This window comes from Fistularia commersonii, chromosome 34 (assembly GCF_037954325.1).
Source record: "Fistularia commersonii isolate RoL2024-O1a breed Wild chromosome 34, RoL_Fcom_v1.0, whole genome shotgun sequence".
NCBI classification, from domain to species: Eukaryota; Metazoa; Chordata; class Actinopteri; order Syngnathiformes; family Fistulariidae; genus Fistularia; species Fistularia commersonii.
The window spans coordinates 252,501-316,920 of record NC_141317.1 but is presented as its reverse complement, the minus strand read 5'-3'; the positions used below and the strand labels follow the sequence as shown (position 1 = coordinate 316,920).

Genomic DNA, 64,420 nt, shown 5'->3' with positions numbered 1-64,420 from the left:
CACCTCTTTCGATGCCAACAATAAGGCCCTCCTCCATAGTCCCCCAAAACACCCCCTGTACTCAAGTTTTTGCTTCCGCGGCTACAGAGGTTAAAGCCCCTCCCTGGTACCCATGTACTGCTTCTTAAGACCCCTAGGCTAACCAAGCCCTGAAGGCCTCTTTCATCTGACCACATGCCTCACTGTTTGTGACCACCAGCTGGTTACGGGCTTTGCTACCTCTACAGGCACCAATGTTCTAATAACTCAGTGAGTGACAGGTGTCCAGCCAATCATGTGATATGGCCCAATTATGCTACGCAGCCAATCACGGCATTGACAGTACTTGCGTACGCCCATACACGCTATATAACAATAATAATTAGCGGAGTTAAGTGACGCTAATGTTAACATGCTAACCCCTTATCATGGCAAAATGAGTTGGCAGTGAATGTGATACGTCCACTCATTAAACCAAGGTAAAAAAGAAATGCGGTTCTTTTAAGTTGGAATGGCTGTCGGAGTTTATGCAAATAGAAGAACAAGGGGTGAAACTGGATGAGATTTTTTTTCTTTTTTAAGTGAGAAAGTTCTGCTCTGGAAAACATGCTGCGAAGCTAAAGTAGTAAGCGAGTTTTCTGATGGAAAAATATTGACTAAATGGAGCCTGGATGATACATTAAGCAGGAAAGTCATATGAATGCTGTTGGAATTCTACAAAGACTCAAGATGAGAAAAGGGATTGGTATATTATTGCGGGAGAGCGCAAATGACCGGGAAAAAACAAACGACCTTTCACAAAAAAAAAAAAAAATCTGACCCTGAGCAAGTTAAAGTTCTCATTGACAATATTTTACTTGCCATCAAAATGAAAGCATCTATTCTGTCAATTAGCCAAATGAGTTATATGAAAAGTAAAGTAACAGAAATTGCTGTTGTAATTTATTCTTTTAATAAGCCATGAAACTTGCGATGATTTCAGGTGTGATACTGGTGTATGGACACAGCATCCGCATCTAATGTTGCTCACAGTGATCCTCAGTGTGCTCAGGGAAGTTGTCTGTATGCCCGGACATATGAAAAATTAGAGGGAACATTGACAGGCACTGATGGTCTTCCAGCCACAGCTCTGCCCAGCCACCTCCACAATGGAGGCTTTGAACATAGACAATTCAGTCTCTATGTCCCAACCTTCTCTAGAGCCACACAAAAAGGTCTTCCAGAGGTTAAAATCCCCCTTACAGAGTCCTCCCCCAGATGTTCTCAGCTCACTGCATGTTTGGGTGTGCCAGGTCGGTCCGGCAGCCTTCCTGGCCACCTGACCCAACTCACCACCAGATGGTGATCACTTGACAGTTCTGCCCCTCTCTTCAACCCAAGCATACAAACAGGCCAGAAGATCTGATGATTTGACCACAAAGTCAATCATCAACCTTTGGCTAAGATGCTCTCATGACAGGTATCACTTTCTGCTTGAATATGATGTTTTTCAAGGCTAATCCATGCTCAGCATAGAAATCTAGTAACAAATACCACCTTGGTTCAGATCAGGAAGGCTATTCCTCCCAGTCATGCCCCTCCAGGTATCTCCGCCATTGCCAACATGGGCATCGAAGTTCTCAAGGAGAACCATTGAGTTTCATGGTTGGACTCCATCCAGGGCCCCACAGCCCCTAAGCCCCTAAGAAACCCCTAAGAAACAGTTTGCTATAGCAGGGATTGACACACCTGGGTGGCCGCCTACATCCACTGTACCAGTCTGCATTGCACCCAAGCCCAGTTCTTTTTCCAGTGGGTGGTGGGTCCTCATGGATGTAGCTCAATGTGGGTGACCAATGATTAAGAAGAACGTATTAAATTGGATGTAAACATGCAACTTGGCTAATTTACATTAATCAGACCTGCTTAAAATGTGTTGCAAAATGTCTTACAGATAGTTTTTCTATCAGCTCAACGCAGTGAATTTCATTGGCTTCTCTCTCCTAGATTTCCTATAATGGCCAGCCACTGGTGAAGGTGGCCTGTGGTGCAGAGTTTAGCATGGTGGTGGACTGCAAAGGAAACCTCTACTCCTTCGGCTGTCCAGAGTATGGACAACTAGGTATGATTGCAATTTGTAATTTGCAATTTCTGTTAATGTATGCATGCACTATTTTTAGCCTGTGACAAATTGATGATGTCTATATTTTACACCGATGAAGAAGTAAACAAGCAGTATTTACGTGGCTGCTTGACTATGTGTAGCTCAGTAATGTACTCAATCAAGCTTATTCGCAGAAGGACTCAAATTAATCTGTTTGTTTTTCCATATAATACCTGAGCCCTTTGGACTTCTAGGTATGTTGTTCTTCCTAACAGGAAAACAAGTTGAAAACAGAAAGAAATAGATCCTAAATCTAAATATAAAAATTTATGAGTCAGTATCATTGTTCTGTGTTATGTTTAAGTAGTTGTATAATTTAGCTTTGCCCAATGTGACTGCAGGACACAACAGTGATGGGAAGTTCATCGCCCGTGCCCAGCGCATTGAATTTGACTGTGAACTGATCCCCCGGCGAGTTGCCATCTTCATTGAGAAGTCCAAGGATGGCCAGGTCATGCCTGTGCCCAATGTGGTGGTCAGAGATGTATCCTGTGGGGCTAACCACACGGTGAGACTCTTTGCAGTACATTTTGTAGGATTAACTGAATGGCTTTGTGGGAGTTTCACTGTTATTAATTATTTATTTTTCCTATTTGTTCAGTTGGTGTTGGATTCTCAGAAGCGGGTGTTTAGTTGGGGGTTTGGTGGCTACGGCCGTCTGGGACACACAGAGCAGAAAGATGAGATGGTTCCCAGACTCGTCAAACTTTTTGACTTCCCTGGACGTGGTGCCAGTCAGATCTACACTGGCTACCAGTGTTCCTTTGCAGTCAGTGAAATGGGTGAGCACATTACACACAACAATAATAATGATAATAATGATAAACAAATTTTAAGGTGCCTTATGGAGCATGGAGGAGGTCAGACAGGTATTGGGAGGCAAGGTTGTGGATGGCCTTGAATGTTAGCCGGAGGCTTTTGAATTGAATACAGTACTGAAATGAGAGCAAGTGGAGCTTTTGGACAGGAGTGATGTGGTGTTGGTTGGAGTGATGATACAGGCGGCTGAGTTATGCACTAGTTATTGAGGGATTTGTGAGGGAGGCCAAAGAGGAGAGAGTTGCAGTAGTCCAAAGGGGAGGTGATGAGGCTGTGGACAAGGATGGTGGCACTGTGGGTTGTGATAGAGGGACGGAGAGGATTAATGTTACGTCGATGGGAAGTAGGCAAACCAGGTAACGTTCTTGATATGGGACTGAAAGGATGGTTTACTGTGAAGGATGACATCTAGACTCTTAACCTGGGCGTTAGGGTGCGACGGAGGAGCTATTAATGGTGAAACATAGAAGCTGTTGGTCTTGGATAAGGTGGATTTGTGCCAATGAGGAGAACATCAGTTTTGTTACTGTTTAATGTGAAGAAGTTTAGGGTGAACCAGGTTTTTATATCGGAAATACAATCAGTGAGTTAGGTGGGTGGAAGACTAGATGGTTTTGTGATGAGGTACAGCTGAGTGTCGTATGCATAGCAGTGGAGTTGAATTTACAGGAGAAGTTGCAGAGGGGAAGGAGGTAGATGGTGAAGAGGAGGGGCTCTAGGACAGAGCCCTGCAAGCACACCTGTAGTGTAGTTGAATAAACTGAGTGCAACCAGAAATGTAAGACATGAACCAGGCTAGCAGAGTGTGGGTGATGTCGATGAACGATAACCTGTATAGGAGGGTAGTGTGACAGATGGTACCTGAAGGCCGCACTTGGGTCAAGGAGAATGAAAATGGCAAGGAGTCAAGAATCAGCTGCCATAAATAGATAATTGATGGTTGTAATGAGTGCTGTTTCAGTGCTGTGGAGTGGCTGGAAACAGGACTGGAGCTGTTGTACAAGTTACTATGGGATGAGTGGAGTTGGGAGGCAACTGTTTTTTCAGTTGAGTCAGTTGGAGATAGGACCATAGTTGCTGTAGTTCGAGGGGTCAACACCAGGTTTCTTTTAGATTGGCGTAATGGTAGCAGTTTTGAGGTTGTAGGTAGAGTTCCAGTTGTGACAGAGGAGTGAATGATGACAGAAATGTGGGGAACCGGAGAGGGGAGGCAGGTTTTAAGAAGTCCGGTTGACATTAGGATGGCTTGGATTTCTTGACGAGTTCTCCTTCCAGCTCCCCACTGTCAGAAAGTGCAGGAGTGTATGGGTATATTAAAGTCTGCTGAAGTGAGGGTTTGGGCCAAGGTGCTGGTGAGTATTGTTGTTTTTTTTTTGTCATGAAAAGGACATAATGGAGTTGCAGAAGGAGATTGAGTGAAATTTGGCTGGGGAGTCCTTGGGTAGTGTGATCTTGTTGACTAGGGAGAAGAAAGACTTGGTATTTTCTTTGTTTTTGGAGATGATCAAGGGGTTGGGAAATTGCCTTTGCGTTGGTGATGGAGTCCTTATAATGTAAGATATGGTTGCTGTACATTCCTTTATGAATAGTGAGGCCAGTTTTCTCATAAACTTGTCAAGTTGCTGACCTTGAGCTTTTGTGCAACACAAGTTGGGGCAGAGAAAGAGAAAAAAAGAACTGTATTTTAATGTAGAAAGAGAGTTGAAAATATTATGGAGGCCAGTGTTGTAGTAAGACAAGATCATTGGAGTTGGATAGATTGTGGATGCCAAGGAGGCTGGATTAGTGGATACTTGTCTGTTATAAAGAATAAATCTGTTGTAAGATCGAGAGTTGACACCAGAGCAGCAAATCAAGTCCAGAATGTGTCCCTTGGGGTGTGTGGGCATGGGTGTGTGCTGCCGGCATCCATAGTTCTCTTTTCAGGGCAAAAAGTATATGCTGAGGGGCAGGGCGACGTTGTCCATGTGGATACTGAAACCAGCTCGGATTATGTGTGGTGAAAGAGAGGATAGATCAGTGAGGAAGGCAGCAAGATCATTGAAAAAGTCAGTCTTAGATTTAAGGGGGTGGTAGACAGTGGCGATGATGGTTGGAATGGGACCATCCAGACAGTGGATTCAAAGGAGCTGGAGGTGATTACGGATCCCATCGAGACTTTTCACCTCTCTTCGGAGTTAATCGCAAGACCATCTCCCTGTCCAAAGCCACAGGGTTGACATAAGTAAACAAACCCAGGAGAGGAGGAGTAGAGAGAAGTCGTTTGGCTGTTGCCATGTCTTGGTTAGACAGAGAAAGTCCAACTTACGGTGGGTGAGGAGGTCCTGGATGAGATGTCCCTTGCCAGACGGGGAGCAGATGTTGAGCAGAGCAAAGGTCAGCCACTGACTACCGGAGCAAACCCATCATTGGACGGTAGTATCTGCAGATTTTAATTGTGCTCCAGAAGACAGCGGCAGTCGCCAGTTTGGTCACCAAACGATAAAATAAGTCCATAGAAGTCGAAAAAAGTTAGTTACCGGTGATAAAAGTTAGTTTTGAGTGACAGGTAAATGCTGGTGCAACTTGCTGGTGAATGCTGACTTCCGGATAGCCACAATATAAGAAAAGCTTTTCAACAGGAAGTAGTCTCATTTAAAGCTGGGCGATTTGTAGTGATAGCAGGGAGCATTGAAAGTAAAATCTGGAGGTATAAAGGCATGCTCTGGAGAGTTGCCTCCCATAATCCTAAATCAAGCCAGTTAATTGTAAACTAAAATGCAATGGGTGAAGGAGGGCCTGAATGATTGTATACAATATCTCTGTGTGCTCTGTGATCAACTAGCCTGCCTCTGACCAAGTAAAAGCTTGGATTTCAACCACAACCCACTTTAAAGTTGCAAACAAAAACAAAGACTCACACTCCTGAATTTATGAGTATATTGTGGAGCCTATCAATAGAATTTATTAAATCAAAAATTGTGATTTCATGGACACACAATATCCACAATTTTTCCTTAAAGTTTACTTAATAATCAAAAGTGTGGAGTAAAGTAAAGATTTTGTGCTTTATTCATGTATGTGTTCTGACATTGCAGGGGGTCTGTTCTTCTGGGGGGCAACAAACACCTCTCGAGAATCAACCATGTATCCCAAGGCTGTGCAGGATTTGTGTGGCTGGAAGATCCGCAGTCTGGCATGTGGGTAAGGATTGATTCAGTAGGGGGAAAGGTCACACGGTAGAAAAAAGGAAAGGATACAGCTGAAACAATCAAATCACTTATTCAACGTTAAAAAATAGCTCTTGTCTGGATGGGAAATTCCAAAAAAAACTCTTGACTCATTGAATAGTCTTGTTTTTAAATGGGAACATTTATTTAAATTAATTATCAATGCAAGAATTCCACACACCAGAAAATTGAATGACTTCCATTGAAACGATTGAAAATTATAAAGGAAGTAACTTTTAAATCCTTGGAGATTTTATTATATTTTTGTTTCAAATAAACAAGATTCTGAATTGCTCTTTATTTATAGCTTCGAAAAAGGAATTTTAAAAAATGGCCGATGGGTCAATGAAGTACCGTACTTTTCGAATTATACGCCGCTCTGGATTATAAGTCACACCAGCCAAAAATACATAATAAAGAATGAAAAAAAAACATATAAGTCGCACTAGGGTATAGGTTGCATTTTTTGGGGGAAATTTATTTGATAAAATCCAACACCAAGGATAGACATTTCATCTTGAAATGCAATTTAAAATAAAAATAGAATAGAGAACAGCAGGCTGAATAAGTATAGCCTATATGACGCATAAACAACGAACTTAGAATGTGCCTGGTAGGCTATGTTAACGTAACATATTATGGAAAGAGTCATTCAAATAACTAATAGCATACAGCACATGCTACAACCAAACAATCAGTGTCACTCTTAATCACTAAATCCAACGAAATCTTCTTCTTCGATGTCACTTCTGAACAACTCCGCCAACTCCGAAGGTAGGCAATGCGCCGCTTCCTCTTCTACTGGTACGTCGCTTACGTTAGAGTCATCATCACTTGCAGTTCCTGTTATTCCAGCCTCTCTGAATCCCGACAGGATGGTGTCGTTGCTCTGATAGAGCAAGATTTCTTCATTTCAGTAAGAGTAACCTCCGCTTTTCGGAAGTCCCTTACAAGTTTTTCATTAACTTCAAACTTTCTTTCTGCTGCTCGATTGCCGTTTTTGGCTGCATTTTTCACTACTTCCAGCTTGTAACTTGCAGAATATGATTGTCTTTTTGGTGCTGTTTTTGTTCAGCCCTTCTCAGTTGTTTTTATAAGTTACCGTGAATGTTGAAATGATCAATTTTCATAGGTACAGAAGTAGCAGGTATCATCTTTTTTTCCACAGCGCAGTTCTGCCATGACCCGCCCCCGCTGAATTTTGATTGGTTGACGTGTGTGTGTGTGTGTGTGTGTGTGTGTGTGTGTGTGTGTGTGTGCGCGTGCGTGCGTGCGTGCGTGCGTGCGTGCGTGCGTGCGTGCGTGCGTGCATGCGTGCGTGCGGGCGTGCGTGCGTCGATCGCTGACATTAAAGACACACACGTAGACAAAGACAGACACACATCAGAGCAAGAGAGCTCAACAGTTTCACACATAAGTCGCTCCATAGTGTAAGTCACAACCCCGGCCAAACTATGAAAAAAACTGCGACTTATAGTCCGAAAAATACGGTATCTGTCAGTTTGTCAAAATAAAAAAAAATATCTGGATACAATTAGGTGAATTTTACATTACACAATACCTAGGTCACAAGAGAACATAATAAAACCTGTCTGTTTTTTATTGTATCCAACAGGAAGAGCAGCATCATAATTGCTGCAGATGAGAGCACCATCAGCTGGGGTCCCTCACCAACATTCGGAGAACTGGTAAGACCAGAGGGTTCAGATCTTTTGCTGCAATGCCAATCCTTAAAAAATCCCTCCCAGGTCTAAGGTGTGAGACATCACTCCCTGGTGCCACATTTGTGTGTTCAGTCCTTTTAAGCAAAGCTGGCCTCTAGGATTCTGTTCCGCAAGCCATAATCATCACTTTAATTGCCTTACAGGTCTGGTCATACATGCAGTAAAGATGACCATGATACTGTGTATCTTTTGAAATGATTCTGGCTACATTTTCCCTAGTTAACTGCTGTGTAGTAATGGTAACTTATTATCTCTCCAGGGATATGGAGACAATAAACCCAAGTCTTCCACCACTGCCCAGGAGGTCAAGACCTTGGATGGTATTTATGTGGAGCAGGTAAAGGCAGAACATATAACAGCATTTAGGTATTTCAATAACTAAATATACAAGTTTTGTCAGGCATAAGTACAGAGACGTAGCATATACAAAACCCAAAGGTAAGGATATTGGCCAACCAAAGGGGCCAGATTCACAGTACTCGCCTGTCAGGCATACATTGATTATAGAGGTTTTTACTGAGTGATGAAACAACAGCATTTTTGATAATGACTTATTCTATCTTTTCCCTAGAGATGGAATGTGTTGTTGATGAATCTGATTTAATAAAAGCCACCAGTAGTTAAATTCTCACAGGGTTTCACAGTAGTTTTTGAGTAAAAAATGACTACCGTATTTTCCCCACTATATGGCACATTGGATTATAAGGCGCTGCTTCAATGAATGGCCTGTTTTAAAACTGTTTTCATTTATAGGGGGCACCACATTATAAGGCGCATAGAATAGAAACCACTGTAGTGGCTTGGGTTTTGTTACGCATCCTTTAGATAGAGGTGTGCTAAAGGGGATGTCCACAAAATAGTCAGTCAAACTTTATTAATAGAATACAAACCAACATTCTGACAACTCCATTCACTCCCAAAACAAGTTAGTGCATTCACAGTATGGTTACCGTACGCACCGGTAGCTCCTGGTATTTGCGCCACCTTGGTTGAAAACCATGTATTTCAAACTCTATTTGCCACAGATCAGAGCTTTTCATAAAACGAAAGCACTAAGAAGGACCGCCTCTAAATTCATTGATGTTCATGTCGCTAGCTTGCACTGTTGCGTTCATTCGAATTGTGACTGTAGAGAAACTTCTACTTGCTGCTCTCTGTCAACAACCCACTGTGCAAGTTTTTCCTCTAACTGTCCCCATCTCCCTTTGTTCTCTAGGACATTCTGTTAAGTCATCTTTACTTGGCGCAGGTCATCTTGTTGCTACCTCCACTTCCGTACCATTGATTTGTTAATGTTGAATTCTCTCGCTGCTTCTCTGTTCTCATGTTCTGCTGCATTACTGATCGCCTTGAGTTTGAACTTTGCTTCGTAAGCGTGTCTCTTGAAAGGTTCCCTTTTTTAGATCTTTATACACATACAAGTGTGTGGGACTGGAATTCCCCTTTACTGTTTTTACCGCTGCTACTTTGGCAATGCTCTGACTATGGTAGCCATAATTAACCAATATTGATCCATATCCAAGGCACATCGGATTATAAGACGCACAGCCGGTTTTTGAGAAAATTATTGTATTTTCCGTACTATAAGGCACACCTAAAAACCTTTAGACTTATTTTCATTAGATACATGGATCAGAATTTCTTTCATTAGATACATGGATCAGAATTTGCTAAAACTGACTACAAGAATTCAGCTGAATTTTTCACCAAGGCATGCAACTATTTGTTACAGGTTAACTCAAATGAGTACAACTGGATTTTTTTTGCTCCATTTTGACTCTCATCTCAGCAAGAGTGTCTAGTGTCGAGAAGGCATTGAAGATACATCATCAGTCGTTGGGGGAGGGCAGTGGATGTGACCTTATTATGTATCCAAACATTTTTTAGTCTATAAGCCAAGGATTTTTCACCAGTTTTATGGCACAGTATTGTGTTGTGTGAGATTGTCACATGCTGTGGGAAATTGCCCAATTTCACTAAATTGGGCCAAAAATTATTGTACGTAACTACAAATTATTTTGCATTGTTAAGTGTCTGTTTCTCCAATGTTGTGACAGGCAAAGCCTTGAATATTCTTGGTGCTAGGTATGTTAAGTGACAGATTTTAATTTGGGAGGCGGCGTGGCATAGGGGGGAGAGCAATAGTCTTTTGCACCGAACATTCCTCGTTCGATTCCCGGTTCTCCAATTTCAACTGTTGAGCAAGACACCAAACCCCTAACTCAGGGGTGGGCAATTATTTTAGCTGGCAGTCCACATTTCTTATTTAATTTTTATGCGCGGGCCAACAAGGTATCATGATAATTTAACAAAATGAAAATTGCCATTTAAATATTTACATTTTTGGCATTTTATTTCAACTTTTAAGATCATTAAAGAATCATATAGACGCAGCAAAATTATTTTGTACGTATTCATCCATACAAAATCAAAGAAAAGGAAAAGATAAATTGAAATAAATTCAATACTGATTGGAAATTCTTATTACGATATTCAAAGATAAATATGGATAAAAAAGCAAAATGGGCCAGATGTGGCCTGTGGGCCATAAAATGCCATGGTCTGCCCTAACTGCTTCCCTGGCGCTGATGGACGGTCGACTACTGCTCATGGTCCATCCATGATTGGTTGATTGCAGAGAACGAATTTTTCCACGTGGGATAATAAAGGATAAATTATTATTTTGTTTGTTGTTTTGCAGCAATGGCAAATTTTTTGGATAAAAAAAAGTTTAGCAGCACAATAGTTGAAAAAAGCTGTTTTAGATAACAGTAGGATGAAGGAAGCAAAGTCCCCAATAGGATCATTGCTTTTCTTGACAGTGAAGCCTTTTTCGTTTTGCAGGTGGTGATGGGCTACTCTCATTCCCTGATCATTGCCAGACAGGACACTCAGCAGGAACTGGAGAAACTGAAAAAGCTGCCTGAGTACAACCCACGAACAATCTGACCAGTTCTTCAGTATCCACCTCTCAACCTTTTCCACATGAGCAGAAACCACCAGTGCTCAGCAGGAACATGCCTCTAAGCCAGGGGGTGTACCAGGGGGCTGTTTGAGTTTTGGGGGTGGGGGGGTTCAAATGTTGGCAGGATATCTACACACCTACACAACTACCAGCAGACTGATTTCTATCAATTTGGTCCACACATGAGAGGACACTGGGCAAACAGATAGTTCAGCTCTCTCAATGACTCAAGATCTCACTTCTTCCACTTCAAGTGAATCTGGAAACACTTCATCTTGACCAGTCACACTTCCCAAAATGCCTTTCCCCTCTTTGTAATTCATGTGTTCATTTGATATCTCTGTCACAGTATTTTCATATAATTCCATCGTTTGTCACAGTTACGGGTGCTATAACAGGACCCTCAGTCTTTTTTCTACTGAGGGGTTTTTGAGACCAACACTCCATACCTGTGCCTTTTCTACATTTTTGTTCATGATATGGAAGTCTTGTTTTGTTGTCGAATGAAAATCAGACAACCAGGTTGATCGTGAGCAACTGGCACAGTATGCAATCGTGATATGGAACTTGAAGCTCTAAGTTTGCTGTTACATTCCTTTTGTTTTCTTTTTCTCCTGTGCCTCAGTTCTTCCCATCCCATACATCATCTCATCTTTCTTTTTGAGTAGTGTTAACTAATTCCAACACTCAAAGAGGATGTCACAAGCAGGTTATCATTTTTACAATTATTAATGCACTGCCTAGCAAATGTTTAATGTACCACAGTGTACTGGGAAGAAAGAATGGCCTAATTTTAAAAATTGCAAGTGTTTTCCTCCTATCTGCACTGCATATTTTAGGGTGAACATTACTTTTTTCATTGCAATGGTTAATAAAGATTTGTGTAAATTCACCTTCATTTGGCTGTTTTAAGACTTCAGTATTACTTAGCTGGTTCCCTTTGTTAGTGTTGCCCTGTAGTATTGTTTTATTTTTTTTCAAGTTGCCCTTGCGAATGTTTTAAAACAAGACTCCGAAGCAATCATCTTAATGTAAATCACCATCAATTACAGGTACGTCCAAAAAATTTAAATATCATGAAAAAGTTCAATACTTTTGTCACTTATTTCAGAAAGTGAAATCCATTATATAGTTTCATTATACTGAAATATTTCAAGCACATATTTAGTGAAATTGTTAATTATGGCTTTCTTACAGACAATAAAAAATAAGATTCAGTTTTTCAGAAAATTCTACACAAGAAAAAAATAGGATATTTTAAAGAGAAATTTAAGGCTTCTTAACCCTCTCAGGCTCAAATTAAGTTGTGGTGTAATTAGCTAAGTAGCATTTAGCTGTCGCAAATCTGCAACATCTGCCTGGAGAGGGTTAAAGTCAGCTTTATTGTGCCACATATTACCACATATTGTGCCTTTGAGAAATGCTATTTCAGTCCTCTGTATGTGTTTCGCACATACAGAGGATTGAAATAGCATTTCTCATAAGTCCCATGATGCAAAAGTATGAAAATTACAAACATCAGTCAAGTCATGAGGAGGTAGCAAGGTAATTGTGAAGTCCAGAAAAAGTTGAGGTGGAAGTGTTTTTTACAAAGTTACAGCAGTACAAAAAAGGTGCAGTGATCCAACATTGTTTTCATGTGACCCTGAGTTGGCCTTTAAGTGGTTGGACCTTGTTACCCCTAAGAACAATCTCCCAGACTCTAAGTGAGGGAGGGGCTTAGAGCCCTGAATGTACAGTATGTGTGCGTTTGTGTGGGGTGGGATGAAGGGGTAGAGGGGGCAGAGCAGGGATGGAGTTGAGCTTCCTGACGGCCTGGTGAAAAGAAGCCATCCTTCAGGTTGAGGGTCCTGGTCTGGAGACTGCATGTCTCTCACTGATGACAGCAGACTAAAGAAGCTGTGAAACGGGTGAGAGTGCTTGCTTTCAATAAGAAGGGCCTTGCAGGTGAGGTGGGTGCTGTAGATGACCTGGAGGGAGGGTAGAGGGGCACCAACCATCTTCTTAGCTGTTTTCACTATGCATTGGAGGCTTTTGTGGTAGGACACAGTACAGGTGCCTGTGATAAGATTGCCAAGGATGCTCTCTATGGTGCCCCAGTAGAAGATGTTCATAATGGGGAATGGAGCTCTTACTCTTCTCAGCTTGTGGAGAAAGCAGAGGTGCTTTTGTGCTTTCTCAGCCAGTGAGACAGTGTTCATGGAGAGGTCATCTGACACATGCACACCCAGGAACTTGGTAATGCTCACCCTCTACACCAGAGCACCGTTGATAGTCAGAGGGCTGTGCAAGGTGCACTTTCTCCTGGAATATATGTTCAAATCTTATCGTAGCAACTGGAATCAATTTTCTTCCCATGAAGATGTTTCACCTCTTATCTGTGAGGCTTCTTCAGTTTTTACTGAAGGGTGGTGGCAGTGTGGTACTCTCAAGCAGAACATAGTCCCGTAACTCCTTGACAAGTTCAACTTCGTTGGTGAGCGTCTCTCAATGTCGAAGCTCATGGCTGTGTGTAGGTGTCTGAAAAGTTTGTTGGGAATTGCAGTGTGGCATGAGGGGAATCATGCCACACTGCTCAGGTGTAATGGAAGCACAGGTTGCTTTAATAGCAGCCTTCCGCTTGTTAATACTCCATAGTTTTCCCATGGGGGGTTAGACTAGGCGAGTTTGCTAGCCAATTAAGCACAGGAACATAGTCACTGAACCAGCTTTTGATACCTTTAGCAGCATAGGCAGTTGACAAGTCCTGCTGGAAAATGAAATCAGTATCTCCAGAAAAACTAGTCAGCAGAAGGAGTGCTCCAAAGGAGAGCTCTAAAGTTCCACGGTTGATAGCTGTGTTGACTGTATACTTCAGAAAACATCAAGATCACACCAGCACATGGCATGGCAGCCCAAATCATCACTGACTGTAAAAACATCACACTGGACTCCAAGTATCATGGATTCTGTGCCTCCTCACTCTATTTACAGACTCAGGAAACTTGATTTCCAAATGATTTGCAAAATGTACTTTAATCCTTAATCAGAAGACTTTGGACCTCTGAGAAATTGTCCAGTTCTTTTTCTCTACAGCCCAGGTAGGGCACTTCTAACATTTCTTCAGGAGTGGCTCAACACAAGGGACTCAACATTTTTAGCCCATGTCTAGGATTCATCTGTGCGTTGTGCCTCTTGATGCATTGACTCCAGCCTTAGTCCTCCACTTGTGAAGCTCCCCCGGATCTTTAGCTTTTCAATCCTCTCAAGGCTGAGGTTATACATTTTATTAGTGCACCTTTTCCTACCCCTTTCTCCTTCCACTTAGCTTTCCATTATTCTTGGATACAGCACTCTGTGACAACCAGCTTCTTCAGCAGTGACCTTTTGTGGTTCTCTCCTTGCGGAGGGTGTCGATTGTGGTTTTCTGGACATCTGTCAAGTCAGCAGCCTTTATCATGATTGTGTAGCCTACTGACGCATACTGAGACCATTTAAACGCTCACAAAAGCTTTGCAGGTGTTTTGAATTAATTAGCTGTTTAATGTGATACCATAACTTTCTAATTTTGAACATTTTCAGACGTTATTTACATAGCTGAATTTTTTTTTAATTATCTGTAAGCCATGATTTTCAAATTCCAAGAAAAAAAGGCTTGGAATATTTCACTGTGTAATGAATCTATAAAATATAGGGATCTCAATTTCTGAAACGATTGCTACAAAATTACCCAACTATTTATGATGTTCTAATTTTTTTGAGACGTACTTCTACATGTACTCAACAAGAAGCAATATATGAAGTAGGCCAGGGTCCTTAGGTTTAAGTCAATGAATGAAGTATTGAAAAATATTTTTGTAAAGTGAAAAACCTTATAATCTTGAAGTTCCAAGTATTTCTGTAACTACATGGATTTAAATCAAACTTAATTTCTAAAGTTAATCTTGCTTAAAGTGTGGTGATTTTAAGACATTTTAATTTGGTATTGTGTTAACCTAATTCCCTGATACAGTGTGAGCAAGAAATGGTTAAGACAAAAAAACACCAATGAGTGTAAACATTTATTTCAATGTACAAAATTAGACTGCAAAGTTAATCTTCATCCTCCTCCTCCTCTTCATCCTGGTTGATCTGGAAGTAACGGAGCTCATAGCTCTCCTTTGTATTGGCCACAACACGCAACCAGTCACGAAGGTTGTTCTTTTTCAGATACTTCTTGGTCAGATACTTCAGGTACCTGCGACACATGCACATCATTTAATGCCCCTGACAATAGTGAACAGGAAGTGCAAAATACTAACAGTTGTCTCATGACAAGTTTACATGCAAAGTCTAGTTCACAATCTTTGAATACTATTTACAGAAACCTCACATTTTGGTAACACTGGCAAGGAAAACTGCTTTTAACTGGGAAGAAGTTAAGGAGCTAGCCAAATGCTAACTTTAAGCTTTCACAAAAAGAGGGTGTCCACCCGGGATTGAGACTGAGAGAAGGTTCCACAGAAGGGAGCTTGGTAAATAATTGCTATGGCTCCCTTTATGCTCTTAGAGACTAAAGAGCCCTACATACAAGTAACCCTAATTCCTCGGAGTGTAAAGAACTGACATGCTAATAGGGCCTCAGAGTTCTTGGAGCCATTACGGTGCCTGGCCATTTAGGGTTTATGGGCAAGGAGAAGGGCATTAAATTCCAGCTTGAATTGTAAGAGCCAGTGTAAAAAAGCCAATACTGGAGAAATTATAGAACATACGTAGCAACATTCTGAATGACCTGAGTCTTTAAGAACAGCCCATTGTGTCATCTGCATAGAAATGAAGTCTCCACAAAAGTGCTCTCTGACAATACAAACAAGAGGATGCGTAGGTACATGGTCCAAGCACAGAACTTTGCAGAGCTCCATAGCTTAGTTTAATGCATGCAGAAGAGCCTTAGTATACATGACCAAATTGAGACCTCTGTGATAAGATTGGGCTTAATCCAGTCTAGTGCACTTCCTCTAATGCCATCAAAAATTCTAGGTCTTTAATAAGATTTGATGACCATGTGAATTGAAGGCTGGAATGAGATCTAAGAGGCTAAGTACAGAGATAAGTCCATTATCTGATGCAAATAAAAGGTAATTTGTAACTTGCCCAATGCTGTATTAGTGCTATGGTGCATTTTAAGCATGACTGGAAAATTTTAAGTATGACTGCAACTCAGTAATGTAACTTTCTTCAACAATCAGCTATTCTAAATTTTCCAATCACTCTGAAGATGAGAAACACAAGGATACAACAAAGACCGTATGTAGTTAAGCATTATTAGCAATAGTGAAATAATACTGCATTAAAAATGTAATAATTTCAGTTTTTTAATGTTATGTGTGTAAGAAACCTATAACAAGGCATCTGTAAATTTCCTTACACAAAAGATTACATTACTATGAGATACAGTTGATAAAGAATTGCAGCTGTAACCAAATGACAATCTATGAATGAAAATTAAAACCTGTTAATAGCTGGGGCTCAGAACAGTATGGACCAAATTAAAACAATGATAGAATATCTAGTGCTGGGAGCCAATAAAGCAAGTTGAAATTTTCTGTATTCAAAAAAATTGTATTTAAAAAAAAACAGTTTCTACCAATCAGTGTTTTAAGAGATAACCCTCTGGCAAATTAGCAAGATATGCAGTTTGTTCCACCCTAAGTTAGTTCTCACCTTTTAGAGAAGGGCACCTCAGAGGCCACTGTGATCTTACTCTTGCTCCTCTCAATGGAAACCACACCACCACCTAGGTTTCCAGCTTTCCCATTAACCTTGATGCGCTCCTGAAGGAATTGCTCCTGTAATCAAATACATTATTGTTTGACACTACATGCCAATTATCTTTTACAAAGGTAAAAAAGGGACAAAGGGAAAATGCAACCACTTGGGGGGTGGTTGCCATGGAAGCAGCAGGGGTTAGGCCTTCAGCAGCCTTCCGAATGAGAGTCGGGGTTTTGCAACCTATCTGTAAGCGTATTTGATTCCACAATTTATGATAAATCACAACAGCAATTCACATGATTCATTATGATATTTGCAAAAAGTGATACGATTCTTGCAAACATTCAAACATATTTGGGAATGTTAGTCTACTGAATCATGTAACAAGGGGCTTTAAAAGTACGGTCATTTTTAATGGGCAAGATGTCAATTTACTCTGAGGTCAATGAATAGACAGTGAGATGTGGAGCTATGTGCTGAATTTGTGATCACCAATATTCATTCTTTTTTTTTTTCCAAGGGGAATATAACATATATTTAACTTGGTGGATCACAAGAAATCTCAGACATCAAACTGTATATTTTTTGGTTTTTGGATTTTTCCATAAGTTTTAAGGATTATAAAATTCAATTAAAATATTATTTTTGTTTTGACGCCCAGGGAATACATTTTCTGTAAAGCATTTCCTAATAAAGGAGTTGCTGCATTTTCTATCCAGAATTGAGATTTCCTGGAGTGAAGGTGAGAGTAACTGGGGTTGTATGGTTTGGTGAGTCATTATATTTTTGGTCAGGAATACAAATTGTCGAGGTAGTGTGTTACGTAACTTTATGAACTCTAATATGGGAGGGTTAAAGCTGTGTTTAGTACAGAATTGTTCATAGTAATTGACTTGGTGGATGACAATGGCGCACTTTTAGACTGACCATATACCTTTCACAAATGTTCACATTCATGTCTGTCTAATATCGACTCATCCATCTTCTACCGCTTATCCTGTACTCAGGGTTGTGGGGGATGCTGGAGCCTATCCCAGCTGTCATCGGATGAGAGGCATGCAACAACCAAAGTCTGATGTGAGATCAGCTGTTTGGGGTGGACTTTACATTACACAATGAATCTTATTGCGTTTGACGGATAAGCAATGATAAACAATTTTCTAACCGGCTAAATGTACTCGGCTTTATTTTCTGTTGAGATACTGACTTAAAGAAGGGGGAAAACATGTCAAGTCTATGATGCTAGGCATCATATAGTCTATTAAGGCTAGTCAAACACACAGATATTGTCAAACGTACGAAGTTGGCTGCGTCCATTATGCCATCTTCAACAGGGTGGGTGCAGTCCAGAGTGAACTTCAGGACCTGCTTCTTCTTCTTACCACCTTTGCAGCTGTTCTGCTTTTTCTGCTGCGACAGACATGGGCATGACCTCCACATATTGAGAACATCTAACACAGCAAGTCCATGTTAACAACAGAACACAGCCTGGAATCGAGTCTCCAGACTGTGATTTCCCCTGCGTAGGAGGAGAGAAGGACAACATAATGTTGTGATTTCGTAATTAGCCCGTAACTTATGTCTGTTCACGGTCGGGCCTCTGAATCCTACTTAAATTACTAAATCCGGGATATGTTACGGTTTATCAAACCATCCGAATCTCATTATCATACCGCTCGCTGTATTACCGAGACAAACACCACGTATAGCTAATTGACCAACAGCTTAAGTGCAGGTTTAGATGATATTCTCCATAAGAACTGCAAACAATTATTGGGTAACATAGTCCCATATTTCTATTTCCATTATTACACCGATTAACGCATGTCTTATGCAGACTACATTGGAGGCTGGCCGGGTTCAAAACGTGGTAAGGTATAGCATGCTAACGGTATCAAGTAGAACTCGTAGGCCATGAAATTTAGATGCATATGTTATCAAAGAAACACTTAAACTATGAACCCCAACCCACAATATTAAGCACGACCGTATAGAGCTTACTGTCCAATCATACAACTCGTTTTTGTGGTTTTCACTCAAGATAATATACAGTTTGGAAAGAGTTATTGACACGCGATTGCACTTACAATAGGTGCCATGGCGGAGAAGCCAGCAGAGGAGGAAGAAGCTGTGCGCATGCGTAACATATCGAACGCGGAATCATAGATTCAATCCGCGGTTCGAACATGTGACAGGGAATTGAAAGGTGCAATAGTACAATACATCACTTGTCTCAACACTGTCTTGGACACCTTTCCTATAATTTCCCGCTGATACGCTGTGTAGGATTGTTGAGAAAAGGCTTCTCTCTAACTTTGATTATTATCGGCTTTCGACGCACACCGATTGATATGCAACATCAGCGGAGTGTATCTTCAAACAGGTTCCGTAAAATGTAAAACGTCACTGTCGTAAAACTGCCAAACATTACTTCTATGAATCATATGACACTGTTATCACAAACCACATCCTACTAGGGGTGGGCGATACTGAGAATTTAGGTATCGATCCAATACCAAGTAAATACAGGGTAGTATCGGCCGATACCGATACGATACAGTTACTTTTTGCTTGGAAACGTCATGATCATTGAATAATTGACCGCCCTCCCCTTGAGTTAGTTTATTATAATTATGATAAGCACAGCACAAAGATTTTAGGCAATGAAAATGTTTTATTTTTTATGAAAAAACTACAGTGCAAACTTTAACAGTATAAAAAATTAAAACAATTCTACTGTTTCAGGCAACTGTCTCAGAACAAAAGTCAAGTCAAACCAAAAATAGCAGCAATGTGACGAAAATACAAATATAACAATGTCAACATGACAACTAAAATACTTCCCATTGCACAATATTTGAAAATAAAGTCAGTAGTGCAAATAGTGTAATCGAAACAATGTAAAAACCTTTAACAGTAGAAAAAAAATGAAATACTTCTACTACTACAACTGTTTCATAACAAAAGTCAAGAGTCAAACCAAAAAAAGCAGCAATGTAACGAAAATACCAATACTGTTTAACAATTTCAACAAGAGAACCAAAATACCTTCCATTGCACAATATTTAGAAAATAAAGTCAGTGGTGCAAATTAAGAGTAAACATATTTGGCTCTCATTCCCAGCCTTTGGCTCTCTGCTCCAAGGAAGAATCCCTTTTGGCTCTGTTGCCATAGTGACAACGGATTTACAGGTTTTTGTTCAGGTACAATAACATGTTTACATTTTTCCCTTTTATTGCACTTCTTCTCTTAGTCACTAACTGTCCTGCTTTTGAGAAAATTCTTTCTGCAAGTTCTGATGTTGCCATTCGTCCCAGCTGTTTCTTTGCCTGAGTGAGTGACTCAGGCCCACTTTCAGCCCCTCTGCAGTCTTGCTCAGACAGGGAAATGTTGGCAAAGACTCAGAGAGTCGCAGTTGGCGCTGGGCTAGAGAGAAAAGGGGGTGCGCTATTTGCGCAGAGAAGCAACGCTTTGAGGAAATTGGTGGAGGAGCGAAGTATCGATCCCAGGACATTAGTATCGATCCGATCCAAGTACTTGTTTGGTATTGATAATATCGATAATTGGATCGATCCACCCACCCATACATCCTACGCCTTTTCCCAATTGTTTCCTTGTTTCTTAAACTGATTTCAATACCCTCCATTGCTCTTGACCATTGACCTGAGATACTCAAAATTGGCCATCTGTGTCTCTACTCCTTGTAACCTTACCTTTTGACTAGGGTCCCTTTCATTCACACACATTTTCCAGTCCTCCCCTTTCCAGAGCATTCCTTCACTTCTTGAGGTTTTCCTCCACCTGCTCCCTGCTCTCGCGACGGATGACAACTTCATTTGCAAACAACAGCGTCCATTATGATTCCTGTCAAACCTCATCTGTGCATCACTGTAGTGCACAAGTATATTACTGCATCATCCCAGAGACTGTTCCGGAATGTGATTGGCCAAAAATGATTTTATGTGGGTATTTTTAGTTGTGTGTGTGTGTAACAGATTTTTCAATAATGTCTTTGTTATGTTTCAATTATATTGTCAAATGTTGAGTTAGAATTAAATGAGGTAGATAGCACCCAATAAAGTACTGTAACGTGTTGTGGGGAGACTGGCCAGAGGAACCTTACCACTTTTGGTGCTATAACAGTCAGAGCTTTGTGAGCCTCCTATAGCCTCTCGCTATTAAGCCTAATTAGTTGTGTAGGTGTCTCATGTTAGTATTGTGGCGAGTCACAAATGTCAGGGTTTATGTTGATGCTTGTTGTCTGTGTGATTCTGGGGTTGCTGGGAATTTTGTGAGTGTGGTTTGGGGTGTAATGAATTTTTTTTTTTTTACCTGGACTTTTGTTGGAGCAGTTAGGTATTGCAGCTTGTGTGGCGTGGCTGTGGTCAACATCAGCTATTGCTCATTAAATAGACGCTTTACCGTCACACAGGTGCTCCTCTGACTAAAACGCTACCGTATTACTGTAATGGATTAACCCGTTCTGTATTTCCGAATCCCGAAGTTCTCCTACTTGTTGAGTAGGAGCACCCTATTAAAGAGCATTATCCTGACCAAAAATCCTCAACTATAATTGCCTATTGCAAACCTGAGCTTCTCCACAGTATCCCTGATTCAGTCATTGACCTGTGTTTGGTGTATTTAACATGAACGGCTGTCAGAGTAATTCACCTGCCTTGTAGTTACAGAAGTGCAAATACCCACAGCTAGTTGCATTATGCCAATTTGAATTGTAGATGTATTGATTTCTGCACTGCTTAAATGCAGTTTTCATGGTGTGACTGAGAAGGACATAATGGATGAGAGAAACATGTACAATCAATAAATACCCTTTCCAAGATAACTAACCTTTGTTACAGCAGACAATAATGTACTTTCTTAAGATCAATCTCTCTAAAGTGATAAACGGTATAAGGCAGAAGGAAAAAGGCAACTGTGAGCTTCCACTTCCTTCAAATACAAAGGCTATCTCCGACAAAAAAGAAAGTACAGATCACTTGTTTAGCTCTTTAGAGTTTAGTTAGCTCTTTATTATTTTGTTTCTGTTATTTCAACTTGTTGAATCAAATACTTACATAAATAAATTACAATACATGCACCTATGATTTAAACCTAGATAAACAAGAAACAAAAAAAAAGTAATTCAGAAAAAAAATGCAAAAACAAATTAATCTTGACCAAAAAGCTGTTGGCTGATTCATTTTTTTTTTCATAGGGCCAAATAAAGAGGCCAACAAACCTTCACTGAGGCGATTTTCCCAATAAACCTTCTGAATGTTTTTGAACTGTGGGAAGAAAACCAGAGGAAACCCACATGGACCAAACATGCAAACATGCTTTGGGGGAATCAAAACAGGGTCCATCACGGTGTGAGGCAGTTTCATCCTCTAGCAAGTCCATTATCTTCATCCAGAGGAACCTTTTTTACATTGATGATTGCTTTAATTCATCAGCTGAAGCCATACATCTGGTGGAAGAGCAGAGAGCATTGTGCAAAACAAGCATTTTTCGACTGCACAAGTTTGTATCAAACAAGACAGTCATTGCTGTGATGTCACCTGAATAACATGACCAAACCAAGGACCAAGAGAGAATTGGGAATTTAGGGGTGAATTGAGTCAGTTGAATTCCAATTCAGGGTTGTATGCTTTGTAAAAACCACTGAAAAGGAGGGGGGTTATCTCAAATGTATCCTCTATCTTTTATCCAATAGGCTTTGTGCCCCCTTGTCATCCATCAATACATTATCTACCACTTATTCTGCAGTTGGGGTCCCGGGCATACCGGAACCTAGCCCAGCTATCATTGGGCAAGAGGCAGGATACACCCTGCCAGTCAATTGCAGGGCCACATATTAAGACAACTTTCAACAACTTTCACTCATCTGGGCAATTTTTCCAATTAACCTTCTGCCTATTTTCAGACTGTGGGAGCTAATCACTGCTCCATCATGCCGCCTGCTCCCACGTCATGATAGCTTCTAAACATGTCCTTCAAGTGCAACATAAAGACAAGATGGGTTGGATTGATGATCACCCATCTATGGAAGTCTCGGCTTAAAGAGTTGGCACATTTAGCAGCCATAAAATTCCAATAAGCTACACTTATGGTGAGGCCCCACAATATAAACCTGAATGGATTTGGTGTATTTATTTTAGTATCATCTATCTATCTATCTATCTATCTATCTATCTATCTATCTATCTATCTATCTATCTATCTATCTATCTATCTATCTATCTATCTATCTATCTATCTATCTATCTATCTATCTATCTATCTATCTATCTATCTATCCATCCATCCATCCATCCATCCATCCATCCATCCATCCATCCATCCATCCATCCATCCATCCATCCATCCATCCATCCATCCATCCATCCATCCATCCATCCATCTATCTATCTATCTATCTATCTATCTATCTATCTATCTATCCATCCATCCATCCATCCATCCATCCATCCATCCATCCATCCATCCATCCATCAGGAGACCACATAAAAAAACATGATGCTCAATCCATAGTCCAATGGAAAAAAAACGGAAAGGAAATCTTTGTCTCTCAACGAAGGCGGATGCTTCTCTTCTCTCTCCCTCCCTGCCTTTATCTCATCTGCTTTCTACTTTTTGTCCTGTCCAGTCTATGTAATCGACCAAATTTTCTCGATGAGAAGACGGGGTAAAATTGAGCCCTCATACCCCGATGGAACGATTATAGTCGGATACATGATAGACTCCTGGGGGCAGTGGAGGAGCGTGTGCCTGTCGATCCTTTTGTGGAGGGTGCTAAAGATATCTGCACAATTGGATTCATGATCACAGTGATGCTATTGTTTTGAGCTGGCGGTCTCCTGATTTATTGCAAATGGTGGAGAAGCTTGCAAGACTTGAGAAGCTGCCAGTCATATTTGAAGGAATGGGGATGGCTGGCAACACTTTGACAGTTCTGGCTTATCATTTGAGTCTTAGACAGGACGAACGTTTGTTAAGGATGGATGCCAACTTGGAATCTCGGTTGTCTTCAGTTGTCATTGTCTTCGTCAGAGAGGGGGCTGCATGGAAATTGTAGTCCGCTGGCTCACACCTTCTTGGCTCCCACCCCTCACCTTCCCCTCGCTGGAGGGGAAGGAGAGGGCATTGTGAGCACCCTTGTTTGACACACACACACACACACACACACACACACACACACACACACACACACACACACACACACACACACACACACACACACACACACACACACACACACACACACACACCTCATGTGCTGTTGCCATGTTTTATGGTGCTATGTGCTGAGGTGTTTTTTTTCTAATCCCAAACTGTGCCCCCCTACAGGAGCATCGTTTGGAAGTGGCTCTTTTCCCTGTCCTTTCCCCTTGTTCTCCCTTCTTCCCTCTAAGATGGTGGTGGAAGACAGCCACCTGTTGGAGTAGCTCAACTGCTACTGTAACACAGAAATTTATCTTTGGGGATCAATAAACTATTCATTCAAGAACATTTCATTTCACCCATATACCTAATAGTCCAAGCCATCACTGTTTTTTTTTGTGTGTGAACGAACCGGGATGATAAAACTAACATGAAATGAATTCATATATTTACAAAACACTAAATTCCTTCATACGTTGTTTGAAACATGTATCAATATAATGACATTAAAAATGCAGATGACTGAAGTGCAGTCCATCCAAAATGCAAATTTAAATTCAATATACTGTCTTAAGTGCTTAATATGTTCACTGCATGCAAAAGCTTAAAGCGCAGACCAATACACCCCAATACAAACATGAAAGTCATCAATTAATCAATTTGTTTATATATATTGTGGTGTGTTGTGGGGAGACTAACAGGAGTCTTCTCTGTATCCTTTGCTTCAGAAATTTGTTAGCTTCCACTAATTTAATACTTGAATGTACAAGTGTTTACGTAAGTGTTCAGTGCAGGTACACATGCGATGAGTTCATCACGAGTGTAACTTCTGCTGCACATTTGTATGACAGTAGGGCAGAATGTGGACACCCCATGAACAAGACAGTTGTTAATCAAGGCTTGAGGTTTTAGCATAATTTCTGAAATATGCATTTATTAAAGAGCATAATACTTGAAACAGTGATTCCTCCACTAAGTTTGTCCAATGCAACCCTGGCTTGTCACAATAAATATGCACTACCTCTGCTGGCCATCTTAACAGTAATGCTGACATATCTAAATTCTGAAAAACTATGTTGAAATCTCCCTGATGAATACTTCCTGGCAATAAGTGAAAAAGGCTAAATCAGCAGATCAGTTATCATGGGGAAAGCCAGGCTGGCCCCAACTTTAATTGATAACTATCCCAAACCCTGAAATGTCAGCTACTATGGTTTCAGTGCGCATAGATGACATTGTCTAAAAGGAGCTAAATAAGGATAATACTTTATTGATCCCCAGTGGGGAAATTCTTTTGTCACATCAGCGCAGCAATGACAATATGAATAAATAGGAGTACAAATATAAGTGAAAATAAATAAAAGACACAATTAAAAGACACAGAACATCACTAACAACCTGTCAACAATTGAATTTGTCTTTGAACAGTTGTCAATGTCTTTTCAAATTAGTTAATTATCCAGCACACTACAGAGGACTCTTCTTCTCCTTTTGGCTTTTCCCTTCAGGGGTCGCCACAGCAAATCAACGTTCTCCATCTAACCCTATTCTCTGTAAACTCCTCTCTCACACCAACTACCTTCATATCCTCTCTCACTACATCCATATATCTTCTCTTTGGTCTTCCTCGAGACCTCCTGCCTGGCAGCCCCAATCCAGCATCCGTCAACAAATATAATCACTATCCCCCCTCTGTACATGACCAAACCATCTCAGTCTGGCTTCTCTGACCTTCTCTCCAAAACATCTAACATGTGTTGTTCCTCTGATAGACTCACCTGATCCTATCCATCCTCATCACTCCCAAAGAGAACCTTAGCATCTTCATCTCTGCGACCTCTACCTCTGCCAGTCTTTTTGTCATTTGAAATGTTTCTAGGCCATATAGTATCGGTGGTCTCTCCACTGTCTTGTACACCTTTCCTTTCGTTCTGGCTGATAATCTTCTATTGTATAATACCCCAGACACACTTTTCCTCCACTCATTCCAACCTGCTTGGACCTATTTCTTCACCTCTTTTCCACACTCTCCGTTGCTCTGGACTGTTGACCCAAAGTACTTGAAATCCTCCAACTTCTTGATCACCACTCCCTGTAGCTGTCATGGGCGGGGGGTGGACTCGGGCAGGGAACCACACCACCAAGGCTGAAATCAGGTCAGAACTCTTTATTTAGGTAGGGCAAGACGAGGGGGACATGGTGGGCCAAGCTACAGGGTAGGGGTCACACACAGGCGGGGTCACACACAGGCAAGGTCTCTGGCAAATCCCCGGACCCGAGACAGAGTCTCACAAGGCTGGGTCTCAACAGGCTGGGTCTCACAAGGCTGGGTCCCAGGCGGAGTTACAGGAAGGGTCCCAGGCAGAGTTACAGGAAGGGTCCCAGGCAGAGTTACAGGAAGGGTCCCAGGCAGAGTTACAGGAAGGGTACCAGGCAGAGTTACAGGAAGGGTCTCACAGGCAAGGTCCCAGGCAGGGTCACAGACAAGGTCACAAGCAGGGTCTCACCAGGGCAGGGTCTCCGGCAGGGTTACAGGAAGGGTCCCAGGCGGGGTTACAGGAAGGGTCCCAGGCGGGGTTACAGGAAGGGTCCCAGGCAGAGTCCCAGGCAAAGTTACAGGAAGGGTCCCATAATCCTCCAGCCCTAAGCAAGGTCTCAGGAAGGGTCTCCGGCAGAGTTACAGGAAGGGTCCCAGGCGGGGTTACAGGAAGCGTCCCAGGCAGGGTTACAGGAAGGGTCCCAGGCAGGGTTACAGGAAGGGTCCCACAATCCTCCAGCCCTAGGCAAGGTCTCAGGAAGGGTCTCTGGAAGGTCTCACAGGCAGGGTCACAGACAGGGTCACAGGCAGGGTCACAGGCAGGGTCTCACCAGGGCAGGGTCTCAGGAAGGATCTCAGGAAGGATCTCACAGGCGGGGTCACAGGCAGGGTCACAGGCAGGATCTCACCAGGGCAGGATATCCGGCAGGGTTACAGGAAGGGTTCCACAATCCTCCAGCCCGAGGAAGGGTCTCACAATCCTCCAGCCCTGGGACCTCTTCTCGAATCCCTCTCGAGCCTTCTCAATCCCTCGCAAATTCCCGGGCCCCGGGCGGGGCGTGCCGCTGCTCTTTATGGAGCTCGGCTGCCGAGAGGAGATCCTAACAGTAGCCTCACTGGTCCACCCGAGTTCCTATCATTCACACACATATACTCTGTCTTGCTGCAACTAACTTTCATGTCTTTCCTTTCAAGCACCTACCTCCACCTCTCTAGATTTTCCTCTACCTGTTTTCTGCTCTCACTGCAGATCACAATGTCACCTGCAAACATCATGGTCCATGGAGATTCCTGTCTAACCTCATCTGTCAGCCTGTCCATCACCACAAGAAGTGGCTCAGAGCTGATCCCTGATGGAGTCCCACCTCCACCTTGAACTTCTGTTACCCCTACAGCACACCGCACCACTGTCTCACTGCTAGCATACATGGCCTACACCAGTCAAACATATTTTTTTGCCACTCCAGATTTCCTCATAAAATACCACTGTTCCTCTCATGGCACCCTGTCATATGCTTTTTCTCGGTCTACAAAATCACAGTACTGCTACCTCTGGCCTTCTCTGTACTTCTCTATTAGCATTCTCGAGCCAAATACTGTATCTCTAGTTCTCTTTCTAAGCATGAAGCCATATTGCTGTTCACAAATGCTGACTTCTGCTCTCAGTCTTATTTCCACTACTCTTTCCAATGAAGTTATAACTTCATTTTATGGCACATCAACTTTATGGCTCTATAGTTGCCGCAATTCTGCACGTCTCCCTTATTCTTAAAAATGGGGACTACCACACTGTCTCCATTCTCACTTAAACTCCCTGAGATCCTGTTGACTTATCTAGTCAGAAACTCTACCGCTGCCTCTCCTAGACACTTGCACACCTCCACAGGTATATCATCAGGACCAACTGCCTTTGCATTCTTCATGATCCTTCCTTGTTTCACTTTTACACTTTTTTGCTACTTTGCTACTTTGCTACTTTGCGGGCTTCTCTTCAGTCCCCTCAGTATCCTACTTCTTCTTTGCTCACCACTTTCTCTGTATATGCTCCTGCACTTTGTCGATCCACCACCAAGTCTCCTTATCGACTTTCTTCCACATGACACACCAAGTACTGTTCTATATGTCTCCCTGACCACATTAGCTGCAGTTGTCCAGTCATCTGGAAGCTCTCCCTGGCCACCCAGAGTCTTCCTCAACTCCTCTGGGAAAACCATACAACACTCCTCCCTTTTCAGCTTCCACCATATAGTCCTTTGCTCTGCCTTTGTCCTCTTCATCTTTCAAGTCACCCGATTCCTCCTATGAACCACTATCCTATGCTGTCTGGCTACACTCTCACCTTCCACTACTTTGCAATCACTGATCTCCAGATTAGATCATCATTACAAGATGTAGTCTCCCTTTGTGTTGCTACCTCTCCTCTTCTAAGTTACCCTATGTCCTTACCTTTTCTGGAAAAAAGTAAAAGTAATTTCTGGACTTCCGGTGACGCAATGTACTGAGACACACACACGGATTTAAGCTCTCCTGGAAATTAGAAGTATTCGGCTGTTTATGAAAAAATACTTGACAGTTTAATGGTGGAAGAGTGAGTCTGAAACATTGCAGATTAGGATGAGCACGGTCAGAGACACACGGAACACAGGAAAACAGCAAAAACAGCAAGAAGAAGCAAAAGGAAAAAATTGTCCGTCATCTTCCCCAAGCCAGGTGAGCGGAAAAGCAGGATGAACAGAACATGGAGAACATTCTTCGCGAGTTGAAAGAGTTGAGGACAGAAAATAAGCAAGCATTTGCAGACACTAAGGAACAATTAACTGGACTGGAGGTGTTGGTTCTCCGCCCTAGCTTCTCCCTCCTCTGGTTCAAATCCGTGACCGAGGAAGCAGAGACCAGGGTGGGCCAGGCGGAGGACAGGCCAGTGCCATGAGAGGATTCTGCGGCACCTGTTGAAGCGGGAGGCGGCCCTGACAAACATATGCGACGATCTACAGAACCGGATGCGCTACAACAATTTGAGAATTTATCAAGTCCCCGAGGAAAGTGAGAAAGGTGACATGATTGGTTTTGTGAAGAGCTTAATCGAGATGGTGCTACAACTCCCGCCCGAGCTAAACATAAAAATCGAGAGGGCACACAGATCACTGGGACTAAAGCCTGCGAGATCAGTGCCTCCACGCTCCATTATCGTGAGGTTTCTGGATTATACAGTCAAGGAAGCAGTGCTGCGACAAGCATGGGCCCAAAAACAAGTGAGGTTCCAAAAAGGAGTGATTTACTTTGACCAGCATTACTCTCCAGAAATACAGAGAAAGAGAGCGCTGGTCCGAGGAGTGATCAAGCAGCTGAAGGAGAAGGAGATCCAGGCAATGTGCTGCTATCCAGCGCAGCTGAGAATCAACTTTGAGTCGGGAGTGAAAACATTTCCTATGCTGGTGGATGCTGTGCCAACGTTGAAGAAGCTGGGCATCGAGTTGCAGGTTAGCGAGAGAGACTGGAATGGGAACTCTCAAAAGACACATGGCAAAGACAGGATGGTGGGAAGAGAGAAAGAAGGGACACATCACTGTCCGCCGCGGACCTGCGGCTGTTTTGCTGGACTAAAATGATGAGGAGTACTGTGCTCAGGTAATGTTAAAATATTTAGATACCATTATTACTGCCAATTTCAAAGTTCTATGTATATTACTGTTCATAGTTTAAATAGCCGAATATGCGTTATTGATATAATATAATAACAATATTATTGATAATAATATAAGCTATTGAGAAGAGAGGGGAGTTAACTCTGCTATTATTTTCAATTAATATTTTTTTTCAAGGAGACCCGATTTGGGATCACTGCCTCACCAAGGATTTTGTTTTTTCTTTGGTCTTGTGGTTTGGACAGCACTTAGTGCACCTCGCCCGGAGGGAATCTTGAGTCACAACCCTCTGCCTGCATTACAACAGGAGCTGGACAGATCTCTGTACTCAGCTGGACTATTGGAAGTCACATATGCTTATTTTATTTTTTCTGTTCTTCGTTTTGAGAGTTCTTATTTCTTTTACATGTTGGTTAGGTCCACACAAGTGATTTTTGTTACCACTACGGGAAGGACAGTTACTTTATGCAAAGGTGAATCTGGGGAGAGTAAAATGAAAATAAGAAATGCCAATTTATGTCAGAGGTAGGGATCGTTAGTTATAATGTCAAAGGATTAAATAATCCTATAAAAAGAAAGAAAATACTAACTCAGTTGAAGAAATTTAATTGCTCAATAGCATTACTACAGGAAACTCACTTAAATGAGGTAGAACATAAGAAATTGAGAAGAGACTGGGTTACACAGCTTTCCTATGCTTTTTGTTCAAACAGCAGAAAGAGAGGAGTAGCAATTGTAATTGGTCATTCATTTAGTTTTGCAATTCAGAGAGAAGTGAAGGATAAAGCGGGCAGATATATACTTATTATAGGAACAGTAGGTGGAGTAGAGCTAACCATCATGAATATTTATGCCCCTAATGAAGATGACCCCATTTTCTTTAAAGAAGTGGCAACTGTAATGGCAAGAGGAGCCAGAGGTACTATAATTTTAGGAGGTGATTTCAATTGTGTTTTAAATGTGAAATTGGATAAAACTCCTTCTGATTATGGGTCCATTAGCAGGAAATCCAAGGCAGCAAAACATATGTTGGAAGAATTAGGACTTGTGGATGTTTGGAGGGCTAAGAACCCAACCACGAAAGATTTCACCTTTCTGTCCATGGATCATAATCAAGAATTGATTTGATTTGCATTTCAAAACAAAGCTTATATAAAGTCAGAGAATGTGTTATTGAACCTGGTTCCCTATTTGATCATGGTCCTATATATATGAAATTAAATTTAGGCTTTGGTTGGCACTTCAAATACTGGAGACTATATTTGGATCTGTCAACAGTGATATATTTAAAGGTAAACATAAAAAAACAATTGATGAATACTTCAAAATGAATGATAATGGATCAGTATCCCCCTCGACTCTTTGGGAAGGGGCAAAGGTGGTGCTGAGAGGAAAATGTATTGAAATCGCGGTTAGATTAAACAGAGAATGGAAAAGGAAAAACAGCTGGAAAGTGACATAAAAAGACTAGTACCTGAACACAAAATGACAAGAGACAAAAATGTCTTTAAACAAATACAAGAAAGTAAAACCTCCTTGGATGAACTTCTCACTCGAAAAGCAGATGGAGCGCTTCGATACACAAGCCAAAGGTACTATGAAAAGGTGAATCGGGCAAGCCGGCTACTTGCCTTTCAACTGAGGAAACAACAATCAAGCCGTATTGTCCCTAAGAAGGTGACCCCTCCTCTTTGACCGAGGTCTCCCACCCAGAGGAGATAGCTGAGGCATTCCAAACTTACTATAAAAATCTTTATGATACATCAGGAGAAACACAAAAGGAAATTAGAGGATATATTCAAAAATCTTAATTAAATAAAACTCTCTGCATCTGTGGCGGACGAATTAATAGCTCCTATCCAAGAAAACGAGATACAAGACGTTAGTAAGTCATTAAAAAAACAACAAATCCCCTGGCACAGATGGTCTCTACCAGGTGAATTTTATAAGGCCTTTGGAGAGGCGCTTGTGCCAAAACTTCTTCAATTATGCCTTACAGGAAAATTACCCACCTCAGAGCTGGTCTGAGGCAGTAATAACAGTTATACACAAGGAGGGGAAAGATCCATTAGATTGTGGTGCCTATAGACCGATCAGTTTGTTGGGGAATGACGTGAAGATTATTAGTGCCATATTAGCAAATAGAATGCAGAAGTACTTAGGTAAATTGATTAACCCAGACCAGAACGGTTTCATACTGGGTCGACAAGGAGCAAATAATATTAGAAGAGCTTTAAATGTACAATCATTGGCAAGACATTCAGTTCACCCGTCGATGCTTCTCAGTCTAGATGCTGAGAAGGCATTCGACAGGGTGGACTGGACATATTTGAAATTCACTATGGAACAAATGGGATTTAATTTGACATTTATAAAGTGGATTGAAGCACTGAATAAAGACCCAATATCAAGGGTCAGGGTGAATGGGTACTGCTCCCAATTTTTTTATCTTGAAAAAGGAGTCAGGCAGGGGAACCCAATCTCGCCTATTTTGTTTGCATTATGTATCGAACCGCTTGCTGAATTGATAAGGACAAACGATCAGATCGAGGGAATAGTAGATGAAGGAGGGGAGATGCACAAGATCCCGATATTCGCGGATGACATTCTTTTGTTTATAAGAAATCCTCAGTCATCTATACCGGCCCTTATGCAATGCCTGAGGGACTATGGGGAGGTGTCAAGGTACAAGGTGACTGAGGGGAAATCAGATGCTATGATGAGAACAGGATGCTGGCCGACATGCTTGGACAGACGGGTGAAATTCAAGTGGTCAATAGGGGGCTTTAGATACCTGGGAATCATTCTCACACACGACACAAGTCTGTTATATTAGGCAAATTATGGTAAACTAATATCTCAGATTAAAAAAGGCCATGGAAAGATGGGAGGTGCTTCCTCTTTCCTTAGTAGGAGGATGGAAAGTATCAGGATGAATGTCCTGCCTAGAATGTTATTTCTGTTCAATGCTCTGCCTATCACTGTTCCTGCATCTACCTTTACATTACTGGATAAGCTGATTTCCAAATATATTTGGCAGAACAAGAGGCCTAGAGTGAGATTGAAAATACTCTGTGCACCCAGAGATAAGGGCGGATTACCCTTGCCACATTTCCGAAGTTACTACTTAGCAGCACAACTTGCAAAATTGCTCTCATGGATAAAACTAGATATGGACACAAGATGGGTGCATATAGAGCAAGGTTCAGTAAAAAATGTGTCGCTTTCAACTATTCCCTTTCTAAATTCAAAAGCAAGACGTAAACTTAAGATACAAAATGAATATGTCAACCATACACTAAAGGTTTGGGAAAAGACAAGACGATTCTTGAATCTACCTCTATCTCTATCAAGGGCAGCGAAAATCACAGCAGCAGGTGACTTTCTGCCAGCAAAGATGGACTATGGTTTCATTAGATGGGCCGGGAAAGGCTTAATCACAATAAATCAGTTATTTGAAGGGAGTTATTTGAAGGGCTTTTTCACAACTTCAGGCAAAATATGGCATTGACTAAGGATTTATTTAGATGTTTTCAAATTTGACATTATTTGATGACACACAAAGAATAGAGCCGATATTAAAGAAGCTTCATCTAATTTTGAACAATATTGGATTGAGATAGTTGAGAACAAAACGAACATGAAAAATATAATATCAGATATGTATGGCAGGATATGTATGGACACTTCAGTGGATACACTGGATGTGAAAGCTAAGTGGGAACTGAAATCTAATGCCATGATTGCTGATGGAGAACGGGAGAGTTCTTAGATGCCCGGGCAAAAATGTTTAAGCAGCCCAACCTGGAGGGAGTTCAGCTGGAAGTTAAGAATAAGATATTTTAAAACTCCCTTGATAATAGCATCTTATCGTAACTGTTCCCCCCTGTGTTGGAGGGGCTGTGGCATAACGGGGGACTCTTCCCACATTTTCTGGGACTGCCCTAAACTGAGGAAATTCTGGGAAGAGGTAAAAAAAAAAACAAATAAGTGAGATTTTAAAATCAAACAGACCAATTGATCCACAGCAATTTATTATGGGTACAGCATCAACAAATGATTTAAGGAGACCAAACAGAAGGTTTATGGAAGTAGTGAGAGTAGATATGAAGGTAGTTGGTGTGAGAAAGGAGGATACAGAGAATAGAGTTAGATGGAGAAAGTTGACTCGCTGTGGCGACCCCTGAAGGGAAAAGCCAAAAGAAGAAGAAGAAGATCAACAAGTGATTTATGGAAAAACCAGGTGTTTTTGCTCAGAGTTAGTCTATTAATTGCACATAAAATGACCACAGTAAACTGGCTCAAACCCCACCCACCTACCCTGGACCAGTGGCGTCAAAAGCTTAAGGATGTACACTGCATGGAACACATAACAGCAAACCTACGACTTCAGACAGACCTATATCTTGATAAATGGGCACCCATCAAAAAATATTTGGAGAGCTGAGGATATTATCTTTATTTGACTGAGCTAGATGTTGGTTGTTTTTTTTTTTTTTTTACTCTTTGTTGTAGTTTAGTTTTTTTTTTTTTTCTTTCACTTGCAATTGAGGAAATAAGTGAATTGCTAAATGGATGGTAGAAATAATAATACTTATAAAGAATATTGTATATAGTGTATCTTGTCATGAGGTTTTGTAAGAATGTGTGTCAAGGAACTTGTTCTAATAAATGTTCAAAAAAAAAAAAAAAAAAAAAAGAGTATTCAATTTCTATCCTTTTTGCAAAGTGACACCACCTGTCACTCTGTGTTCCTATCTTGGATACCAGACTTCCACTGAAGTCTGTACCAATTACTCTCTCACCTTTGGGGATATTCTGCTTCACCTCATCTAACCCTCTCCAGAAATTCTACTTCTTGCATATTACTTCTTGCATAGTAGGGCATATTCACTAACTGCAATGAGCATCACACCTTCTAGTTCCAGTTTGTTCCTGCTATCGTTTGACCTAGTCTCCTGGACACACGGTATATTCAACTTCCTTCTTTGCATCATGTCAACCAACTCTATCTTTTCCTGTAATCTTCCTAGCCTTCAAAGTCCCTACTCTCACTCTCAGGCCTTTACCCTTCCTCATCTTTCAGCTTCCAAACATGCCTTCCTCCTGTCCTTTTTTGACCTACAGTAGCCCAGTTTCCATTGGTTTCAATATTTTCCACTGGTACCCTGTGTTATTGGTACTAATGGCGGTCATTAACCCGGGCCGCAACCGATTCGTTATGAGATTTGTAGGTTTTATTTGCATATTTGGTTTTGGCACAAATTCTACACCGGATGCCCTTCCTGATGCTACCAAAGTTTGGGACTGATTCAGAGACACTGGCTTGTGCTCCCGAGGCTGGGACACCCACAACTCAAGCACTTAAAAAGAATCTGTTAACACACATTTAAGTAGGTTGGGGGGAAAAAAGTAACTGGGATGTCAAAAACTATTAGTGAAATGCTTGAAAGCATCTCTTACAGAGCCATATGAACACAGCATTACTGACCTTTTAAGGCTAAATTTTAGTGGCTAGAAAAATCCTGTTTTAATTTCAATTTACCCAGTAAAGAGTGTTAAAAACCATCATATAGCAAATATAATCAGTTAAGTAATTGCATGACAATGTTTTGGTCACTTGTTGCTGATTTTACAGAAGTGTCTTGTTCATTAGTTATCACTTTTTCTTTGCAAACTGATTTTTTGGAATAGCATTGCTTTTGTAGAGAATTTAATGCTAATCTTTTTACATGGAACTTGGAAGGTGATTTCCAACAAATGTTGTCATGGAATTTTCCCAATGAAATGACACTGAAACATTTGTGCTTTCCAACTTAAGCGAGGTAGAGACTGACAGTTGATTTCACTTTAATTCTAAACGTACAGAAGGGTGTCCAAGTGCACAGAAGCCAGTCTGCTTCACACTGAAGAGTCCAGTACAAAAGGTGGAGATGAACATGCACAGTCCTATAACCATGAAGATCAGTCACTGATAACAAGTCCATCAATACCTTGTTGTAGGTGTGATCTATCCTTTTACGGACATGCGAGTTGGGATTTTTGCAGTTTTAAAACATTTTTACTTTTAAAAGGAATAGGAGTGCCCTCTAACTTTATTTTCATAATCCAACACAAGGGTGGAAAAGTGCTTTCAACTGCTCTAGATGAGGACACTTGTATCATGGGATTTCTTAATTTGAAATTTTATAAATGACAGCCATTCCATGTACCTATTAATGTCAACACCGCATTAAATTATTGAGGAAAAATCAGCAGGAATGAGACCTGACACACATACTCTCCTATAAACAACAAATTTTGCTTTATTAGAAAGAAATTGTGACTCATATCTGCAGTATCATCTAATAATGATAAGGGTGTTTGTGCTGAAAGCACTGAAGTTACTGTTCAACAACTACAGATGAAGGGAATTCTGTGTCTGGACAGAACTTATGATTTAGAAGCTAGATTCAATTCTATCAAATTAATTCCAACAACTGTGGATTTGTAAATTAAAATGTTACACTAATTACTGATCCACTTACTGCTGTCTGGATATTTTCATTTTGTGTTTGAATGTATTATATAAATTAAAAATTGTTTTGTCACTGTTCATCTGCAGTTTCAAGCTTTGAAGACCCCCCACAATTAGAGGCTTAAAAAGTTAGAATGACTGTCATAAAACAAGAACATTTATAAGCGCAAACATACTATGGGGGAAAAAAAGGGGGCTGATGGTATCTCACTACAGCAATACACAAGGGCAGTGGGCTTTCTATCTCCCAAATATGATACCAAATATTAATGACCTGTTGCTGTGAATTATGTCAAAAATGGTAAATATACAGGTACAGAAATCGGGTCAATCTAGGACTGCTAAATTATTTGGTGGATGTAGATTAAAAGCTGTCATGTTTTATAATTCTTTGTAGACAGATCAACAATGAAAAAGTTAGCAAAGCAGAAATAACTGAGTTGACTGACTGAGTTGTTGCTACTGGGGGACTCATGAGGCAGTAAAGCTCATCTGTAACTGTAATCTAGTGGTTGGTAGAAAATTATCAGCCCCATTACCTGCGGTCAAAGTGTCTGAGTTACAGGGCTCAGCCCTTCCCCACTCCACAGATGTGCCCGTGGAAGACAATGCACAGACACCAGGTCTGGCCTGCCAAAGCGTCCACAGTCAGTTCATCAAGCACCCAGCTTTGGAGCCTAATTGACTTGGATGCCGGAGATGAAGGGCAGCCCAGTGGGAACCTTTTTCTTGTATTCCACGTAGTCCTCAGCAAAGAAATGGATCAGAGAGAGTTCCTCCTCCTCAATACGTTCTCGGAAGAATCTCCAGCTGACAATTGTGTACCCCAGTATACACACTGGATTACATAGCATGACCTGCAATATAGACACAGCTAATCAGCCAATACGCCAAAAAACAGCTGTCAGCTCCCACATGGTTGAAGGGCATTTTTGCAATTTGAGATAAAAAGTAGATATGATTGAATAAGGAAATGCCTATGAGACACAATGCTACCCTGAGGGTTACTCCATGTTGAGGAATATATTCATGTTAAGTGATATGATGACTATATTGGAGACAAAAATAGTAACTTTAAACAATAATTTAGTAACAAACAAACTACTTTTCTGACAGTAAACTCAAACATAAGATGCAATCTAGATTAAATAAATGGGAAAATCAGACTGTGTGCCCGACTCTGGAAAGGGGACAAGAAGAATTCTGCGTTCCCAATGAGATTGGTTCCTTTGATTTCAAATATACAGTATATCACTGCTTATTGTCAAGAAGAAACGCAAGGGCAAGTTGTTGCCCCCCCACCCCGATATAGAAATGGAAACACTTGAATTAAAATTAAATACTTATTGAAAAAGAAGTATAACAATACTATGCAAGAAGTCCAAATCCTATAGGTTTAACTTTCCCCTCAGGCAAAGTAAGCTGTGTTGCAAGACATACCTGTGTTCCGATGCTCCAGTAAAACCAGCCTACATAGGAGGGATGTCGAAAGTAGGAGTAGACCCCGCCAGTGACCAGCACATGGCTCTGGGCCTTTTCATTCTGGACAATGTGGTTGAAGTTTGAGCCAGCCGTCAGCATGGCAGCTTTGCGCAGGGCCTCACCACATAGTACCATCAGCAGCCCCACCAAACTCAGACAGCTGAGCTGCTTCAGCTCTAAGAAAGAAATCAGACTGATGAAACACTACTTATTTCTTTATCTTCAAGCAATCAAAATGTACTGAGCATTGTGTCAGTTCAAAGAGTACCTGGGTTGAATGTTGATTAATGAAAAACAGATGATAGCACACCTACCTGGCAATGTCAGCTTCTCCACAGTGAACTCCACCCATGAAGATACAGCAGCCAAAGTGTATTCCAAACTGTGGTTGAGCAGAAAGGAGTCCAGGGACAAGCTGTGAGGATTAATGACGGCCGTAACCAGGTACTCGGAGTAATGGAAGAACGAAAGGGAGCACATGTACCTGGTGAGAGTCAATGCTGCCTTTCAGAATCAATTATAAAATACAATTCCAAACTGCAAGATCTCTGTGGGAGGAATTAATACATGAAATAATGACCCATCTCCGTCTGTTTGGGGCACTGAAATGTCCCTTTGTTGGGACATCCTTTAGACAAAATTGTATAAATGCAAAAATTTATTATGACAAGCATAAATTGAATTTTAGGTTAGATTACATCAAATTTTAAGACTGTCCACATGCCCCCCCCCCCCCAAAAAAAAGATTCCAACCTGACAGGCTCAACTGAATTTAAGAATGTCATGATGTTCATTCAAAACGAAATGACAACCCTCAGTTTAAAAAGAACAGTAACCAGAAGTTCGAAACAACTCAAGAGAGGGTTGACCAGGAGGGTTTACCTGGGAGGATTTTTTCATGTTAGTGGCAATATTGTTGGTTTCAATGGTCACACACCTATGTCTGAGACTGATAGGTTGGCCATGATGGTAAATCAGTCAATACCCTAAAGTTGAAATTTTAAAGTTTTTAATAAATTTACTCATGACTGTGTTAAGGTTATGACTTGGACTGTTTTCCTTCAACAGTATTTAAATAAATAAAAAGTAAGCGAAAACAGGGGGGCCAGTATGTAAGCAAATCAACTTTAAATATAGATAAGGCGAGGCACTTCTGACATTAATATTTCAATTGCAATTATTTTATCTTTGGTGCCTGAGACCCCCGAAAATCTAATTTAAAATGGCAAATGGTGTTCACTTACCAGCCAAAATGTGTCCAGCTGGTTTCAGAGCAGCTTATCATTAGGCCACAGCCAAAAGTAACACCCAGGAAACAGGCTCTCACAGCAACCTGAAACATGTGAGAAGTCAGATTGATCCTTCTAAAATCTCTTAATAGATTTGGCCATTGTAGACAGTCAGCTGGGTAGGGTGAAACCAGGACATAGGACCGTCTGCCTGTCTATCACTCATGTGGGCCACTGGATTAGAACCAGGAACTTTCAGCTATTCATATCTCCCATTTGTCCACGGTCAATATACATTAAAAGGGTTAGAAGTGAGAAAAAAATCCTGTGACTAAAACTTTTTCCTTAGGGGTTCAGGGTACCATATATTAACCAGGTATTAAAATTTCAAGGAGTTTCCACTACCTATGGGAAAGTAAATACAGAAGAGCACAGCTTCATATCTCAATTTTAATGCTTTAATGCTATTTTAAGCAATTTTAACGCAATAACGCAATTTTAACAGTGAGGCTACAGGGAGTGGAGATCAAGAAGCTGGAGGATTTCAGGTACTTAGGGTCAACGGAGATTGTGGAAAATAGATGAATAGATGGGTCCAAGCAGGTTGGAATGGGTGGAGAAAAGTGTCAGGGGTACTATATGATAGAAGACTATTGGCCAGAATAAAAGGAAAGGTGTACAAGACAGTGGTGAGACCAGCGATGATGTATGGACTAGAAACTGTTAAAATGACCAAAAGACAGCAGGCAGAACTAGAGGTTGCAGAGAGAAAGATGTTGAGGTTCTCTTTGGGAGTGACCAGGACGGATAGGATCAGGAATGAGTCTATCAGAGGAACAGCACATGATAGATGTTTTGGAGAGAAGGTCAGAGAAGCCAGACTGAGACGGTTTGGTCATGTACAGAGGAGGGATAGAGAATATATTGGTAGACGGATGCTGGAATTGGAGCTGCCAGGCAAGAGGTCTCGAGGAAGATCAAAGAGAAGATTTATGGACGTAGTGAGAGAGGATATGAAGGTAGTTGGTGTGAGAGAGGAGGATACAGAGAATAGGGTTAGATGGAGAAAGTTGACTAGCTGTGGCGACCCCTGATGGGAAAAGCCGAATTAAGAAGAATAGGACGACAGTGCATACAAATTACAGCAAATACTGAACTTAAAGTGCATCCATCAAAAAATAAAAATTAAGACGGTTTTAAGATAACTAAGTAATTGAATAACTGAAGCTACATTCACTTTAAATATACATGTATGACTTATTGCATACAAATGTAATCAAATACTTAAGTATGTAACTTAAAGTGAATGCTTCATATATAATCCAATATGAATCAATAGAGCCACTAACAATTTTTGATTTTTCCATTCTTTTTGGAACATAAACAAAGCCCTGTAACTTCTCCAAAATACTCCTTTTCAAAGCATTAAGTGCAGAGGAGGCAGTGGGTGGTATAGCAGATTGTGTTGGGGTGTCCAGTGTAGGCTTTGGGTAGTCCAGTGATGAAAGTGAAGGCTTTTGGTTGTACAAGGGAAGGTTTGAGAGTGGAGGCCTTGGGTTGGGCAGTCATATTCCTGGCTTGTTACAATAGTTTATGTGCTCACACTTAAGTAAGAACTGTTTTTGAGCCTGCCATTTTTCTCTTCTGTACTGCCTTCCTCTTCAGGTGCAACTGATAGGTTTGCTAAAATGACAGGCAAGCATTCCTCAATGGCTGGCCTATCATCATTGAGGACGATAGAGAGAAATAACTTTCCCCCCACTACTGCCTTAGTGGCCACTTTAGACATGGTGTGCAGAAAACAAGCACCTGGCTCCCTTTTTTTGGCATCATGACCCAAAACGCGTACCAATACCCCATTTAACTCCATGCATGCCAAACTCCATTCATTCTTTACCGCTTGTTCAATTATCAATGGGATTTTTACTGGTTTACGAAGCACTGCTTCCATTTACTCCTCCCTCCTTTAGTAAGTTGCTAAATCTACTGTGTCATTGACCTTATTAAAACTATACTCAAAAACTTCTTAAGCCCAACCTACAACTCTGCCTCTGCCTCTATTGGCTAGACGTCCTTGGAGCTTGAGCAAAGTGCTATACCATTGATAAAAGGAACAATCCCTTCGCCTTGCAAGAGACTAATTAAATAATAGAGTGCCTCCCCCCATGGCTCATAATTATTTTCATGAGGAAAAAAAAAAAATCTCACCTTGCCGGAAATTTCATTCCGACTTTCAGTTTTTAGTCTGAGACCATGAAAATCTTTTGGTGTAAGCCCAGCATTATGTATATTTAAAATGCACTTCACTAAAAAACATAAGCATTCTGTTCGGTTACATTAAAACAACAACTTTCTGGATAGATAAATCCCATCTTCGATATTTTGCCCTGTTTTTTTCTATCAAGTCTCGTAACCATATTTTTTCCCACTCTCCTCAGCAATGAAACAAATCTTTCAAAGAGGTCTAGATTAGAACAATTTTGGTGTGAGCACTAATACTTATTAGCCAATATTGACATTGGGACAGGCCTCAGTTAATTTGGAGCTCAAACATTCCTTCAAGACTATGAAGCTAATGGCTTTCTAGACAGCACATAATAATTCTGACTGCATTTTGATTAATTAGAGGAAGAAGTTTGAAATATAAAGATGATAAACCTGCATTAAGTGATTATCAGTTGATGAGCCCTGACTAGCATTTGACTTTGCTATTGAATGTGCAAACAAATTATCTCTGAATGCCATGTGTATAGAGAAAAGGTAATCAAACTGAATTTAAAAAATCTGCTACACGGTATCAAAATATTACCTGGCTCGATAAATGAAAAAGAAAAAAAAAGGGTTGAGTGAGGATATCTCATAATTCATTTATATTAATTTTTCCCTTCTGGCTTGGTGTGGATCACACTTCTTTCAGCTTTTCCCTTCAGGGGTCACCACAGCGAATCAACTTCCTCCATCTAACCCTATTCTCCGTATCCTCCACTCTCACACCAACTACCTTCATATCCTCCTCTGTACATGACCGAACATCTCAGTCTGGCTTCTCTGACGTTCTCTCCAAAACATCTAACATGTGCTATTCCTCTGACTGACTCATTCCTGATCTTCTTCATCCTGGTCACTCCCAAAGAGAACCTCAACATCTCACACCTTACACCTCTAAGGTGACTAAACAATACATTACAATGGAACCTGCAATCTTTATATTTTGTATCCTTTTGTGACCAATTTAACTTAAACACATTTGCTTCAGAGTAGGTCAGATACAAAGAGCTTGGCAACTGTTATGGCTCAACAAATTAGAAGATAGGGAGAGGTCTCGATTACTTACTATACACACAATGACTTAACAGAGGATTAACTAAGAAAGAAACAGGAGGGGGACCACTGGTCACTTGTCGTCTTGTTTGCCGTCAATGATGCTGCCAGATAGCTGGCATGGGGTTTGGGTGGGCATCTTGAAAAACTTCTTGAGCGACCTCATTGACCAACTGAATATTGAAAAAAGGTACGTTTTAGCTAGCCATTATCTACAGCACTTACTGGAAAATACAGCTAATCTTTCCAGTATCCAATCTTTCAATTCAAGTAACTTCGTTTCAGCACGCCACGTTTCTTGTAAGACTGGAATCAGTTCGGAATGTCAGCCCCACACTTTCTCAAAGAAATAGTTTGTCATGGATTTACAGAAAAGACTGTAGGTCCCTGGCAGACGACAGGTTTACCTGGCTTTGTTGTCTATTCTGGGTACATTAATCCCAACTGTCTTAGTCCAGTCTTGCCTGTCAACATTAACTCTTAGCAGCTTAAGCTATAGTTAGCTAAAGGGTTTCGTTGACGACCATTTGCTTTGCTACGTAAGTTTAAATTACTTGACACAGTAAAGCCGCGTTGTATTATGAAAAACATCAACCACTCTTATTCTGAAAAGAGTGTAACGTACAGGGCATAATAATAAAATCAGAATGAAAACTCGAGATTGGCTAGCTTACCTTGTATAGAGGTCCTCTGTATATAACTAACAGGAGGCCATTGATAACTGCAATGTGGAAACAAATAGCTATTTTCCCGGGTGTTGCCGTCAGATAATCAAAGACCCAGTCAAGATGCCCAAACCAGGTTCTGATAAACGGTATTACGAGTACGCTTAGCCCCAGAATGAAGCTTTTTATACTTACTCTTCCATCTAGCACTAACTTATTACCTGCCATGATGGACTGTGTGCTGGAGAAACTATCGCGATAACTGAGTAGCAACCTCTCGCTGTCCGCCCGCGTAGCTCTGCAGCTACAGCTGTAATTAAACCCACCTAGGAAAGCCAGCCCTCCCTCGTTCTCTCTGCCTGTATGTTTGTGTGCGTGTGTGTGTACAATTTGAAGTATCTGAAAATTCAGGTCATTCAGCCATCGTCTGCCGCTTGTCCCGCATATGGATAACATGTGTGTGTGTGTGTGTGTGTGTGGGGGGGGGGTCAATAAGTCAATAAAATGCATGATATGAGATGAGATGAGAGATGAGAACAACTTTATTAATCCCGAAGGAAATTGTTGTGCCAGAGTTTCAAGTAAAAACATAACAGTAATAGACAATAGTGGAAAGGAGGAAGAATAAGAAATATAATGAAATATAAATTATCTAACTGTTGTATGATATGTATATTTATGTATATGTACACACACAATCCATTTGGAAACACTACAACCAAGGCAAGATAGATTTGGATTAGAATACACTACATTCTGACTCATCAGACCAAGCAATGTTTTTTCAATCTTCTATGAACTGAACTTCCGTTTCCTGTTTTTTGCTTACAGGAGTGGCACGCTGTGTGGTACTCTGCCTACGTTGCCAATCACCCTCAAGATTTGACATGCTCTTTAAGATGGTCTTCTGCACAAGATAAGACAAGATAAACGTTATTGATCACCACAGGATAAATTCCTTTGTCACAGCAGCATAACAGTTATAATGTCAAAGATAAAAAAGGAAAATAAGCATGAAAATAAGTATAAATAGAGACACAGAAGACAGAAGATAGAAAGGCATCCATGAATAAATAGACAGCAAGAAGAACAGCAACAACATCAGGGATAATAATGGACAACATAAAGGAACAGTAAGGGTGGAAAATACACAACTAGAACTAAATGACAATATGAGTAGAGTGACGATAGTGATGTCAAGAATAGAATATATAAACAAAAATAGGCAGGACGCAAGTGGGCTGGAACCAACAGGGATAAGAAAGAAAGCAGAGTTAGGGCATGACATGTGAATGGGTGAGGTAGTGAATGGGGTAAGGTAGTGAGGTTGTGGAAGCAGCACAGATGCACCTCAGGCCAGTCAGAGTCAGGGCTGTGAACCATCCAGACTGCTATTGTACAGTCTGATTGCTGTAGGCACAAACAAGTGTCTGAAGCATTCAGTTCTGCACTGGGTGGGATGAACAGTTGGCTCAAGGAGCTGCCCATCAGCCACAGTTTGTCATGCGGGGGGTGGGAAGGATTGTTCAGGATAGCTCCCAGTTTGCCCTTCAGTCTCTGCCACCGTTTGAAGATGGTCCAGGTTCAGTCCCAACACGGAGCGGGCTTTCCTCACTATCTTGTTGAGCCTATTGACCTCACCAGTCCTGGCACCGCCCCACCTGCACACTATAGCGAAGAAGAACGTGCTGGCAACCATAGACTGCTAAAAGGTCCTGTAGAGTCCTTCCTGTAGAGTGCATCAGTGTTGTGTGACCTATTCAGTTTATTGTTAATGTGGCCCCCATGGTACTTGTAGGAGTCCACTATCTCCACCTCTTCACCCTGGATGGTGATTGGTATCTGTCTGCTCTGATTCTTCTGGAAGTCTACAACCACCTCCTTGGTCTTGGAGATGTTGAGGGGAGGTGGCTCTGACTGCTCCATTCAACAAAACTCACAATCAGACCTCTGTACTCCTCCTCGTTGTCATCATTGATGCATCCAACGAGGGGAGAGTCATTGAAGAACTTCTGAAAGTGGCAGGAACGGAACTTGTACTGGAAGTCATAGGTGAAGAGGAATGGAGACAGGATGGTACCTTGGGGTGGTCCTGTGCTGCATGCTACAGCCTCGGAAACACAGCCATCTGCCCTGAAATACTGCGGCTGTCCCATGTAGTAGTAGTCCAGGATCCAGGCAGTGATGTCAGGGTGAAGTTGCATACTCAACAGCTTGTCCTTGAGGATGGTAGGTTGGACACTGTTGAAGGCACTGAAGAAGTCAAAGAAGGTGACTCCTGATCCTCCAGCTTCTTGATCTCCACTCCCTGTAGCCTCACCGTTCCCCCCGAGTTCCTCTCATTCACACACATATACTCTGTCTTGCTGCAACTAACTTTCATTCCTCTCCTTTCCAGAGCATACCTCCACCTCTCTAGATTTTCCTCTACCTGTTGTCTGCTCTCACTACAGATCACAGTGTCATCCTCAAATATCATGGTCCATGGAGATTCCTGTCTAACCTCATCTGTCAGCCTGTCCATCACCACTGCGAACAAGAGGGCGCTCAGCGCTGATCCCCGATGGAGTCCCACTTCCACCTTGAACTTCTCTGTTACCCCTACAGTACACCGCACCACTGTCTCACAGCTAGCATACATGTCCTGCATCGGTTTAACATACTTCTCTGCTACTCCAGACTTACTCATACAATACCAGAGCTTCTCTTGGCACTCTGTCATATGCTGTTTTTGTCATAAGCTCTCCCTGACCACCCAGACCCTTTCTCAACTCCTCCCTGAAAACCAAACAACACTCCTCCCTTTTCAGCTTCCACTACTTTGTCCTCTGCTCTATCTTTGTCCTCGTCATCTTTCTAGTCACCTGATTCCTCTTACAAACCACTATCCTATGCTGTCTGGCTACACTCTCACCTACAACTACTTTGCAGTCACTGATCTCTTTCAAGTTACCTCATCTACACAAGATGTAGTCTACCTGTGTGCTCCGACCTCTGCTCTTATAAGTTACCCTATGTTCCTGTTTTTTCTGGAAAAAAGTGTTCACAGCAGCCATTTCCATCCTTCTCGCGTCCCTCTGCGTTCCTATCCTGTACACAAAATCTGCCCATCACTTCTTCATCCCCTCTACTGCCTTCACCAACATGCCCATTGAAGTCTGCACCAATGACCACTCTCTCATCTTTGGGTATATTCTGCATCATTTCATCCAGCTCATTTCTAGAACTTCTTCTCCTCAAACTCACACATCCCACCGTGGGACATAGCTACTAACAACATTGAGCATCACATCTTCAATTTCCAATTTCAGACTCATAAGTTTATCTGACATTCTTTTCACCTCCACAACATTCCTAACAAATTCTTCCTTCAAGATAACTCCTACTCAATTTCTCTTCTTGTACCATGATAGTACATCTTAAAGCCTGCTTCTAAGCTTCTAGCCTTACTACCTTTCCACCTGATCTCCGGGACACAGATCTGTTGTGTAGGACTAGGTGTTGATATCCCTTGATGAAAGCATACCTAAGGCACCGATGAGACTCTGTGGGGTTTCAAGTGAGCGATGGCCTCTTTCGGGTTGTCAAGTGAGCGCCCTCCTTCATGGATGTTTCGCTGATTGGCCCACGACATCTCCAGAGGGTTCAGCAGTGAATCCCAGTGTTCCAGGTTCACTCCCTAGATGCCATCAGCTCTCTTGGAAGGCCCACGTTGGATCTCTTCTCTTCAACCACAGCCACTGGCTCCCATTTTCAGCAGCCCTAGAGAAGTCCTTGACTTCCTGTCTGTGGGCGCGTCCTTTTACTCCCATCTCCCTGAGTAGCCTAGATGTTGACGTGGCTATGAAACCTCTGCAGCCTACTTCCACTGGATGAACCTTTGCTTTCCAGCCTTGTCGCTGAGCATTTGCGACAAGTTCAGCATATCTCTGCTTCTTCTGTTCATAGGCCTCCTCCACTGCACCCTCCCAGGGCACCATGAGCTCTACGATATAGACGAGGCTGAGTGACGATGGCCACTGAACGAGGTCTTGTTGCAGGTTGGTGGATGCAATCTCAGCTGGGAAGCAAAGTTTCTTGTCCAGGTCCGCTAGCAGCTTGGATTGTCCCTTCAACATCCCATTCACTGCATGATTATAAGATTTGGCTTTATTTAAAAAAAACCTCTTGTACAGGAACACAGATCACATGCAATGAAACCACATCTCAGGTTTAGTGATTGTTTAAAATGTTAATCAAATTAGATATAACAATAATACTAGAGTTTCTTCCTATCATTTCCTGATTGTAAGAGCAGTTGAGTCAGCTAGTCAGTGATATGAATCACAAAAAGCAAGTCCCTCTTGAATAGTTTTGGAATGGTCTGCCCAAAGTCTTGAATCCAGTTGAGATGCTATGGCAGAACGTCACTGAATTATAAAAAAAAATTTGCACAGAAGTTGGAGGAAAAAAAACTTTTGTTGCAACTACTGCAAAGCCTGGCATTTTCTTTAATTAAGGGTGGAGTGTCATTTTGACATTGGTGTTTTAAATTACTGTTCAATATAAATAAATACATTGTGTGTTTATAATACTGTCTTAGGTAAGTTAAGCATCATCATAAATGCAAATTTCCTCATGAGTGGGATAACACACACACACACACACAATAACAACCACGTAAAAATGCATAGAATTTTTATATATATTTTATAAGACTTTACAGTTTTTGATTCGAAGAACAAGAAGAAGAAGAGGAGTGCGTGTTCAGAAGCAGAGAGAGGGGAGGAAAGGAAAGAGCTTGGGACTGAGAGTAGGGACTTTGAATATTGGGACTATGACAGGAAAAGGTAGAGAGTTGGTCGACATGATGCAGAGAAGGAAGGTGGATATACTGTGTGTCCAGGAGACCAGGTGGAAAGGTAGTAAGGCTAGAAGCTTAGGAGCAGGCTTTAAGTTGTACTATTATGGTACTGACAAGAAGAGAAATGGAGTAGGCATTATCTTGAAGGAGGAGTTTGTTAGGAACGTCCTAGAGGTGAAAAGAATGTCTGATAGACTTATGAGTCTGAAATTGGAAATTGAAGGTGTGATGCTCAATGTTGTTAGTGGCTATGCCCGCAGGTGGGATGTGAATCTGAAGAGAAGGAGAAGTTCTGGAATGAGCTGGATGAAGTGATGCAGAATATTCCCAGAAATGAGAGAGTGGTAATTGGGGCAGACTTCAATGGACATCTTGGTGAAGGCGATAGAGGGGATGAAGAAGTGATGGGCAGATTTGGTATCCAGGATAGGAATGCAGAGGGACAGATGATGGTATATTTGGCAAAAAGGATGGAAATGGCTGTAGTGAACACCTTTTTCCAGAAAAAACAGGAACATAGGGTAACTTATAAGAGCGGAGGTAGGAGCACGCAGGTAGACTACATCTTGTATAGACGAGGTAACCTGAAAGAGATCAGTGACTGCAAAGTAGTTGTAGGTGAGTGTTGCCAGACAGCATAGGATGGTGGTTTGTAGGATGACTCTGGTGACAAGGAAAATGAAGAGGACAAAGTAGTGGAAGCTGAAAAGGGAGGAGTGTTGCATGGTTTTCAGGGAGGAGTTGAGAAAGGCTCTGGGTGGTCAGGGTGAGCTTACAGATGATTGGACAACTATAGCTAGTGTTATCAGGGAGACAGGTAGAAGAGTACTTGGTGTGTCATCTGGAAGGAAAATAGATAAGGAGACTTGGTGGTGGAATGAGGAAGTGCAGGAGTATATACAGAGAAAGCGGTTAGCGAAGAAGAAGTGGGATACTGAGAGGACTGAGGAGAACAGACAGGAGTTCAGGGAGATGTGGCGAAAGGTAAAGATAGAGGTAGCAAAGGCAAAACAAAGGGCGTACGATGACTTGTATGCTTGGTTGGATAATAAGGAGGGTGAGAATGATCTATACAGGTTGGCGAAACAGAGAGATAAAGATGGAAAGGATGTACAACAGCTGCGGGTGATTAAGGAAAGAGAGGGAAATGTATTGACAGATGCTAGAAGAGTGATGGGAAGATGGAAAGAGTACTTTGAAGAGCTGATGAATGTGGAAAATGAAAGAGAGGCAAGGGTAGAAGAGGGGACTATTGTAGACCACAAAGTAGCACAAATTAGTAAAAGTGAAGTGAGGAAGTCATTGAAGAGGATGAAGAGTGGAAAAGCAGTTGGTCCTGGTATTGTATGAGGAAGTCTGGAGCGGCAGAGAAGTATGTTAGACTGGTGCAGGACAAGTATGCTAGCTGTGAGACACTGGTGTGCTGTAGGGGTAACAGAGAAGTTCAAGGTGGAGGAGGAACTCCATCAGGGATCAGCTCTGAGCCCCTTCTTGTTCACAATGATGATGGATAGGCTGAATGATGAGGTTAGACAGGAATCTCCATGGACCATGATATTTGAGGATGACACTGTGATCTGTAGTGAGAGCAGACAACAGGTAGAGGAAAATCTAGAGGTGGAGGTATGCTCTGGAAAGGAGAGGAATGAAAGTTAGTTGCAGCAAGACAGAATATATGTGTGTGAATGAGGGGAACTCGGGTGGAACGGTGAGGCTCCAGGGAGTGGAGATCAAGAAGCTGGAGGATTTCAGGCACTTAGGGTCAACAGGCCAGAGCAACGGAGAGTGTGGAAAAGAGGTGAACTAGAGGTTGCAGAGATAAAGATGTTGAGGTTCTCTTTGGGAGTGACCAGGATGGATAGGATCAGGAATGAGTCTATCAGAGGAACAGCACATGATAGATGTTTTGGAGAGAAGGTCAGAGAAGCCAGACTGAGACAATGTGGTCATGTACAGAGGAGGGATAGAGAATATATTGGTAGACGGATGCTGGAATTGGAGCTGCCAGGCAAGAGGTCTCGAGGAAGACCAAAGAGATTTATGGACGTAGTGAGAGAGGACATGAAGGTAGTTGGTGTGAGAGAGGAGGATACAGAGAATAGGGTTAGATGGAGAAAGTTGACTAGCTGTGGCGACCCCTGATGGGAAAAGCCGAAAGAAGAAGAAGATTATATAAGACTTTACCTTGTGGATGGCTAAATAATGGAAAAATGCTACTTCAATGCTGACAGAAATTAGTGACACCAGTTCATCCAAACAGTTAATGGTTGTGACCATGAATAATTCCAATTCAAATACACATCCAAAATCTTACAATAAATCATCTGGAAATATTGCTTTGTATTTTCTGAAGAGCTGGTCAGGAGCGACTGAAATTTTCATTATACAAGGTTCCTTTTCAATGGATAATGTTTAAGAAATTTTTCAGCAACAGTATAATAAGACTTTAATTTCCAAGACAATGTTTTCAGTCCTTTTATTTCAAATTTTATTTTTGCATTTCCATGACAATAAGCATTTCGAAGCCATTTTCAAGTGACTTTAATCATAGACCCTACTTTTGCCAAGGGCAGTCCTTGTAAGAACATTCTGAGAAAATGCCGAGACATTTTCTGAGATTTAACGTTGCAGTAAGGGTAAAAGTTATTCACTACCTATCTTAATCTTTAAGAAAACGTAAGGTGAAAGAGGTTGGAGGTGGAAAGGCTTAATAAAATGATTAAAATAAGGAAATAAAAGGAAAAGTAAACCTCCAGTCAGTTCATCCAACAAAACAATTACACCACGCTCATGACCTCATATTGTTGTGACAGGTATGAGGACTCCTGGACTGATGCCGTGGACAATACCTCTGAAAAAAATTTCATTCTTGTCAACTATTCGAGAGAAGCTAAGTTTTTTCCCACTTAGATTTTTGTTTATTTTGTTATTGCTTGTGCATTTTTTCCAATAGATATGAATACCAGTCAATATGACAAATGTAGACTAGGTAACAATCATGACACATTAGTGCATTAGACATTTAAAATAAAAAATGGCTGACTACAACTTCTCGAAGCACCAATTTATTGTGGTGGACGGGGATGGGAGTCTCATTGATCATGCGAGCTCGGTTGCCTGGGCTTCATTTCCCTGGTAGGGTTCCGGGGAGAAACAGGTCCTTGGAGAAGAATCAGACAAACTGCAGTTCAGACATCATCCATGGTGAAAAACCACACGACTGATCATGTCCAGTTAATGGCTAGTGAATATATTGGTAGACGGATACTGGAATTGGAGCTACCAGGCAGGAGGTCTAGAGAAAGACCAAAGAAAAGATTTATGGACGTAAGTGAGAGAGGATATGAAGTTAGTTGGTGTGGGAGAGGATACAGAGAATAGTGTTAGATGGAGAAGGTTGATTTGCTGAGGCAAAACCTAAAGGGAAAAGCCGAAAGGAGAAGAGGCCTCTTTAGTGTGCTACATAATTGAACAGTTGTCAATGTCTTTTCAAATTAGTTGAAGACTAATTTAGTTGTTGACAGGTCATTTGGGATGTTGTGTATCCCACAACATATAATGGCACTCTTAATATTTTTTCTTTGTAGCCAATTGATGTAGGTAAGAGTGAGATATTTCACTTTCCCCTGATCTTTGAATCACAGTATTCCCCAAAGTCTTTGAGGCACTGACAGTAAATGTACACTTGTCACTGAGAATAGGAGAAGCAGTAGCAGGTAGGCTGATGAAGAAAGGATTACACAAAACAAACAGTCCAAAGTTTAGGTTTTGTATGCAACACAAGAAATGTTTACTTTTATTGCTGATTGTAACTCAAGTATTTAGTTGTTGCTTTACAAATTTTGTTTGGCAATCTAACTGTTAGGCACAAAATACACTTTTGTATGAAAGCAAAAATATACGTTTTTGTTGCTTGAATTATATGTTGAAGATTTGCTGAACAACTTTGTTACGTGTTCTTTGTGCATCAAATGTTCTCGTTCAAGGAAAGATGTATTTTATTGCTGCAGCAAGTATACAGAAGAATCTGTAGACATGACAAAAGTCGATGACTAGTTGAAATGGTCATTAGTTGCAGCCCTATTTTCGACATCAAATAAAAAAAAAACAATAAGCAGTGGACGGTGTGTACAGTTACGTAGATATAAAACAATGTGAGCTGTGGTTTACCTTGCTCATCCTGAAATGAGGCATGAACTTCAGCAGTCTTGCCCGACAGAGAATCCAACAACTCTTTGTACTGCTTCTTATAGTGAGAGGGAATAAAGCTGCCAAACCCTGTAGAGAAGGCAGAAATCATATATAGGCTGGGAACCATCAATTGAATCAAAAACTGTAAGTGATTAGACTGAACTTACGAAGTAACAGTTTGAAGTCATTTTCTTCCTCTGTGAAAATGCTCAGGACTGTGGTCATCAGATTTTCAAAGTTGTCTGTACACTTAAAGCTCTGAATTGCTTGAAAGAAAAGCTTAAACTTCTCTAATCCAATGAGTTCCTTCACATCAGCCAGAAAACCAGCATAGACTTGGTCCTTTGGAGCAGAGCCTGATTAACACAAGAAAATTTCAACATGTCATCTTGAGATAAAGACTCATAAAAATTCATGGCATTTTTAGCCCGTCTCTTGTTCCTATCCATATTACATGGAAAATATGTTTAGTTTGACATATAACGCTTTTTGTTAGGGCATCGACTTCCAGAAGGCTAAATGGTATGTTTTTTGTTGTTTTTTTTGTGTGTGTGTGTGTGTGTGTGTGTGTGTGTGTGTGGGGGGAGGGGGGCGCGTGTTGGCTTGGGGTATTTTGGGACCAACAGCAGCTGATCAATACAAATATAGGGGAAAAAACACCAGAAAAAGTAAGATGAAGAAGCTATTCTGATGGGAGGTAAGATGTCTTCCAGCTAATAGTTACCGTAATTTCCGGACTATTGAACGCACCTCAATATAAGCCACACTGGTTAGCCGATCGCTATCTCAGGCTTCCTACTGCGCACTAAAACCATCAAAGTTGTTGTCTTTGGTGTCAGAGATGAATGGACTCAGAATTTCCTGGTCATTTAATCGGTCCGATGTGACGAGGATAAACGTTTGAGCGGCGTGAAGCTCAATAACGTCCCTCGCCGTAAAAAGTCCATATTTTAGCCGCATCGTTGTTCATGTGAAAAAAGTTGCGGCTTATCGCCCGGAAATTACGGTAGTCCAGTTGCTGCAATAAATTTGATAACTGACCATGACCTGGAAGATGGAGAAGCATCAAGGAGGCTTATCCTAATAAGGAAACACCTTATATACACCTACATATTTAGATTGTGCAAATAGAAATGCATGGATTCAGTCAGGTGACTTTGTCTACTTTGTGAACCACTTGAAATAACTGATTTATCTGATAGTCTATTCTCAGCTGTGTTCGTGAGCAGTCCACACAAGGAAAACAGTTAAATAATATGTTTGCTTTTTCCTTCTTACCTGTCTGAGTTCTTGTGAGACCTTCATTGCTTAGATGCTGTCCTCCTTGATTGAGCTGGTGTGTGTTAAGGTGACTGCAGGTAGCTTTTACATTGGAACTGGAAAGTACAGTCACACTAGCTTGTGGCTCTGATGCTTCTAGAAAAGAAACAGTCGCCAATTTTATAGATCCTGCAACTATAGTAGATTAAAACTTTTATCTCTCACTCTCTTCAAACCAAACTACTGTGATGGTTATAGTAGGAGTAACAATCCATCCTGGACCTCTGGATGGGTTTCCTGGGCAGTAGATAAGTTTGCAGAAATCTACCTATCATTGAGGACTGTTTCTTCATTTAAATGTTGACTTGAGGAGCAGCTGCTACTAAAACCAAATGCTTCAATTAAATAAATATTGGTGGGGAATAGCTCAAGTAGAAAAAAATTGCCAACTACAATCACATTCTTGATCATTTGTGCACTTTTGTCACATACCTTGTCAACTGAACAAGTGTCGCTTTTCAGATTCATAATACATTAAATATGGTGCAGACATTCTGCAGACTTGGGAGATACACATACCGCCATTCAGGATGATTGTTTTCTTTTCATCCTTGGACAGTGAGTGAGCAGGCTTATATCCACATCCAGACCCAGTGAGCTCCTGGCATTTCTCATCAAAACACTTCTTATGATGTGGTCGGACAAACTGGTAGAAGCCTGTGACAAAGTGGACACTTTTAAGATCAGGGTTCTCTGGGTTCTCTGACAATGGCAGGACATCAATGTAATGACATGAGTTCGAGAAGTGTCAGCCTTTAAAAGGAGAAGCTGCACTTGACGATCCTAGTTGTTACTTGTTACACACGGTATTGTCATGTGTGGACGCAGGGAGGACCAGGACAGTGCTGCTAGATTGGCAGATTGGGGTGGTGATCCCCATCTTTAAAAAGGGGGATTGGAAGATATGCTCCAACTGCAGGGGGATCAGGGGTGCTGGACAGGAGGGTCTGAGGAGCAGTGTGGTTTTTGTCCTGTGTAGTTTTTTTCTTGGCTGCGGAACATTGGACAAGCTCTACTAGCTCTGAAGGTGCATGAAGGTTTGTCCAATCAGTATACATGTGTTTTGTGGATATGGAGAAAACATTCAACTGTGTCTCCTGTGGGCAATACGGGCTGTTTTGTCCCTGTATGAAAGGTGTCGGAGCTTGGTCCACATTGCCTGTTCTAAGTCAGATTTGTTTCAAGTGAGGGTTGAACTCCGTAAAAGTTAGGAAAAGAATTGGTGGCCAAGGGCAACCCTGGCGGACAGAATTTCTTGGCAACCCCAGGGTGTTGAGGGGATCCAGTTTGATGGCCTCAGAATTGGGTCTCTGCTTTTTGTGGATGATGTGGTTCTCTTGGCTTCATCGAACCGTGATCTCCAGCTCACACTGGTGCGGTTCATAGCCATACGTGAAGCAGCTGGGATGTGGATCAGTACCTAAAAATCCATGACCATGGTTCTCAGCAAAACACAGGTAGAGGGCCCACTCTGGGTTGAGAAGGAGGTCCTATCTCAAGTGGAGAAGTTCGAGTATCTCAGGGTCTCATTCACGAGTCAGGGAAGGATGGAACAGGCGATCGTCATGTGGAATGGTGCTGGTGGTGGTGAAGAAGGAGCGGAGCCAAAAGGTAAAGCTATCAATTTACCTGTTGATCTATGTTCCTGCCCTCACCTATGGTCAGAAGCTGTGGGTCATGACCAAAAGAACAGAGTCATGGACCCAAGTGGTTGAAATGCACTTTCTCCGCAGGGTGTGCCTTAGAGATAAGGTGAGGATGTCTGTAGAGGTTCTCAGTCATCCAGATCATGGTGAATTTTTGTCAAAATCTTCTTGCCGTAGCATTTAGACTTAAATTTCTTCACTTGAAGACGTTTCACCCCTCATCTGGGCATGTCCACCCAGGAGGAGGTTTCAGGGAAGACCCAGGACACACTGCCGGGACTGAGTCTCTTGGTTGCTCTGGGAATGTCTTAGTATCCCCCCAGAAAAGCCGGACCAAGTGGTCGAGGAGAGGGAAGTCTGGGCCTTTCTGCTTCAACTGCTGCCCAATTCTGGATAAGTGGCAGAAGATGAATGGATGCAAATTCATGCATGCTGATATTTCTTTGTTAAAGCTAAAAGATCATAAAACTGCAGAATCTCCATTTATTTGTATTTCTTCATTCATATTTGTGTTATATATACATTAACATAATAACTTGCTAATATGTGTGCTGTGTCATCATGTAAACCTATGAATTATCCCTGTGCATCAAAACTTAGCTATGGTGTTTAGCAAGGCCATATTATTAGGGAGCACGCCATACATTTTCACTTCTTTGCAGATGACACACAGTTGTACCAATCAGTGAAGCCAGATGAAAACAGCATTGAACTTGAAAAATGTCTAAATGACATAAAAATCCAGATGACTACCATCTTCTTGTTGCTTGACTCTGCAGAAACAGAAGTCAACTTTCTGTTTTCTAATCATCATAGGACCATACCTAAAGATGCAGCCTCACTCGATGGTGTGACATTGGCCTCAAACGCTACTTTGAAAAGCTGTGAGTTATTTTTGACCAAAATTGTCATTTAGCTCCCACATTAAAATATTGCAAGGACTGCCCTCTTTCACTTAAGTAAGATTGTGAGAACCAGGCATATTCTGTCTCAAAAATACAGGAAAACTAATTCATACTTTTGTCTCTGGGTTTGTGTTACCTTCTTGTGTTATTACAAGAACTTGGATAAGGGATCATGTCTCCCCAGTATTGGCTTCTGTGCACAGGCTCCCTGCACAATTTAGATAAGACTATAAAATCATTCCCCCTTACCTATAAAGCCCTGAATGGCCAGGTACCCCCATATTGTGAAGAATTCTTAAAACCTCACAACCCAATGGTTGTCCTTGAAACTGAATATTTCTGGTTCAATTTCCGGCTCCTCCTTGCCCAGGGGTGGGCAAAGTACAGCCCACGGGCCGCATGGCCACAGGCCTGCTGGTCTTTTTAATCTGGCCCGCCAAAGATTGGTACAGAATTCATACTTCATTGATTGAATGACTGAATGATTGGATCAATGAATGTGGGAGCTCGAACAGGAGATTATTTTGTTTTTGGAGCTACTTGAGAATTTTCCTACGCTGAATGACACAGAATGGCTTTGTGATTTAGCATTTACTGTGGACATACTGACACACATGAATGAGCTGGATGTGAAGCTACGAGGAAAAACTGCTTTGTGCATGAAATGTAAGCAAATGTCAGAGCCTTCAAAACCAAGCTGGTTTTAATTTTCAAAGCCAATGTCAGACGAGTCTGATATGTGCTGTTAATAAATGAGTTTTTTTTTTATATGTATCGTATCTTGTGCTGACCTGGCCCTTCTGTCAAATTTTAAAAGGCAATGTAGCCCCTGAGTCTAAAAGTTGGCCCACCCCTGTCCTAGCCTGTCGCAGTGTTGAAGTGCAAGACACTGAACCCCAGGTGCTGCTCAGTGGCTGCCTTCTGCTCATGGTTCATCCATGATTGGTTGAATGTAGAGGTAAAATTCTGCTGATGCTGTGCGGTATGAATAACTGAATGTGATGAATAAAGCAATTTCTATTCCTTTTCTCGATTCCCAGGGTTGACCTACAACAGCATGCTGCCAGACATCCATGAATATATAAGTACCGTAATTTCCGGATGATGCTGGGTGAATTTCCGGATGATGATGAGCTGCGACTTTTTTCACTTAAACAACAATGCGGCTAACGTCGGGATTTTTTTGTGGGGGGCTAATGAGCTTCACGCCGCTATAACATTTATCCTTGTCACATCAGACCGATGAAATGACCAGGAAATTCTGAGTCTGTTCAACTCCGACACCAAAGATGACTACTTTGACGGTTTTAGTGGCAGGAGGAAGCCCAAGAAAGCGATCGGCTAGCTGGTGCGGTTTTAATTGAGGTGCGCTCAATAGTCCGTAAATTACGGTAATAATTGTGCTGCGTCACCAGAATCCTGAAGTTTTTAGCACTGCTGTTACTAACTTTAGATGCTTTGTGCCTGTCCCTCACAATTCATCCCTTATACCAGCCCTCACTCTATCACACACTATTTTATATCTCTGTCCTTGTCCTGGTGTTGCATTTCTACAAATTATTTTAAAGAGTGTGTCCCAGAGACATGAGGCAACTCTGTGATTTGGCAGTATGTTAATAAAATTTGACTTGACTTTACTCAACTTAAGCAGTTTGGGTTTTTATTGATATTTTAAAACCTTTTTGATCAAAAATTTTAGATGCTAAAATTTAGCCTGCTTGTCCTAATACCAGTGCTTCTCAATTATTTTCTGTTACAGCCCCCCCTAGCTAGAGGAAAACAATTTGCGCCCCCCAACTCTTTGCTGCAACAATAAATAATATCATTTGTTTATAAAATTGTTATAAGTACACCTCTGCATAAAATTAAATCCTTATTGACATTAAAGAAAACTAAAAAAGACAGAAGTATAGTTCAACTTACAACAAAGAATAACTTAATTAACATTGTTTAAGTCTGTAACAGAAAAGATTTTAAGTGTTAAGTTTCCTTGTTTCCCACTGCAGTCACAGTGAAGCCAAGTGCTACATAGCCTTCATCACATTTCCTCGTCTTAGCTTTTGGGTGACTTTCTTTAGTCTCATTATCTTCGTCTCTCTCTGCGTTTCTTGTCATCCCTGTTAAATACATTTTCATGTTGTCTCTTGAGGATTTGTTTACTGCACTTCTTATCGCTTGCTCGGTGCAAAAAAAAAACAACCTACACCATAGAGCTAATACTTTCTGTGCACACTCTGACAATGAGAGCGCCACTGCCAACTACTGTAGTGGAAGTGCAATTACACCCCCCCCCCCGCACATCTCTTCAGTTCAAATGACTCACCCCGCAGCAGACTGTGAGTGTTTGTGTCTTCAGTGAGGACAGCAGTTTCATGCAGAAGGAAATTCAGGTCATCTGTCCGCTTGTAAGTGTGAAGGGCCTGGACGATTCGCTCAAAGTTGACCTGACTAAGGGAATTCTTCAACTCAGCCAGGAACCTCTTAGCCCTGCTGGCCCTTACTTCAGAAACATCCTTTGAGGTATTTTTCTGAGATAAAATATACAAACAGAACAAAGAAAAAACAATATGTGGATACTTTCAAATACAACAGTCACAAATAAAATAATATGGATTAGATTCTATAGTAGGCCCCTGTCGATAACATATGTAGATCTGGCTACAAGTTTTAGGTCGTTAGACTCTCATGCACTTTTTGCTTTTTAACCAAAAATACAAGACATATTTCTCCAGCTTGAGCAGGGACATCTTTTACATTTATGTGCTCAGGGGCTCATTTTAAATATGCAACATTGAGTGGTAGAGAGGGTGAGAAGAAAGTTGGAGAGAACATCTGTCATGGTGCATAGGTAATTTGTTATTAATGATGGCCAGATTCAAATTCAGAACCAAAAAAACAGAAACAAACATACTTGTTCCTGGACCAATTTTATTTTTCGTTTTCCAACTCGCAAGTCATCATCCATCCTTTTGTTGTACTGAAGAGATTGTGTGGCAAGACCGCTTACCTGCAAAAAAAAGTAATCTTATCCAAGAAAAACATTCAGATGGTAATACATTTGATGGTAATATTCAATGGTAATACTCAAACACAACAAACTATAATAGAGGACATACGATATACCTCATAGTATGGCATACAACATACCTCCATATATAAGGTAGATTATGTTTGTAGCTTTTTTTGAAAGCCTGAAATTGATTATCTCTGAACACTGTTCGTAGGAAGCTGCTGTGTTAACTCTTGTGTTAGCATCAATGTTGTGCACAAACTAGTCTAATGTAATAAAATCCATAAGACAAAGACAACTGGATATCTTTTAGGCATAACATTTTCACAACTTGCTGCTAAAATCTTGGCACAATATGTATAAAAAGACCACCAGCAGGATGGTGCCACATCCTGCTGCAAAAATAAAATCATCCATCCGTCCTCCTCTGCTTACCCGGAATCGGTTCACGGGGGCAGCAGCTGGCGCAGTGAGGCCCAGACCTCCCTCTCCCCTGCCACATAGTCCAGCTCCCCAGTGGGGGACCCCAAGGGGTTCCCAGGCCAGCCTGGGGACATAGCCTCTCCAGCGTGTCATGGTCTTCCCAGTGATCTCCTCCCAGATGGACATGCCTCTCTTGAGAGGCGTCCAGGAGGCATCCTGACCAGATGCCACCTCTGGGAGAGTCTGGCCACCTTGCGGAGGAAACTAATTTCGGCAGTTTGTATTTCGGACGTTCTTTCGTCACTACCCACAGCACGTGACCATAGGTGAGCGCGGGAATGTAGATTGACCAGTAAATTTATAATTTCGCCTTTTGGCTCAGCTCTCTCTTCACCATGACCGGTACAGAGTTGGTATTGCTGCAGATGCCGCACCGATCCGCCTGTCGATCTCCCGCTCCATCCTTCCCTCACTCGTGATGGGGACCTCATGCCTGAACATGGTGTTTGTTATGGACAATCAGTGATGAGCATTGAAGTCCAATACATCACTCGGATTCAGATCAAGGGGGCCGTTCCTCCCAATCATGCCCTTCCAACTTGCACTGTCGTTGGCCACATGAGCATTAAAGTCTCCTAGTAGAATGAGGGAGTAGGAGGGCTCCCGGTAGGAGCGCTCTCTAGCAGCTCCCCTTGAGACCCCAAGAAGGATGGGTAAACTGAATTGCTGTTGGGTGCATAGCCACAAACATCAGTCAGAACCCGTCACCCCACCAGAAGGCGCCAAGACAGGGGGCAATCAATATGCTGGCACCTGCCCCGGAACAATGCCAGGATAAAAAAATAAAACAAAAAAAAGAGTCCAGCTCCTCTAAATAGGCCTGGTTCCAGACCCCACACTGTGCTTCTAGGTGAGTCAGACTATATTTAGTTGGAATCTCTCAGTCAGCTTCTGCAGCCGAGGATTGGGCCACCAAGGTCCCCCACACTGGCTGCTGCCCGGCTCACACTCCACCCAGCCCCTTGGCCCTTCCTGTGGATGGTGAGCCCAGGGGAAGAGGGATCATTCCTTCAGGCTGTGCCCGGCCGAGCCCCATGGGTGAAGGCCCGGCCACCAGGCGCTCACAACCGAGCTCCACCAGGCCTGGCTCCGAGAAGGGGGCCCCAGTGACCTGTGTATGGGCAAGGGGAAACTCGGTCCAGTGATTGTCTTCTTCATGGGAGGTCTTCTGAGCCACACAGTGTGCCCCTTCCAGGCATAAAGCCCCCAACAACATAACTCCCAGGATCACTGGGACACGCAAACCCCTCCACCTCAGGAGCTCATGAAAATCAGCATCTTCAAATTGGTAGTCAGCAGAAGGAAGCATAAGGTGCTTTAAAATTTCCTGGTTGATGGCTGCCTCTTCACTCTACTTCCAGATTGGGGCTTAATTTCCAAATGGCATGCAAAATTCACTTTTATCTGAAAAGAGGAATTTGGAGCACTAAGCAGAAGTCCAGCTCAGGTAAGCCGCTTCTGGTGTTTCTCCAGGAGTGGCTTGACACGAGGAATGCAACATTTGTAGCCCATGTCTCAGATTCAGCTGTGCAGAGTGGCTTTTGATGCAGTGATTCAAATTTCAGTCAACTCCTTGATTTTGATTCTTGAATCGATTTTGCTTGGAATTTTCCCATGGCTTATCTCTTTTAGTGGTGCACCCTTTCAACTAGCTTCTTTAGTAATGAGGGTGACCGTCAGTCGTACACATGTCAAGTCAACTGTCTTCACCTAGTGTGGTCTACTGGCACAGACAGAGACCATAAGAAGGCTCAGGAAACCTTTGCAAGTGTTTTAAGATAAGTAGTTGATTGATGTGTGACACCACAACTTTTCAATATTGAACTTTGTCACAATATCCAAATTTTCTGAGAATTGGCATTTGAGCAACCATTATCTGTAAGCCATAATCATCAACATTTCATGTAATAAAGGCAAGAAATATTTCAATCTATGTGTTATGAATCTATATATCTGGGATTCGGTTTCTCTGACGATAAATATTGAACTTTTCTTTGATATCATAATTTCTTGAGATCTACCTGTGCATGTTGCTCCTTCAGAAAACGGAATGTCCAAATGCAGATGTATAGAATTAACTTGTCAATGAAATTAACTTACCCTGTCCTCTATCAAGAAATCATCAACTTGGTGGTGACCTCCTTGCTCCAGAGCATCCAACAGATTGCCTGGTTTTGTCTGGCTCCCCTCCTTTTCAGACTTATAATCAATACAAATCCTGGCTACACCATCAGATTCAGGGTTCCCATCTGACAAACAAAGGACATATATATATACATGTATGCATGCACAATGTGGCCTCAGGGGGAGGGCAAAAGCCAGTCTGGGACTGAGAGTAGGGACACTGAATGTTGGGACGAGAGTTAGCTGACATGATATAGCCTACATAGAAAGGTAGCAAAGCTAGAAGCTTAGGAGCAGATTTAAGTTGTGTAGTACAACTTACGTCTGCATACTACTGACAGGACGAGAAATACAGTGAGAGTTATCTTGAAGGAGGAGTATGTTAGGAATGTTCTGGAGGTGAAAAGAGTATCAGAAAGACTTATGAGTCTGAACATGGAAATTGAAGGTGTGATGCTCAGTGTTGTTAGTGGATATGCCCCACAAGTGGGATGTGAGTTAAAGGGGAAAAGGAGAATAACTGGAGTGAGTTGGATGAAGGGATGCATAAGATGATGCAGGATAAAATGATGATGCCAACGAATGAAGTTATGGTAGAGAGTAGCGGGAACCTAGACAGAGCAAAAGTCAGCGTTTGTGAGCAACAGTATGGTTGCATGCATGAAAGTACTACAGGTGCAGTATTTGCTTTGAGAATGCAAGTAGAGAAGTACAGAGAGTCAGAAGGAGCAGCATTGTGCCTTCGTAGAACGAGAAAAAGTATATGACAGGGTGCTGAGCGATGAACTGTGGTAAGTCAGACTGATGCAGGACATGTATGCATGATGTGAGACTGTGGTGAGGTGTTCTGTAGGTGTGACAGAGATGTTCAAGGTGGCGGTGGGACTACATCAGGGATCTGAGCCTCTTCTGCAGTTATGATGGCTGACAGATGAGGTTAAACAGAAATCCCCATGGACCATAAGATTTGCAGATGATACTGTGAGTTGCAGTGAGTGGAGGGACCAGATAGTGGAAAATCTAGGGAGGTGGTTAGAAACATTAAGACAGAATATATAACTGAGAAGGAAAGGGATCCAAGTGGAACAGGGAGGCTAAAGGGAGTGGAGATAAAGAAGGTGGAGGAGTACTTCGGGTCAAAAGTCCAGAAATGGAGAATGTGAAAAAGAGGTGATAAATGGGTCAAAGGAGGTTGGAACGGGTAGAGAAAAGTGTAAAGGGTACTATGTGATAGAAGCATATCAGCCAGAATGAAAGGTATATGTGGGACAGCGATGTTGTATGGTTTGGAGACAGAGGCACTGAAGAGAGGACAGGAAGCAGCGCTGGAGGTAGTAAAGAAGATGTTGAAAAAACATAGAATGGGGTTAGATGGAGGAAGTTGATTTGCTGTGGCGACCTCTGAAGGAATAAGTCGAAAGGAAGCAACACGCACGCACGCACATATACACCATATGCATGTGTGTGTGCGTGTGTGTGTGTGTGTGTGTGTGTGAAGACGTCTGAATAGGCCTTTCCTCTTTTACTCATGACACTCACCAAGTTTCCTCCTCTTCAAACTTGGAAGGTGAGGGTCCAGCACCTTGGCTTTCTGGGTAAAAGAAACGCTACAAGATGCAGAGGACCTAATGTAGCTTGAGGATCGAGTGTCTGGTGAACCCATGGAGCCACAACTGTCTGGGGCAGGGGCCTCTGACACCAAAGGCCTCTGGGACATTCCAAAATATCAGTACAATCTTTTTAAACATTATTATTATTGTAGTCATATTTTATTGGTCAGTATGCATTGGTTACCAAGTACATTTTTGCTTTATTTCCTACATTACTTTCAGACGTAAAATAATCATGTCCGCCCTGTTGAATTGCATTTGAGTCGTTTGAAAGTTGCAAAAAAAGAAAACAGGAAAATTGACTGATAGTCATAATGCCAAGTCATTAAATGCTCTTCCCTTTATCTAGTATTAGTAATGATAACTGCATGTAGTTCAAATCTAAGTAACGTAAGTCTTTGTTTTCACTACCTATTTTTCACATTTCAAGGGTGCTCCCCTTTCCTGGGGTTTGTGTGCATCCAAGTTTTTTACTTTTGAGAGTTTGATATTACGCTTGTGTGTTAAAAAAAGCATGGGCTTATTTTAGATGGTCTTCTGTATAGCATGATTATGGCAACCTATCAGACATCAGAACCAAAAGGTCGCTGTGTACTCTCAGTCAAGCAATGCCTCAATCCTCACTCCTTTGTCATAGGGTGAGCTCAGCAGAGCGGTGGCCCCATGGATAGCCGAGAGAGAAAAGAGGAGCAATGTGATATTATTTTTCACATGTGCTTTGTTTACATAAAGTGGTGGTGACGCAGCTGCAACATTAGCAGCCTCTTCTGACCATTTATAGACAACATATCCTGACATTTTTCAGCAGAGCTCTGAAGACAACAAGCAAGCCCCAAATTCCCTGCACCACATTCTGTCTGTTAAAAAGACATTGCAGGAATATCTCATGAAAGGCAAAGAACAGTCAAGTGCAGTTGACAGTAAAGTATCTGTGATTAAAACTTGAACCCTTAACATTATTAACCTACTCCATACATGCAAGTGAGCTACATGAATCATGGATGTCTTTCATTTGGTTAACAAACTTAAATAAATTCTGTTAAATTCTATAAATTCTGTTTATATCAGGCTATAAATAAGCAATTTTTAGATGAACATAACATTTTCCATTTTTGCACTTGCTTTTCAGGTTGATGCATTCATCTCTCTAGTCATACAGCTAAGCAGTAATTTAGTAATTGTAATGAAGAGATAAGTAAACTTTGATACATTATTTTTTCACTAACTGTCAAGGCTTTGTATACATACGAGGGTTCCAAACATTTTCCACATATTGAAGACCAAGAAACTTACCATTTTCTGTGCAACCCTGAAAAACTGAGTGACTTCTCTGACTATGTTCCCAAAATTGTAGTTGGTGCGTAAGTAAGGCCGGACCCAGGATGAAAGGTGAGTTCGAGCATCAGGGCTATTAAATCTGTGGAGGAAACTCATGTTATTCCTGTGAAATTCCATTGTACATAAACTAAACTATTATATTATTTATGGTGAGACATTTCTATAATATTGACAACAGATCCTAATATTGTGGTATTATAATCAACTTGGAAAATTTTGGCTCATATTCTCTCTCACTGAAATCTATCTGTCGGTCTGTCACATACATAGACAGACTGATAAAGGTATCAAGTATCCTACCTCACAAAAGGCTAGAGAAAGAT

At 41.6% G+C, this 64,420-nt stretch overlaps 4 protein-coding genes and 1 long non-coding RNA gene across 16 annotated transcripts in view; 2 read left to right on the top strand and 3 right to left on the bottom strand.

The window, feature by feature from the left end:
- The window catches only part of rcc2 (regulator of chromosome condensation 2), a 22,309-nt gene extending 10,572 nt beyond the window's left edge, over positions 1-11,737 (top strand). For all 3 annotated transcript variants that reach the window (XM_086141559.1, XM_086141562.1, XM_086141561.1), the window contains exons 7-13: positions 1,966-2,080; positions 2,464-2,630; positions 2,724-2,904; positions 6,019-6,124; positions 7,766-7,838; positions 8,134-8,211; positions 10,719-11,737. In XM_086141559.1, coding sequence (XP_085997685.1) covers positions 1,966-2,080; positions 2,464-2,630; positions 2,724-2,904; positions 6,019-6,124; positions 7,766-7,838; positions 8,134-8,211; positions 10,719-10,823 — 825 coding nt within the window. In that variant the 3' untranslated portion in view covers positions 10,824-11,737. The remainder of the gene's footprint in view (positions 1-1,965; positions 2,081-2,463; positions 2,631-2,723; positions 2,905-6,018; positions 6,125-7,765; positions 7,839-8,133; positions 8,212-10,718) is intronic.
- A 3,129-nt stretch (positions 11,738-14,866) lies between these two features.
- On the bottom strand, positions 14,867-18,842 carry LOC147214118 (large ribosomal subunit protein eL22). 3 transcript variants are annotated; one of them, XM_086141856.1, is made up of 4 exons: positions 18,657-18,842; positions 17,869-17,979; positions 16,522-16,646; positions 14,867-15,055 (listed from the first exon to the last, which is right to left on the bottom strand). In XM_086141856.1, the coding sequence occupies exons 1-4, from the start codon at positions 18,714-18,716 to the stop codon at positions 14,911-14,913; spliced, it is 441 nt and encodes a 146-aa protein (XP_085997982.1). In that variant the 5' UTR covers positions 18,717-18,842; the 3' UTR covers positions 14,867-14,910. The 3 variants fall into 3 exon arrangements, with proteins under 3 accessions (XP_085997982.1, XP_085997984.1, XP_085997985.1); XM_086141858.1 differs by having other exon boundaries at positions 17,869-17,976; positions 18,657-18,839; XM_086141859.1 differs by having other exon boundaries at positions 17,869-18,088; positions 18,657-18,766.
- A 14,588-nt stretch (positions 18,843-33,430) lies between these two features.
- On the bottom strand, positions 33,431-42,888 carry icmt (isoprenylcysteine carboxyl methyltransferase). Of its 2 annotated transcripts, XM_086141352.1 has the most exons (6): positions 42,849-42,883; positions 42,637-42,683; positions 38,657-38,745; positions 37,727-37,896; positions 37,371-37,588; positions 33,431-36,787 (listed from the first exon to the last, which is right to left on the bottom strand). In XM_086141352.1, the coding sequence occupies exons 1-6, from the start codon at positions 42,853-42,855 to the stop codon at positions 36,608-36,610; spliced, it is 711 nt and encodes a 236-aa protein (XP_085997478.1). In that variant the 5' UTR covers positions 42,856-42,883; the 3' UTR covers positions 33,431-36,607. The 2 variants fall into 2 exon arrangements, with proteins under 2 accessions (XP_085997478.1, XP_085997477.1); XM_086141351.1 differs by having other exon boundaries at positions 42,637-42,888.
- Positions 41,993-46,649, top strand: LOC147214116 (uncharacterized). Of its 2 annotated transcripts, none has more exons than XR_015104349.1 (3): positions 41,993-42,152; positions 43,459-44,856; positions 46,576-46,649. It is a non-coding gene; the product is annotated as an uncharacterized LOC147214116 (long non-coding RNA). The 2 variants fall into 2 exon arrangements; XR_015104350.1 differs by having other exon boundaries at positions 43,459-44,339; positions 44,426-46,638.
- A 3,285-nt stretch (positions 46,650-49,934) lies between these two features.
- The window catches only part of rtel1 (regulator of telomere elongation helicase 1), a 59,096-nt gene continuing 44,610 nt past the window's right edge, over positions 49,935-64,420 (bottom strand). For 4 of the 6 annotated variants that reach the window (XM_086141345.1, XM_086141348.1, XM_086141349.1 and 1 more), the window contains 10 exons: positions 64,053-64,176; positions 62,689-62,857; positions 61,126-61,274; positions 58,444-58,539; positions 57,856-58,060; positions 53,501-53,638; positions 52,940-53,077; positions 51,829-52,017; positions 51,641-51,748; positions 49,935-50,630 (listed from right to left, as the gene is read on the bottom strand). In XM_086141345.1, coding sequence (XP_085997471.1) covers positions 50,563-50,630; positions 51,641-51,748; positions 51,829-52,017; positions 52,940-53,077; positions 53,501-53,638; positions 57,856-58,060; positions 58,444-58,539; positions 61,126-61,274; positions 62,689-62,857; positions 64,053-64,176 — 1,384 coding nt within the window. In that variant the 3' untranslated portion in view covers positions 49,935-50,562. The remainder of the gene's footprint in view (positions 50,631-51,640; positions 51,749-51,828; positions 52,018-52,939; positions 53,078-53,500; positions 53,639-57,855; positions 58,061-58,443; positions 58,540-61,125; positions 61,275-62,688; positions 62,858-64,052; positions 64,177-64,420) is intronic. The other 2 variants (XM_086141346.1, XM_086141347.1) reach the window with 2 other exon arrangements.

Coding starts and splice junctions, on each gene's coding strand:
- LOC147214118 (XM_086141856.1), bottom strand. CDS start 18,716: ATGTTACGCATGCGCACAGCTTCTTCCTCCTCTGCTGGCTTCTCCGCC. Junction 17,980..18,656: donor TCTCCGCCATGGCACCTATT/GTAAGTGCAATC, acceptor TGTCTGTCGCAG/CAGAAAAAGCAGAACAGCTG. Junction 15,056..16,521: donor GAGGTGCCCTTCTCTAAAAG/GTGAGAACTAAC, acceptor CATGTGTCGCAG/GTACCTGAAGTATCTGACCA.
- icmt (XM_086141351.1), bottom strand. CDS start 42,855: ATGGCAGGTAATAAGTTAGTGCTAGATGGAAGAGTAAGTATAAAAAGC. Junction 38,746..42,636: donor ACAGAGGACCTCTATACAAG/GTAAGCTAGCCA, acceptor CACATGTTTCAG/GTTGCTGTGAGAGCCTGTTT. Junction 37,897..38,656: donor AGCTGGACACATTTTGGCTG/GTAAGTGAACAC, acceptor GACTCTCACCAG/GTACATGTGCTCCCTTTCGT.